Source organism: Sorghum bicolor, chromosome 10, assembly GCF_000003195.3.
Source record: "Sorghum bicolor cultivar BTx623 chromosome 10, Sorghum_bicolor_NCBIv3, whole genome shotgun sequence".
Classification (NCBI taxonomy): Eukaryota; Viridiplantae; Streptophyta; class Magnoliopsida; order Poales; family Poaceae; genus Sorghum; species Sorghum bicolor.
In genome coordinates, this window is record NC_012879.2 from 44,261,978 (window position 1) to 44,334,066 (window position 72,089).

Sequence of the window (72,089 nt, forward strand, 5' to 3'; positions counted from 1 at the left end):
ACAAGCCTGGTCCAGCGGAGCAACTGAAACTTTAGTACAGACAGAACAAATTTACAGACCCTGCCCATGGGTCACGCTCACTCTTCTTCGTCGTCAACCTCGACGACGGTCACACAACAGGGTCCGAAACAAGTCGGCTCCTGAGCTTCACCTGCAACAGGGGTATTGAAACCCTGAGTACGGGAGTACTCAACAAGACTTATCCGACGGGAAAAGAGGAGAATTTAGGGATGCAGGCTTAGGGTAGACAAGGGGTGGCTGAGCAAGGAGCCAAAGTGTTTTGCGGAAAAGCTTACTAGTAGTGCATCCTTATTTTCAAGTTTTACCCTGAATTCTTCCCTCGCCGAGGCAGAGGAATTCGAGGATAGTCTAACTAGTTGTACCTCACAGACGAATCCGTGAGTCCCTAGTCCTATCATAAAGTATTATTTATCGATGGTCATAGCTTCATGTCGCTATGAGTCCGGGAATTGGGATCCGAACCTCATGAGACATTTTCCCCTTTCTCATTTTATCACTTAGTTGCATCTTTAACTACGATGAGGGTCGAAGGAATTGAGTCTCCCAATCGGGGAGCAACGACGATTCGAATCGCTTAGCAATCCAGCTGGAGTTCCTAACCACCCGACATATGTAGAACCAAATCTTGCATATATCAACCCAAATCAAGCTCTCCCCAAATTTGACCAGGTTCGCGGCACCCGAGAGCACAGTACTCCACCATCCTACAGCCGATCTAGATGTTTTCCGGTCATCTCAGATCCGTAAGGTGGGTACACACTACTCTCGCCATCTTTCCACTCCCAGTGCGCGAGTAGCTGTTCGCATCGAGGGATCACAAGACTGGGCTTACCGTAGGCAAGTGGCTAGTACTACAAATTCTCAACCCAGCAGGCCATCAACGGACCGGTCCTTAATCGACACAGTTGGAGACACTACTTTAAGACTCCATTCTTAAAGCAAGTCCACCGACCGGTCTCACATTGAAACATCATTGATCGTAAGTGTATCCCACAACAACCCTTCAAACTTTCTTGTTTGAAAACCTGTCTAGTAGCAGGGCTAAGCATCGCTACGCAGTTTTAAAATAAAACAGGTGTCAAGGACAGGATAACAGATATCAAGGTAGTAAATGCAGCAAGTAGGTTAACCCAATTCTCAACTACCTAATGCAGCATTTTCAATTCATAAGTGATAAAAGATTTAAAACATCCAAGGAGGGGTTAATGCATCCGGGGCTTGCCTTGGTTGCAGGGCAGAGAGGGACCCTCGGAGACTTCCCAAGTCTCGGATCCGACTTCCTCGAACGGAGCACCGACCTCGGGGTTCGGTTCAACGGGCGCTCCTTCGGTCACGGACACTATACGCAAAATGATGAATGCTTATGATATGCGTATGGCAATTATGCAAGATGGACCGAATTAAGTACAATTTGCCTTTTTAATGTAATACAGAATTGTCACTAAATAAAGTTGTTTAATAACTTAATATGTTTACCCAAGAGGTTGCATCTGTAAACTAAGACTTTACTTAATTCATAATTATCTTAAATTAAGTAATTATTAAACCTATTTACCTTAATTAATTCTTAATTAATTATTAAAGACAGCAATTAAGCATTAAGGCCAAACAATAATTAAATGCCAAAGGTCATTAGGGTTAATGACCTCAGGTCATCACACAATCCCAAAATCACTCAACTCTAATAATAAGGATTTAGTTAATCACTATTTACTTATTTTGGAATGATTAATTAAATACTAAATAAGGGTTTATTAACATTTTAACCAAACCTTATCCAAATGCCACCAAATTTTAGGTGGAGCCAGGGAATAATATTCAGAGGCTTCCCATAATTTTTGGTGATTTTTGGACATACAACTAAATTATTAAAATTCATACAAGTTTTATTTGCTAATTAAAAGGGCAGATTTTTACAGCCATGTAAACTACCAGAAAACAGAACTTAATATTTTTCTTGGGTTCTACTTACTTCAGAGAGCCTACACAAAAATTTCCACGATTTTTGGATTAGCACACGAATTATTACGCAAATTCAAACATAACTCAAAAACTGCACAAAAGAAAAAGAAAAACAGCACTGTGCAGCGAGTGGCCGGGAAATCGGCCTGCAGGCCGGCCCACTTGGCCTCGGCCCACGCTGGCTCGAGCGCTCGCTCCGAGCGGATGGCGCGCGCGGCCCCCTCCCCTCACGCGGACACTGACGGGCGGGTCCCGCCCGTCAGTTCCGTCTCCTTCCTCGCGCCGCACTGCTCCGGCGATCGCCAGCGTCGCTGAGCCCTCCCCTGCGCTAACCAGTTGCCCCATTAGGTTCGCCGCGACCCCCCGAGCGGCCTAGCGTGCTTGACATGGTCACGGGGAGCGCCTGAGCCACCCGGCCACGGCTCCGGCGGCCGGAAACAGCTCGGTGCCGAACTCCGAGCATCCAGAGCCGGTAGAGAGCAAGGGAAAGGACGTAGGAGTACCAGGAGCTCACCGCGACTTTGACAAGGTAGCAAGCGACGGCTGAGGAGCCCCGAGATGAGCTGGCCGCTGGGAAGCGCTTGGCGGTGGAGGTTTGGCCGGCGTCGAAGGAGAATGGCTCGGTTGTGGCTTATGGGGGACTAGAGCTCGCGCTAGGGAGTGCAATCGGTGGCGGAGCTCAAGGCGGAGCTGCTGGCGTGCTCAATTGACTTGGAACAACAACGGGGAAGATGAATTTTTGCGGCGGGCGGTGGTGGTCGGCGGTGAGGTTCGAGAGAGGAAAAGAGAACTCCGGCCGTCCGAGGCTTTATCCATGCGGCGGAACGGGGAATGTGGATGAGGCCGTCCGCGCGGAGCACAGCAGCAAGCAGCTGCGTGGCCAGCTGCGTGGCGGCGTGCGCGGAGGCGGCGCCTGCCCGCCCTGCAACCGGGGTGGACGAGCTCGTGATCCCCTGGATCACTGTAGCTCCCCCTTATCTCCTCTCTTTTGTCCCCTTGCGAATTTCAGCCAAACTTTGAACTAAAGTCCAAATTCCACCAAAACAAAAATTGTGCCAAATTTTATAAGCTACAAAACATATTTAAGAGTCCAGAACTGATTTTGAGTGTAACAGGGTGAATTTGGCCAAACAGTTTGAAAATCAAACTCAAATCAAAGAAATTCCAAATTTTTGAATTGGGGCAAAACAGAATTTCCAAAATTACTTTTGATTTTGTATAACAACTTGAAAAACTCCCAACATGAAAGTTGCTCAACTTTTTGTGCTCTACAACTTTCATGTTGACCACTTTTCAAAATTCCAAATGGATTTTGAATTGGGGGTTTAAGTTGGAAAAGGGGACACTTTCTGGAAATCTGTATTTTCAAAATTACTTTGAATTTTGCATTGAAACTTCAAAAACTCAAAACACCAAAGTTGTACATCTTGCCAGGATCTACAACTTTGCTTTTGAACTCAACCTCAAATTTTGCTTAGTTTTTGAATTACACAAAAGGGGGCAGTTCTAGGGTTCAAAATCAGGGTTTTTCCCCCCCTTAGCTCTTCGGAAATCTTTCACCCTAGGGTTTTAGCATCCAACACAAGCATCCAAACACAATGTAAGCACACTTTAATTTCCTAAGCACAAGCAATAAAATGAAACTCGTTTTAAGTTGATGCATACTAAGGTGCTTTAACAATTATGCTTTGCAATGCTTATGATGACATGATCCATTTTTAGTAAACGTAACATCAGGGATGTTACAGGGTAGCTCTCCCCCTCCGGTGCCCTCCAGCCGCCGAGCTCTGGGCCGTGCAGAAGCCCCATATCGACGAGGTCACCAAGAAATTTTGTGGTGCTGCGAGACTTCTTCCACTCCTTGGCCATCAGTTCGGCCCTCTTCCTGGAGTCGCTCTTCGCCATTAGAGGTGAGAATGTGGGCTTGAGTTAGGAAGATGCAGGAGATTGGAGAAGATGAGAGCGGAAGGTTTGAAGGCAATGGCAGCGAAAGCGGTACAGGCGGACCTATTAGGGTCTTATAAGTCCGCAACTCCACCTCTCCCACTTCCTGTATTCTCGGGAAGTGGGCAGGCCATGCGGCAGACGCGGCGTTTCGGTTTACAATGATTATAGACAATTAATGCGGCGGAGTTTTCATACCAATTGATGGTTTCCTTTCCTCAAACCATGCAAAGGGCGGCTGTACAGTTGTCAGGTGCAACTTTTCATGCATCCGTCTGACACCCCGTCAGGAGGCCTCGTCACGTCAACTTTAACTGGACAGATCTTTTCAAAAATAAGAAGACACATACGCCAGTGAGTCAACAATCCGGGGACTGCACCGACCACTAAGCACTCGACGCTCGGGGACTGGTCGTCCAGTCTATCAGCTCGGAACTTCAAGGACTGCACCGACCACCGAGCACTCGACGCTCGGGGACTGGTCGCCCAGTATATTAGCTCGGACCTTCAAGGACTGTGCCGACCACCGAGCACTCGACGCTCGGGGACTGGTCGCCCAGTCTATCAGCTCGGACCTTCAAGGACTGCACCGACCACCGAGCAATATACGCTCGGGGACTGGTCGACCAGCTCACCAATTTATGAACTTGGGGACTGCACCGACCACCGAGCACTATACGCTCGGGGACTGGTCGACCAGCCCACCAATTTGAGAATTCTAAGGAGCACACTTGGTGCTTGGGGACTGGTCGATTAGTCTATTCAATTGCAGACGGACTGGTAAATTCAATTATTTAGACCTTGCTACAAGGCTCATACTTCGCCTTCCAGCAAGCTCGGGGACTACATCGGTACGATGCATCTGGCGATGCATCTCAGTTACAGAATTTCTTTGAGGACTTTTATTTTGACCCTGGCACCACGTGCCTACGTCACCTACTACCAGGCTCGGGGACTAAGTGGGCACACTTCACCTAGCGGTGAATTCGCTTGCTTTTTTGATGTTTTTACCTTTCAAAAAGGTAAAGTGGGCGCACTTCACCAGGAAAGAAATCTTTTTTAATTTAGAGCACCATGCATTCTTCGAACAACTCGCTTCTTCGATGCCAATGTTGATCAACTGTCTTTTGAGTTGGTCAAAGAACCGTTGCAACTGTTTGGGTGACTTTCCCACTTATTGAAGACGTCGAGTCTCACTGATCGAAGAAGCTCAAGACGGCGTGTTACATCACAATACATGGTGCTCGGGGACTAGCTGTGGGGGTATAAACCCCTATACCCTTACGGCTAGACTTCGGCCAGGAGGCTTGGCCCATTACGAGACGAGTTCAAGGCTTGATCCGACCACCTGAAGTTTCGCGCAAGGAAACAAGATGTGGAGATCAAGCAGGATTCTAGTCGGTTAGAATAGGAATTGATATCGAATTATCCATGGCAATTGTAACCGACTAGGATTAGTTTCCAGATCTGTAACCCTGCCCTCCAAACTATATAAGGAGGGGCAAGGGACCCCCCTAGGACACATCATATTCTCTCAACACAAATCAATACAACCAGACGCAGGACGTAGGTATTACGCCAACTCGGCGGTCGAACCTGGATAAAAAGCTTGTCCGTGTCTTGCGTCACCATCGAGTTCGTAGTTTGCGCACCGTCTACCAATAAACTACTACCGTGGGTATACCCCAAGGTAGACTGCCGACTAGCTTTCGTCGACAGCGGCGCTCCCTGGGCTCTAGACGACGACGGCCAGCTGGGGACGAGGGCGCGAGGAGATGGTGGAGAGCGGCGCGCGGCGGAGGAAAATTAGGGCAACGTTGAACTGGTGGATCGAGAGGAGGAAGACGACTGTTCGGTTAAATACCCATGGGGACCTTTAGTCCTGGTGCGTATCACCAACCGGGACTAAAAGGTCTTTAGTCCCGGTTGGTGCTACGCACCAATGAAAGGTCCTAATATGGCTAGAGGGGGGGTGAATAGCCTATTTAAAAATTCTACAAAAACACTAGAGCAAGAGGTTAGTAAATAACAAAGCGAAGCTTTTTGCTCTAGCTCTAAAGGGGTGTTTGCAAGCCACCTATCCAACAATTCTAGTTGATATACTCACTAGGCATACAATGGCTATGTCACTACTTACACTAGAGAGCTAACTAAAGTTTCTACTCAAGTAAGTAAGCTACTCTAGTTTGCGGGAATGTAAGAGAGATGGTTTGATCTTTATACCACCGCATAGAGGGGATGAACCAATCAATAAAATGAAGTCCAATCTCCGGGAGAAATCCAATCAACAAACACAATGGAGACAAACAATTTTTCTCCCGAGGTTCACGTGCTTGCCGGCACGCTACGTCCCCGTTGTGTCGACCAACACTTGGTGGTTCGGTGGCTAAGAGGTGTAGCACGAACCTCGTCCTCACTAGGACACCACAAGAACCTACCCACAAGTGAGGTAGCTCAATGACACAAGAAATCCACTAATGTTACCTTTGGCTCTCCGCCGAGGTAGGCACAAACCTCTCACAATCACCGGGAGATGGCCACGAACAATCACCAACTCGTGCCAATCCTCCTCTGCTGCTCCAAGCCGTCTAGGTGGCGGCAACCACCAAGAGTAACAAGAAAATCGCAGCCAAATCGATCTCCAAGTGCCACTAGATGCAATCACTCAAGCAAATGCACTTGGAATCACTCCCAATCTCACAAAGATGTATAATCTATGAAGGAGATGAGTGGGAGGTGTTTGCTTAGGCTCACAAGGATGTCAAGTATGTTAGAAAGCCAAGAGAGTGAGCCCAAGCCAGCCAAACACGTATATATAGCCCTTCAAACAAATAGAGCCGTTGGCTCTTTCACTGGGCAAACTGCAGGGTCACCAGACGCTCTTAAAGGGGCACCAAACGCTCAGCACCAGCGTCCGGTGCTCCAACGTTAGCCACGTGTCGCCTTTGAAACGCTCGTGTCAGAGTCTAACGGTCACCTACAGTGCACCGGACGCTGAGCAAGTTAGCACCGGACGCGTCCGGTGCACACCGGACTCATTGTTGGGTATTCTTAACATCATTACCAAAAGTATACTAAGTTCTCTAAATCTAGTAATGGTGCCAAAAATGCCAAACCTATCCCTCACACCACTTAAGCCAAGTTGTCATCCCCAGCATGATATAAGAGACGCGGTATTGAAATATGCAATTGCTCTTCTAAATAAATAATGAATGGGATCTGCAAGCGCACAGATTAATACCGATGCAGCATTTTAACCGGGAAGTATTCCAGGTATCGTTATTTATATTTTTACCACTGGGAAGGGATTAACAATCATCAATAGTGATTACAGAATAGAATATGAGATTGAGCATCTATCATTGCATGTATAATTGAGAACATTATATCTAACTCATCATACAGGGATAAGTGTCACATAAAAGATATATGAAATAATAAATAGTGACAAGGATAATTAATCTGATCTAGCCACATGATAAATATGATAAGCACCTCAATTAGATACTCTAGAAAGTCATTAGCATGGTATTAGAACGAACTACAAGAATATTCCCTAAGTTATTCTCAACTATATAGTCTAGCATTATCATAGTTAGTGCAAGCATACTTAGCAATCATCGCGAGACAAGACTACGCCCATGCATAGTGATATTAGCAAGGAATATGAGAAACATAGCAATCACTCCCCTGTAATAATGTTGCTCTGCCAGCCCAATACACGAGAGGAGGACTATATAAGAATCAATGAAGCTGTCACTATCACGAACCACCCCACGATCTGGCATATTGGGTACAATCGCAGATAAATACGGTATAAGCACCACGCCTACACAATATCTATCATTTACCCATGGATCCGATGGATAAACGCTATATGATCCTAAGCATGTATATAGATCCAATCTAACTAAGCCAAGTACATAACTATGATAAACTAAGAACAATATAATCTTGAATATAAGCAAGTAGAGCAAAGTCATAAGAAATATATTGAAGTAGAACAAAGTCATATTAATAATATTGAAGAACAAAGATAATTAGAAAGCAATTAGAAGCACAATTAGAGAATTACCAAGAATCCTCTTGACAGATCCGGAAACCAATCGAAGATTGACTCCTTCTAGTTCTAATCCTATGTAGTTATGCTAATCTAGATATCTAATTGATGTGGTGGCTTCTTCTCCCTTGATGGAACAATGAATTAGGGTTGAGAGGCTCTCTCCTCCAGGGGCCAGGGGGTCTGGTTTTATAGTCCCTTCAAGTGAATATGGGCCGTTGGATCAAACCGACATAGATTGTATGGTTTAGATTCATCCTTTAGGTCAGTGGAAATCTCCCGCAAAGCAGAGTCCTGGTTGGCCTCAGGAGGTGGGCGGGCGCCCAGGGTCTGGCCCCGTTTCGCCTCCGCTTCGGTCTCGTGGCTTCTGGAGTCTTCTAGATGTAAGATAATTGCGCGGCACGTTAATATCTCTATGTAATCCCGACGTGTGGGCCTTTCTTCCGTATTTCCTGATAACCCCCTGCAGAAATAGACAAACACCAAAACTCGTGGAATTCTGTCAGATAAAACCCTAAGTCTAGATGTTGATTTCATTTGGATCCTTTTCTTTATTTATTTGATAATTAAATTTGATACTTAAGGACCGTCAACAAACTCCCCCAAGCTTACCTCTTGCTCGTCCCTGAGCAAGGATAGACTCAGCTATGGATCATAAGTTGTTGCAATATATTTAAAAATTTGACGGTACACATGCTTTTTAAATAAGATCTCATCTCTAAGTTAGAGTAAACTGTCAAGACTTAAAACTTACTTACTTTACCTTCACCATCGGACTTGTAACCGTCACTTCTATCTTGAGAGGTTAAAAGATAGAACAGTCTAGTCAAGTGCCATGTCTCTTATTCTTGATCAGCTATAGCTCTGGGGTTTTTGTAGATTTTCAAATAAAACTCAGAATTCCTTGTATGATTCTCTCAGGTCTCTATTTTGTGGTATTTTTGGATCCTTACCAAGGCAGTGATGGTATATGCCTTCTCTCAAGATATGTAGTATTTGTGGTATAAGGCATAGTGACATTGCCTTCTCTCTCACCCTACTCTAATAAGGCTTTAATATCTGGAGCTCATAGGTGGGAAATAAAGTATACATACTTACAAGACATGTATTGCATAGTCAAACCATGGATCCAAAGAAACAAGCCAATGAGTTTAATCAAGATGTGCATGTGTGGCGAATGAATGATGTATGGTGATGATGGTGATAACAATGGTGAAAACAATGGTGGTGGAAGTCTAATTCTACTTTGCTCTTTGAGGGGATACATACCTTCCTTGCTTTTTTGAAACTTTATGAGGAGAATGAGATGCTCTTCTTTTTCTTTTCTCTCAGGTGGGTATCTTGCACCCCTAATTCTACCGTCGGACACTTGTCCATTTTTACCTCTCGTCTCACTCTCTCTTTTCTTTCGAGGTTCCGAGCACTTGCTCCTTTTTATTTCCTCGTATTTCTCTCTTTTTTTAGAGCACTCATCTCATGAGATAATATAGCAAGTGGTAGTAACAAGATAACTTGAGCATTTATTTCACAAGGGAAAAACAAAAATATTTTTGGTTATTCTCTCCTGGATTAGGAGTAGAATATTTTTAGGTGGTTCTGGAGATGGAAATGGATGGATATATGTGGATGGTACTTTCGGAGTAGAAGTAGCATATATGAGTGAACGATGCAAGTGAATCTTGATTTAACCACATGACAAGTTCCTAAGGGTCTACACAGCTTGACCACACTCAATGCTCATAAGCAGTAAATAGTAAATGTGTGGCTCAAAGTCTAGCAAGCATGTATATATGGCTGTGGTAGGAATTTAAACTCTCATCATATAGGAACTCATCATGCAACATTTTAAAGATTTTCAAAGATAAAATTCTCCAAAATTCTAGCATCTCTAGGAACAGATAAACAGCAGCTCAACCTTTCCATATCGTATCCATTAACAACTTAGACTTCAGATCAAGTTTTCATCCCACAAGTTTAGGTCTAGAGCAAGCTTTAAATTATAACAGTTATATCTAAACTTGAGAGAGAACTTAAATTGTGCAAATTAGGCAAAGCAACTATTCATCATATCCATGCTTAAGTTTTATTTAGATACAGATTAGCATAGCGACTTTATTTATTTATTAAACACACTAAGCAAAAGATATATAAATAAGCATAAAATCTTTATTTGGTTTTTTCATAGTTATGTATATTTATATTCTAAAATAATATGAGTGTAAAGATAGATAGATAGAAATACTTATCGAGATAAATGGGGGTGCTCTCCCCCAAGCTGAATTTTGACGTAATTTCTCTTGATGTAGCTAGCAGGTGGCAGAGGTGTATTTGAAAGTCAGCAGCATTCTGACAGCGATTAGAATGTCCTCCGTCTGCTAGTCTTCTTGACTCTTAAATTCTGTGGAGATCAAATAGACAACAAAGCTTGTGGAACTGATTAAGTGTTAGCATAAATATCTAGCCTTTATCATCTTGAGACTCCTTAATAATTATTACTCCCTGTTTTTTATATTTTCATTTTATAAAGCAGAAAAATATTTATTTTATTTTTATGCCACCACAGTGAATGTACTTATGGGTTTTATGCCACTTGTATACTCACATGGGGCTTACTGTTTTTTCATATTTTATTTTCTTTTTAGGATAGCATGAACATAATTAACTAAGTAAACTATTTGAAATAATTGAAAGGGATAACTACCAAGTTTACCTCTTGGCAAGGCGTTCGGTATTTTTAAGTCCTCCGAACGGGACTCTCCTCTTTCTCAATTGTCCTGGGATTCGTTGGGTGGCGTAGTCGGTACTTCCGGCAGCGCCTCCTCTTCATGTATGGTTATCTTCTCTTTCCATACCCGACTAGGTGCTTCGGTCTCCACTGGATAATTCTGTTTAAAGTCTACGTCTTCTGACCTTACAACTTCTCCTTCATAGTCTGCCCATCCGTCCTTGATGATCTGCCTCCTCTGGTTGCGGTTGCATCGTTTTCTTACCTGCTTAGATTCTTCAACGATATAGTCAGGGTCAATAAAATAACGGCGTACCTTCTCTGAGGGGAAGTGCATATGGACTTCTCCGGTTCCAATGTAGATTATTGCTTTAACGGTGCTGAGGAACGGTCTTCCAAGGATGATGGGTGGATCGTACTCGTCTTCTCCCATGTCAATAACCTGAAAGTCTGTGTATACAAAATGATCGTCTATTTTGACTGGGACATCAGTTACTGTTCCTTTAACTTCTCTAAACGTCTAATCTGCCATCTGGAGCTGAATGTATGTTGGTCTTAGGGGCATGGTTCCGAGCAAGAGCCGATAGGTGACTGCGGCCATTATGTTGACGCCCGATCCGATGTCGCAAAACGTCTTGTAGAAGTTGTATCCATTTATGGAGCAATAGATGCTTGGCATTCCTGGGTCGTCCTTCTTGGTAAAAAACGGTGACTTAAGTTGATGATCTTGGCCTCCATGAACTGCAGTGACCATCTTAGCTGGCTCGGTCCACACTTGCTTGTTCCTGTTCCTCCTGTTGGTCCTCTTCCTTGATTCACGTCTGGATTGATCTGGAATTTGTGTAGGCTTGTTCTTGAAGAAAAATGTCTCCTTCTTCCCTTTGACGTAGAAACTGATCTTGGCAGCACTGGCGTAGATGATAGCTCTCGTGGTGTTCAAGAATGGCCTCCCTAAGATGATGGGTGCTCTCTCATCATTTCCGGTCTCTACCACTACGAAGTCTGCTGGGGCATATAAGGTACCAACTCGGACAGAAAGGTTCTTCACTATTCCTTTTGGAAAAGTTATCGTCTGATCTGCAAACTGCAAACACATGGTTGTTTCTAATAAAAGATATGTAAAGAATTTTTCATAGAGTACCCTGGGTATAATGTTGACACTGGAGCCAAAGTCGCAGAGTGCTTCTGGAACGTCCACCATGCCGATAGAGATCGGGATGACGGGGCGTCCTGGATCGCCTCTCTTGATCGGCAGAAGGTCAGTAGAGAATTCATTGACGGGGTTACTCCAATTACCTGCATCAAACGTGTCTACAAGATTTGCAGATTCTAATCCTTATGGTTGTGATGGTATACCGGGGTTAGTAGTAGGAACAGCAGCAGCTATTTGATTTAACTGAGATTCAATCATTTTATTAAAGCTAATTTGATTCTTGATGGCAGTAGAGAAATTATCCATTCTATTATTTATATTTTCTAGCATTTTATCATTAGATGCCAATTTCTTAGATAGGTTATCCATTAGCTTTCCTTGATTAGACACTAACTCTCTCAAAGGTGGAAAATTATTAGCATTATTGTTGTAAGAATTGTTACCTTGATAATTACCTGAGTAGTTAGGCCTCTGTTGATTCCAATCTTGATTTTGTTGAGGACGGTTGTAGTTGTTGTTGTTGTTGTTGATGATGATGTAGTTCACATCCTCAAGTATCTCAGGGCAGTGGTTGCCTGAGTGTCCAGTGTCTCCACACTCCTCACAAGTCATGTGAGAGTCGTAGATGTGCATAACTTCCTTCTTATCTCCAGCTCTATCATCGAGCTTCTTCATGAGCAGGTCTAGCTTTGCAGACAGCATGTCTACCACCTTGAGCTGATGCATACCTCCACCTCTCTTGCGTGTCTGGGTCCTCTCTTCATTCCAGCTTTGGTTGGATGCCATCTTCTACACAAGAGCTGTGGCTTGTGATATGGTAAGTGATAGGAATGCTCCTCCAGCTGCAGCATCCATGGTTTCTCGGGCACTGTTGCCGAGCCCATGATAAAATGTTTACATCAATAGCCAACTCTCCATTCCATGATGGGGACATTCTAGGATGTAGTCTTGAAAGCGCTCCCATGCTTCTGGAACAGATTCATCATTTTGATGCTGAAAACTTATAATCTTCCCACGGAGAGCATTGGTCTTGCCCATGGGAAAGAACTTAGCCAGGAAGTTTGTTGAGCAGAGTGCCCACGTAGTATTCTTCTCCTTTGTAGCGTAGAACCACTGCTTCGCTCTTCCTAACAGTGAGAATGGGAAGAGGCGAAGTAGTATAGCATCTTTGGGAACTCCTGATATGGTGAATGTGTTGCAAATCTCCAGGAAGTGTTGTAAATGAGCACTAGCATCTTCGTGTGCCTTCCCACAGAACTGGTTGGATTGCACCATGTTGATAAGTCCAGGCTTGAGCTCAAAGTTGCCATCGATCTCTGCAGCAGGTCCAGTGCGGATGTTGTCCGTAGTGGGAGCTGAGAACTCGCGGATTGATTTGTTTGCCATGGCTTCGAACTCCGAAGATAAGTTCCAGTGATCTTCTGGATTGGATGAAGCTTCTTGCTGAAGTGTTGATGATTTCTTTAGTTTGGCTCTCGTCTTCTTGAATAATGCTTTGGGATTGTCAACAAAATTTCCTGGAAGATGTCTTCTATTCATACATTCCCCTGCATAAGATGAAATAGGAAAATATCGGGGTAAAACTGTATGAGAGAATAGATAAGCTCAATCATATTAGTGATGCGAATGATAACTCAAAATCTTTTATTCCATTCCTGATTAGTAATCAACCTTCCCCGGCAACGGCGCCAAAAATGCTTGTTGGGTATTCTTAACATCATTACCAAAAGTAGACTAAGTTCTCTAAATCTAGTAATGATGCCAAAAATGCCAAACCTATCCCTCACACCACTTAAGCCAGGTTGTCATCCCCAGCATGATATAAGAGACGCGGTATTAAAATATGCAATTGCTCTTCTAAATAAATAATGAATGGGATCTGCAAGCACATAGATTAATACCGATGCAGCATTTTAACCGGGAAGTATTCCAGGTATCGTTATTTATATTTTTACCACTGGGAAGGGATTAACAATCATCAATAGTGATTACAGAATAGAATATGAGATTGAGCATCTATCATTGCATGTATAATTGAGAACATTATATCTAACTCATCATACAGGGATAAGTGTCACATAAAAGATATATGAAATAATGAATAGTGACAAGGATAATTAATCTGATCTAGCCACATGATAAATATGATAAGCACCTCAATTAGATACTCTAAAAAATCATTAGCATGGTATTAGAACGAACTACAAGAATATTCCCTAAGTTATTCTCAACTATATAGTCTAGCATTATCATAGTTAGTGCAAGCATACTTAGCAATCATCGCGAGACAAGACTACGCCCATGCATAGTGATATTAGCAAGGAATATGAGAAACATAGCAATCACTCCCCTGTAATAATGTTGCTCTGCCAGCCCAATACACGAGAGGGGGACTATATAAGAATCAATGAAGCTGTCACTATCACGAACCACCCCACGATCTGGCATATTGGGTACAATCGCAGATAAATACGGTATAAGCACCACGCCTACACAATATCTATCATTTACCCATGGATCTGATGGATAAACGCTATACGATCCTAAGCATGTATATAGATCCAATCTAACTAAACCAAGTACATAACTATGATAAACTAAGAACAATATAATCTTGAATATAAGCAAGTAGAGCAAAGTCATAAGTAATATATTGAAGTAGAACAAAGTCATATTCATAATATTGAAGAACAAAGATAATTAGAAAGCAATTAGAAGCACAATTAGAGAATTACCAAGAATCCTCTTGACAGATGCGGAAACCAATCGAAGATTGACTCCATCTAGTTCTAATCCTATGTAGCTATGCTAATCTAGATATCTAATTGATGTGGTGGCTCTAATCTTGATCAGAGGCTTCTTCTCCCTTGATGGAACAATGAATTAGGGTTGAGAGGCTCTCTCCTCCAGGGGCCAGGGGGTCTGGTTTTATAGTCCCTTCAAGTGAATATGGGCCGTTGGATCAAACCGACATAGATTGTATGGTTTAGATTCATCCTTTAGGTCGGTGGAAATCTCCCGCAAAGCAAAGTCCTGATTGGCCTCAGGAGGTGGGCGGGCGCCCTGACCAACTGGGCGGGCGCCCAGGATCTGGCCCCGTTTCGCCTCCGCTTCGGTCTCATGGCTTCTGGAGTCTTCTAGATGTAAGATAATTGCGCGGCACGTTAATATCTCTATGTAATCCCGACGTGTGGGCCTTTCTTCCGTATTTCCTGAAAACCCCCTGCAGAAATAGACAAACACCAAAACTCGTGGAATTCTGTCAGATAAAACCCTAAGTCTAGATATTGATTTCATTTGGATCCTTTTCTTTATTTATTTGATAATTAAATTTGATACTTAAGGACCGTCAACACTCATGCGCAGAGAGATCCGCAAACCTGCGGGTCACCGGACGCTAAGCACCGGTAGCGTCCGGTGCTCACCGGACCCAGGCGCAGAGAGGGTCGCAAAACGTCCGCACACCGGACGCTAACCACCGGACGCTCCCTGAGCGTCCGGTGCTTCCAGTCAAACACTCCGACCGAAGTCAGATAGCACCGGACACATGAACAGGAGCTCCCCAGCGTCCGGTGTTCACCGTCCGGTGCTTAACCCTAGCACCACAGCACACCGGACGCACAGCCTCTGCGTCTGGTGCCTCAACAGCTAGCGTCCGGTGAGTGTTTCCGCGACTTCTCCAAAACTCCCACCGGCGCAATAGAAAATATGCACTTCATTTTCTCGGTCTCCTTCTCAAAGTGTGCCAACACCACAACGTGTAAACCAACATGTGCACGTGTGTTAGCATTTTCACAAACATTTTCTTCGAAGGAGTTAAGTTAGCTCACTAGGTTCTAAATGCATGCACTTGAACAATGACACCTAGTGGCACTTGATAACCGCTTAGCCAAAGAATTCCCCTCTTTATAGTACGGCTATCTATCCTAAATGTGATCACACCCTCTATGTTGTCTTGATCACCAAAACCAAAACCCTAAGCAATACCTTCGCCTTGATCTACATAGGGTTTTGTTTTTCTCTTTCTTTTTTTCCAAGTTGAGCACTTGATCACCTTGTGTTCATCACCATCATCACCATGATCATCACTTGCTCCATCACTTGGCATGTACCAACCTTATTAAGTCTACACACACTTAGCATAGAGGTTAGTACTAGGGTTTTATCAATTATCCAAAACCAAACTAGGGCTTTCAACCGGGACTAAATGTCCACCCTTTAGTCCCGGTTCCTGGCTACCTTTAGTCCCGGTTCTAGCCAGGAACCGGGACTAAATTTATTTTTCAGTTTCTTATTTATTTATGCATACAATAATTAGATTAATGTTGTTAATTGCATAGTAAATAAAATAATAGGTATTAATTTGTTAAAAAAGAATAGTTCCATTTCTTTTTGTCTAATTGCTTACATAATCAATTTGGAAACATAAAATCTTTTCATCACTTGTATTAGCAATCTTAAATATGAAAAATAATTAGTATTTTGTTAATGCAAAAATGTATTATTTAATTTTAATATCTTAAAGCAGATGTTTTTGATAGAAAAATTTGTTTGTGCAATATTTAAACGTAAATTTTGTTTATTTATCATCATTTATCTCCAAAATCATGATATACGTGATATTCACCATTACATCGGATTATTTTTTAAAATTTTTTCTCTATTTCTTATTTATTTATGCTTGCAACAATATTCACCATTACATCGGATTATCTCTAACAGCTTTGTATTCAATTTTTTTTTCATTTCAAGTCATCAAATGGGTTATTCGACCAAGTTTGACCAAAGTCAAAGCATTGGTTTTTAGAAACACACTTTGACCGAACCCTATATGGTCCCAAATGGAAAAGTAATGAATACAAAGTTTGTTGCACTCATCAAGTTCTACATTTTGTCTAATGGTCAACTTTTCTTTTGGAAAAGTTTGAACCACACAATTTTGAATTATGATAGAATTCATAGCCACGCATCGGTTTTCGGAACCCTAGATGGTCTCGAACGGAAAAGTCATGAATACCAATATTGTTCCACTCATCAAAATCTACATTTAATATATAGACCATTTTTGCATTTGACAAAGTGTTGCGAAGGTGTAGTTCAAAATCCACAATTGACACATGTAGTTTCATATAGTTTGTGTGAGATTCAAGAATTGGTGGGTATTGTGAACTTCAACTTTCTCAAATGGAAAATTTGTCTATATAAAAAGTTTAGATCTTGATGATATCTAACAACTTGGTATTCAAAAGTTTTTCATTTTAAGTAATTTAGTTTGTCATTTGACCAAGTTTGACCAAAACCCGTCTTAGATTTTGAACAAATGTGCTTAGGATTGGCTCAAATTTATCCAAATGGAAAAATAGACAATATATCAAATGTACATCTTGATGATCTCTAACAGCTTTGTATTCAATTTTTTTTCATTTCAAGTCATCAAATGGGTCATTTGACCAAGTTTGACCAAAGTCAAAGCTTTGGGTTTTAGAAACACACACTTTGACCGAACCCTATATGGTCCCAAATGGAAAAGTAATGAATACAAAGTTTGTTGCATTCATCAAGTTCTACATTTTGTCTAATGGTCAACTTTTCTTTTGGAAAAGTTTGGATCACTCAATTTTGAATTTTGATAGAATTCATAGCCACGCATAGGTTTTCGGAACACTAGATGGTCTCGAACGGAAAAGTCATGAATACCAATATTGTTCCATTCATCAAAATCTACATTTAATATATAGACCATTTTTGTATTTGACAAAGTGTTGCGAAGGTGTAGTTCAAAATCCACAATTGACACATGTAGTTTCATATAGTTTGTGTGAGATTCAAGAATTGGTGGGTATTGTGAACTTACACTTTCTCAAATGGAAAATTTGTCTATATAAAAAGTTTAGATATTGATGATATCTAACAACTTGGTATTCAAAAGTTTTTTATTTTAAGTATTTTAGTTTGTTATTTGACCAAGTTTGACCAAGTTTGACTATTTTTGCATTTGACAAATAATTGACACACCTCTTATAATAGCAAACTTAAATGTCATTTCATTATTTGAAATGATATAAAATAAGAAAAACTAATATAAACATCTTAAGTTACAATTGTCACATACACATACTCTATTGCAATCTATTTATTAGGCGGGCACAATAGTGATCTTCTTTTTGACGTATGTTCCTTGGTCATGATCTTGAGGTAACCATGGAGTGTCCTCAGCATTTATCAGTATGCTCGGATCTTTGGTCACATTAAAAGGCGTGATTCGGTCATCCCTTTCATAATCTTCTGAAATATCTGACTTGTCCTCAATTCCCACAATGTTTCTTTTCCCTGAGAGAACTATATGGCGTTTTGGCTCGTTTGTTGATTTGTTGTCATTTTTCCCTCTCTTCTGTTTTGTAGACATGTCTTTCACATAGAACACCAGATTCACATCAGCAGCAAGGACGAATGGTTCATCTTTGTAACCAACATTGTTGAGGTCCACTGTTGTCATTCCATAGTCTTTGTCAACTATCACCCCGCCTCCGGTAACCTTCACCCATTGGCACCGGAACAAAGGGATTTTAAAATTAGGTGCGTCGTCTAGTTCCCAAATCTCCTCTATACGGCCATAATATGTTTGTCTGTTTCCATTCGGGTCTATGGCGTCTACACGAACTCCACTATTTTGGTTCGTGCTTCTTTTATCTTGGCCTAGGGTGTAAAATGTATTTCCATTTATCTCATACCCTTTGTACGTGAGGATGTGCCATGATGGTTGTCTAACCAACAAATACAGTTGCTCATCAATCTGGTCATTACCCTGACATTCTTTTCGTAACCAATCACTGAAAGTGTCTATGTGCTGACGCATAAACCAAGCTTCATTCTTCTCTGGGAATTGCGATCGTAGGAAGTCCTTGTGTTTCGTGACATACGGCTCCACCACGGATGAGTTTTGAAGAACTGTGTAGTGTGCTTTATTGAAAGAATCGTCCCCTGTACCGATGTATGTTTTCTTTCTTAGTGTTCCCTTTCCACTCAGTCTCCCCTCATGGCGCGATTCAGGAACACCAATTGGGTCAAGTTCAGGAATGAATTCAACACAGAACTCAATGACCTCCTCTGTCCCATAGCCCTCGGCGATGCTTCCTTCTGGCCGAGCACGTTGGTGAACATATTTCTTCAGAACTCCCAAAAACCTCTCAAAGGGAAACATATTATGTAGGAACATAGGACCCAGAATATTGATCTCCTTAACCAGATGAACTAGGAGGTGTGTCATGATATCAAAGAAGGATGGAGGGAACACTAACTCAAAGCTGACAAGACATTGAACCACATCATTCTGTAGAGCAACTAGTTCCAGTGGACTGATTGCCTTTTGAGAAATTGCATGGAGGAATGCACATAGCTTTACGGTGGCTAGACGTACATGTGGAGGTAGAATTCCTCTTAATGCAACTGGAAGCAATTGCGTCATAAGCACATGACAGTCATGCGACTTTAAGTTCAGAAATTTATTCTCAGGCACATTAATTATACCTTTTATATTAGAGGAGAATCCAGATGGGACCTTGATGCTGCTTAAGCATTCAAACATGATTTCTTTCTCTTCATTGCTAAGAGTGTAGCTAGCAGGTCTTAAATATTGGCGTCCATCATCTGTCTTCTCTGGATGCAGGTTGTCTCGTTCTTCCATGCGTTGCAAGTCTTGTCATGCTTCAAGTGAATCCTTAGGCTTACCATATACACCCATGAATCGTAGAAGGTTCACACAAAGATTCTTTGTTAGGTGCATGACGTCGATCGCATTCCGGACCTCTAGGACTTGCCAATAGGGTAGCTCCCAAAATATTGACTTCTTCCACATGGGTGCATGACCCGCTGCATCTTTTGGAACTGGTTGGCTGCCTTGTCCCTTACCAAAAACTACTTTCACATCCTTAACCATCTCAAATACATCTTCTCCAGTTCTGTTGCGAGGCTTGCATCGGTGGTCTGCCTTACCTTTAAAATGCTTTCCTTTCTTTCTAACTAGGTGATTCATAGAAAGAAATCAACGATACCCAAGGTACATGACCTTTCTGCATTTTTTTCAAATATATACTATCAAGGTCATCAAAACAATGTGTGCATGCATTATATCCCTTGTTTGTCTGCCCTGAAAGATTACTTAGAGCAGGCCAATCATTGATTGTCACAAACAACAGTGCTCGTAGGTTGAAGTGTTCCTGTTTGTACTCATTCCACACACGAACACCTGTTTCACTCGATAAAAGAAGGAGTTCTTCAATTAATGGCCTTAGATAGACATTAATGTCATTGCCCGGTTGCTGCGGGCCTTGGATGAGCACCGGCATCATAATGAACTTTTGCTTCATGCATAACCATGGAGGAAGGTTGTAGATACATAGTGTAACAGGCCAAGTGCTATGACTACTGCTTTGCTCACCAAAATGATTCATACAGTCCGTACTTAAAGTGAACCTTAAGTTTCTTGCGTCTTTTGCAAACTCTGGAAATTCCCTGTCTATTGCTCTCCACTGGGACCCATCAGCAGGGTGTCTCAACATGTTGTCGACTTTACGGTCTTCTTTGTGCCACCGCAACAATTTTGCATGGTTCTTATTTCTAAAAAGACGTTTCAGACGTGGTATTATAGGAGCATACCACATAACCTTTGCAGGGATTTTTTTTCTGGGACGTTCTTCCCCCTCAACATCGCTAGGGTCATCTCGCCTGATCTTATACCGTGATGCTTTACATACGGGGCATTCATCTAAATTCTCGTAGTCCTTGCCACAGTATAGGATGCAGTCGTTAGGACATGCATGTATCTTCTTGATTTCTAATCCCAAAGGACACACGATCTATTTTGCTTCGTACGTAGTAGTGGGCAGTTCATTAGGCTTTGGCAGCATTTTTTTTTTGATCTTCAGTAATTGCCCAAATGCCTTATCGGATACACCATTCTGTGCCTTCCATTTTAACAATTCTAGTGTTGTACCCAGTTTTTTTTGCCCATCCTGGGCAGATGGGTATAGTAATTTCTTGTGATCTTCTAACATGTGGTCAAACTTTGTCTTCTCTTTTTCATTTTCGCAATCTTTTTTGTGCATCACGAATGACATCACCAAGAGCATCATCTTCAACAGGTGCGCCTTCTGCACCTGCCTAATCTTCAACTTCTCCCATTGATGTATCACCGAAGTCACCGTATTGAGCAATAATGTCGTCAGGCTCCAACTGTTCTTCTTCACCTTCTTCCATCATTATCCCGTTTTCTCCATGCTTGGTCCAACAAATATAGTTTGCCATAAAACCACACTTCAACAAATGTGAGTGAATATTTCTAGAGCTAGAATATTCCTTCAAATTCTGACACAAGGCACATGGGCAACATATGAATCCATCCCGCTTGTTTTCCTCGGCCACTCTTAAGAAATAATGCACACCATCAATGAATTCTTTGGAGCGGCGATCGGCATTGTACATCCAATGACGTGTCATTGTCTGCATTGCAACGTAAAGTATTATAAGTTTCTAATTTTTTATAAAGAAATTAAAGTAACAAATAACCTAAAATTCTCTATTTCTGGTTTTTCTAAACCAACAAAATTAAAAAGACATAAAAGTTCTCTATTTTCTAACTAATCATGAAATGTGGCATGCATACTAGTTATAATTAACTAATTAACCATGTCATAAAGTGCAAATTAAAGAAATATAAGTTTCTAATTTTTAATAGAGAAATTAAAGTAACAAAAAACCTAAAATTCTCTATTTCTAATTTTTCTAAACAACCAAAATTAAAAAAGCACAAAAGTTATCTATGTTTCTAACTAATCATAAATGTGGTATGCATACTAGTTATAATTAACTAATTAACCTTGTCATAAATTGCAAATTAAAGTATTATAAGTTTCTAATTTTTAATAGAGAAATTAAAGTAACAAAAAAACCTAAAATTCTCTATTTCTAATTTTTCTAAACAAGCAAAATTAAAAAAGTACAAAAATTCTCTATTTTCCTAAATAATCATGAAATGTGGTATGCATACTAGTTATAATTAACTAACTAAATTTGTCAAAAATTGCAAATTAAAGTATTATATGTTTTTAATTTTTTTCTAAACTAATTAAAATAAAAAAATATATTATCACTATTTCTTAAAAAAACGCGTCGCTTTTGAAATGACGATGAAGCTAATAACCTCTTAAAAAAACCATAAAATAAAAAACAATATACATAACACTAGGAAATGACATATGCCGCTTCTAAATGTTGAGAAGATGAAGCTAGTGACCTCTTAACAAGTCGAAGACGGTGTAGAAACGATGAAATGAATCAATAGCCGGAGATGAGAGCAAGAACAAGCAACTCCAAATGAAGAGCACAGCAAAAGAGTGAAGATCGATGGGCTCGGCCAGGGGAAGAAGAGTTCAAATATGGGGAGGGACATTTAGTCCCGGTTCCTTTTAAAAACCGGGTCTAAATTCCAACACTAGTCCCGGCCGGTGGGACGGACCGGGACAACAGCTTTTAATCCCGGTTGGTGGTACCAACCGGGACTAAAGGCTAGGCTTTTGTCCCTGTTGGTGAGACCAACCGGGACTAAAGGTCCCCTCTGCCGATGTCTGACACAATAGCCGTTGGGCAGGGAACTTTTAGTCCCGGTTGGTCTCACCAACCGGAACTAAATATGTTTTTGTCCCGGACGCTGTTTGGACCGAGATTATTGTTTATTTTGGGCAAGTGACAAAAGGCCTGTTCTGTAGTAGTGAAAAGTCCTTATGAAGCTTGTGTGATGCTCCGATGGATACTTGTTTGGGGGCTCTTGGGTTGGGCTCATCCCCACCGGGGGAAGGCAAATAGCAACTCTAGAAGCGAAGCTTGTTGGAGTGTCAAGTTGATTGACCATCTCAAGTTTGGTACTCACGTTGGAGCCTACCTTTGTCGGGTAGTCCAAAGCTTGTGGGCTTGGGAGCTAGCAAGAGTAATCACAATCCTTCAACTTATCTTAATAGGGATCATTAGGTGGTTGGAAAAACAACAAACCTCTAGAGAAAAAAATCACGGTTTCATCATTATTTGTCTCCCGTTGGTTTAATTTGTGCCCTCCTAACACTTTTTTTAGATAAGGGATAAAACAATATCCGCCCTCTACATCCAAAGATGTACACAGCCAATTATTACAATGTTTGGGATTAGAAAGGAGTAAAAGCAAACCATGGTCTGAGACATTGACCAGGACTCTAAAGTAAACTAATTATGTTTTCATCCTTTATTAGAAATGTCTAAAGCAATAGTCTCTAATCTCTTGCTTATCGAAGATAGGATGTGCTTGGTTTGCTCATCACGCTGCAGTGGGGCCCAAAAGCGGAGCCAATACGCTCCCCTGAAAATAACCTGCATAAAAGAGTTAGTTTTGAGATTGTTTGGTTTGTGTCTTCCTAACACTAGTTATTTAATCAAATTATCTTGTGCTAGTGTTGCTGCTCTTGTGCTAGTATAGTTGTTTACTAGTGTAGCTTAGTTAGTGTTTACCTTTTGCTCACTAGTTTGTTAGGACATCCCTTGTTCTTTAGTTCGTTATGTTGATTGACCTTGCCAGCTAGACTTGTTCGGGTGAGCTCTCACTAACTCAGCACCCTTCTTGCTCTCTTTTTAATCAGTTTGTTAGGATGCTTGTGAACTTAGTTGGTTATAGCCATGGCTTGGCCGTCAATTGAGTTCCACACCATAATTTGGCAACCATCACGATTAAGTTTTAGAAATAACTATTCAACCGCCCCTAGTCAGCCATCTTGATCCTACAATAATAGTAGCAACGATGTTAAATCTGTCAACTATTTTGTTCTAAGTTTGACGCATGATGCATCAACCCTTTTAGCTGTAAGGGCGATGTATGTATATCGGCCATCTTTAGACAACACTTACTAGGACTCTTACGAAATGTATTGAAAATATTTTTTGAAATACATCTCATTAACTTCTCTTGTGAGAGGATCAACTTGCAATATCTCTATCATATAAAAATGTCCAAAAACTTATTTAATCATTTTATATGGTCCTTCCCAACTTGGAGACTACTTGCAAAACTTGTTGGTTGTTGTTCTTTGTCCCAAGTGGTAGAATAGTCTTCCACACTAGATCCCCACTTTGGAATGACTTGCTTTTTACTTTCTTGTTGTAGGGAACACTAGCTTTCTCTCTCTCAATGCCCTTTATAGCTTTGATTCTTCTCTTGCTCACCACGTCAATGTTGTAGCTAACACCAACAGTGACACATGGAATAAATGCTATTGAGTGGCACCAACAGTGAGAGAGTGATTCTAGTGCAATTGCATCATGAGGTTGCATCGAGTGTCACTAGGTATCCGTGTTGCAAGCCGGTGGTGCTTGTTACTCTTAGAGGTTGCCACCTCCTAGATGGCTTGGTGGCTTGTGACTCCGTCAAAGCACGCAAGGAGATTATGCGGTACTCTGGAGAAGAGATTGTGAGGGGGTACGGTGCTCACCCCGCGGGGATCGCGAAGAGCAACTCTAGTAGAGCAAGACGCGAAGGGCAACAAATGGTCCGACCGGGTCAAGTGCTAGAGATTGTGATAAGCACTCCACATGGGAGAGTGTGACTTGCGGGTCACCATTAGCAAGAGGACCGGTGGCAACCTTGGAGCTTGTCTCAATGAGGACTTAGCTTGGTGGCAACCAAGTGAACCTCAGTACACAATCACCGTGTCAACATTGTCTACTCTTCTCGGTGGTTTGCATTCACCTTACACAAGCTTGTATTTACATTCTATATACTTGTGCTTGTGTAGTTGCTCCTATAACTAGTTTTGCTTGTGACATCACATTAGGGTTGGTGTTTTCGTAGAGCTTTTTGGCAGCCTTCCCACGATTACTTTCATCCCAATCTTTTCGAGAGTCGGAAAGGTACTACTGCTCCAAAGTAGGTAAAGTAAAGTAAGCCTGATCTTGATCACCCATTCGACTTAGAAAACCCTAAAATCCCTCTCTACCCTATAATTGCCCTTTCCTTGGACGTTTCTAATTCTTCTAGTACACTTTATGTTCCCCGTAGAAATCGATACTCTAGAATACTCTCGGGTGAACGCTACATAGTATCCGTGCACTTGCGGATTTTTCTATTCGCGTTTAAAATACACAACAGACTCCTACGAAGAAATCACAAATTGATATCCAAGTTCATATACCAAAGTTATGATTTTATTTTTTAAAATGAGCTAGTAGAGAAAAAGCATCAAAAAAGAAAGAATAAAATATTAAGCCAAGATGGAATTAAAAATGATATGCCAACAAGGTGTTTGAATCTAGACATTGTAGAGAGGAGAAAAGGGTTCCTAATGCAAATGTACGAGAGAGAAAGAACATATAAAAGTGGTTACAATAATTTAGAAATAGTACAAGATTCCTTATGTAAAATTGTCTTCTAAATTTAGGAGTGGATTATTAGAAAGTCTTGGAGATGGTCTTCTTTTTTTCTCCCAATCCCCTTTTAGGAGTTGCAAAACTACATGTTTTTTTGGAGAAAAAAATAGAATACTCTTGGAGATGCTCTTAGGACAAGCAAATGAGAAGAGCGCCACTTGTGTCTTCATGTCAATTAAGTTTGGTTATTCCACCTTTTTATTCAAGTTTCTCTATATAGAATGAGCTCTTTATTTGGGTTTCTCTAAATAGAATGAAAATAGCAAAAACAATTGAAACAGAAGAAGATGGAACCCAGAACCTCAGGAATGAGAAAATGATAAACTCAGAATCTAGGTTGATCAAATTGTTGGGCCAAATTATGGGCTTGATATTGAGTGGGATGAATGTTGTGAGATTGGGTTGTATTGAATAATAGACTAACTGAGCCCCACCTAATTTTTTTTAGAAAAACAAATGCTGACGTGTCATGGTGTCACCATGTCAGATTCCACCTCACCAAGCTGACATGACAGTGCTGACACGCAACATGTCCATGATGTTCCATTTTTTCAGTACATGTGCTTGTAAACCTATCGAAAAGCTATTCAATGACGAGACCACAAACGTCACTATTCTAGCAACTCTATGATAAGCTTTTTCACTGTAAAGGATTATGACAGGGATTTTATGAATATTTCTGGAACCATCATAGACAGTTAACTATAATGATTTTAGTTAACTATAATGATTTTGAGTGTCCGTGACTAATTGATAACGTCATCTATCAACATACTCCTTGTAGTGTTGATATTTGTGTCCTTGAGTATGTTCCCTTGACATGGGCCAAAAAGATGGGACGGGTTGGGATGTGCTCGATGTCCACCTGCTGAGCTCAAATCAACCCATTTACGACATGTGGGTGTCATTGCTTGTCAGGTCTTCCAAAAATGTCTAGGTTTACTATTCTTGGAGCATTAATTAATTAGAAGTATGGTTATGTTATTGTTCATCTCAAATGTTGACTTAGTTAACGCTGGCATTAAACATTTAATGTTTGTCAATATTTGTCAATGATCAATTCATGATTCATAACAGCACACGTAGATCATTTTCTAGTATATATAAAATAACAAAACCTTCGAATTTGTAGTACATATATGATGACAAATAAAAAACTTTGAACGTTGGAGTTCCTCAAGTCGATGCTCTATTGCTATGGGGAATAAGATACTGGAATGGCAGAGCGTGTTTCAAGAATCATAAAAAGTAACTTATTACCTAGATAAATGTAGAATTAATTTGGTATTTATGTAAAAATGATTACTTTATAGTTTGATTGATATATAAATTTCTTAACAATATTGAAGTTTGGCTGACGCCAGATATGTTTGTCATTCTCCATGAAAGGAGTTATCCTTACCAAGGACAATCTTGCTGACAGAAGTTGGTGTGGGACTAAGTTTTTGCTGTTTCTATAATAATCTATAAACCATCCAACATCTATTTTGTTAGGGCTCAAGTGCTCATTTGCTATTTTTCTTTGGCGAATGCAAATGATAACGTTCATCCAATGGTCCAATTAACGCGTAGAACTTATAAACATTATTTATTTGATCGGTGCACAACATTTTAATTTGCACTATAGTTGGCAAGAAATGAGATTATTTTTGACAAGTGCAAGCCAAACCTCAGTAGTTCTAGTTTATGGAGACACACTGGTTTATTTTCTGGCTATAGTTACACCGATGTGATGAGAAAGAGTTGTTTATCCATGTATGCTACACTGAGATTGGTGGAAATGCAGTTTTTCATCTCCCTTTGGGCCATTCATTTTAGAACTGAATTTTAATATGGAATCCTTTGGTAAACGCTGGTTGTTTTTGAGCGGTTTGTGTTTTCTCTTTCTGAAACGGGATAAAGTCAGAACTTCTTTCCATTATTTCAAAAAATATACTGGTTCACAATCTATGCCCGTGCTATACTATCTTCAACTGTTTCTACACAAATTATGAAAACAAACACCTCCGCCATTATTTTCATCTACTATATATATGCTATAATGTAGTGCGTGACCCCTCCCAACTGGCCTGTAAATCTAAAACCGAAAAATACCAAAAAAATTACTATATTTTTTATCAACCACTTAGTGCATGCCTCCAACATTCCATCTCTACTCTATCGTGATGGATTGGAACACCTGTTGCATCACCGCTCTGAACCGGTCGATGTCTAGAGTAATGTTCTGGCCATTCAGGAATGTCGACCAAGCTTTACCCTGGCGATGTATAGACCGGGGGTCGGTAAACACAGGGTGATCCCTTGGGTACTTCTCCTTCAGTGTGGTTTCCTCTGCCGTGACCTCATACTCGACGTACCGGAGTCCCATGCCTGGCACAGGCTCACCAAAGTCATACCAGCACGCCCACTTCATGTCACCCCAGGGAACAATCTGCACTACGGTGCCATTGTGAGGCAGGAACACCATGTTGGTCAGCCCAGCACCATGCACTCCAACCATCACGTCGCAGGAGTTCACCACCCCGGCGAAGTGGCCCATATCCCTAACATCCTCTGGCAACGCCGCGACTACTTCGAAGCCGAGGTCTTCCATGGCGGTGATGGTTTCAGCTTCGTTCGTCAGCTCCCTTGAGTGCCGCCGCAGAACCATGACGAGCCGAGGCTTCTGCCGCCCTGAGCTCCTGCTAACGGGTTCAACCCATGGCCGTTGCAGCGAGAAGACAGACCTGAGGAAGTCTCGGAATCCCATCATAGTGTAACCATTCCGGGAAAGACTCGGGTCGATCGCAAGCATCTTGTTGTGACTCTGCAACCCGACATGCGCTGACGGGAAGCAGCGCACGGCGGTGTCGGCGTCGAAGTCGATGACCGGGTACATGGACAGTGCGGCGAGGATTGGCCTGAACTTGGCAACCCATTCAGGTCTGTAGTCGGTGATAAGAAACTGGACGTGGCCATTGTACTCACGGGATGTGATGTAGAGTGGCACGATGAGGTCGCTCATGGCGTGGAAGAAGTTTCCACCGCAGCCACCGGTAGAGAAGACCACCGCCGGCACGTCGTGCCTAACCGTGCACTTGGGTGGGATAATGAAGCTGAAAGCTGGCGGCATGGATCTCATGGTGACCTCCCGAATCCTCGACATGGTCTCTTGCTCCCACTTTCGCGTGTATGGGCGGACTATGAAGGTAGAATTCTCCGGTCTGTGGGTGGACGCCGCGACGACATAGACTGTCGCCGATTTGCCGTGGATGCGCAAGTCACCTTCCATTGTGCAGGTGTCCGAGTGAGGGTTGCTGAAGTTGCAGGTTAACTTGCTGACAGGGGCTCCCAAGTCTGCATATATATCACAGATGATTTTCCTTAGTCAAATATGTGTCAAAATTTTCCTTAGTAAAAAAAATAATCTTTCATGCAAAAAAAAATCCTCTCAAGTCTATTTTAGGGTCATTATATATCTTGCACGTATAAGTATCGACAATCTAAGAAAACAATTAATGATTATAGAACAAACAAATATAGAGTTCATGAAAATCGTCCTTGAATGTTCACATGCATGTACCTGAATTTATTGAAGAGCTGTCTTTTGGCCCGTTCGTGGTAAGGATCTGATTTTGTTGGTTGTAGTCTGAGGCAAATTAAAAATGATGAATATTATCGTATTAGTTTCGCATCTGTGAACCCATAAGCTGGCTGTTTCATATAATGAATTACTACTGTATCTGCTAGTTCGTGAATTATATATTCTGAGCACGATATGATCTTCAGATCTAATTAATGGATTATTCTATATGTGTCAGCTTGAACTAATTAAATTAATCTGCTGGTGTTGGGATTTACACTAGCAGTCAACTTGTGGTTTCTTTCGAGGGGGCGTGTACTAGGCTACTAGCCCACATCGAGTATTGTTAATTATATCACCAATGGAGGTGGAAACTGATCGAAGCTTCTCCGGGATGGCTAATTTAACAGTTTGTTGCCTTCGAGATAATTAGCAGACATACCTTTTACAGCTTCTGGGTAATGTGGATGTTGCTGCCATCTTGCATTCTCGAAACCTTCAATTTATTGGTGAATAATCACATCATTAGAACATTTTGGAAATATAGACATAAATGAAACCGAGGTTAATTCTGTAAACAGACTAATATAACTCACCAGTGTATGGAACCGTGTTAACCATTTCGTCCGTGTCATTCATAAATCTGGTCTCCCTAACTACACAAAGTTGAAGGTGCATTTTAGTTGTACTATAAGGTAGGTCATAACTCGAAACATCATGTAAATGAAAAGCTTTGATATAAGCATCCCAATTAATTCGAACTATCACTGCAGCGGTGCTTCTAGTTGTGTTTTACTTCCACACATAGGGTTTTTTTGTGATGTTATCAGCTTATTGCACAACATTGTTACAAGTGAATGCCTGGATTTGTTTATTCCATTAGAAAACGAATGCTCCTATATATATCTATGCTATTACTATAAAAATTGAATAATTTCTAAAAGAAATATCACAAAGCAATGCTTCTCATCCCTAACGTTTCAAATTTTATACGACAAATGGAGTTCTGTAAAATTTGCTGCTTCGTTACAGAGCTCTTGCTGAAGTACTCAAAACCGAACAGACTTGCATGTACTCCCACAGTTTCAAATTGCAAGCTAACTTTTATAGGTTTAAAACTTTTCTACGCATCTATTATGTCTAATACAAAGTAAAAGTCATGAACTCCATACCAAATTTTAAGTCATTCTAGCTTTAATTATTAGGTATATAGTCTAGATGTACAATTCAAGCTATATATGCATCTAACAAAAACCAGATAAATTATAATTTTGAATGGAAGGAGCATGAAAGAAATGATTTGGAAGAGAGAGCACTAATATTGTCGAGAGATTATAAAGAAGTAGCGCGAGGGTCCTAAAAACAGATCATCTGCATGTATTGAATTCGTCTTTAATTTGTCCAAGGACGAAACACCGGCTGCGACTTACAGCGAGCGACCTGCGGCAGGAAATCAGTCTTCAGCACAATCACCACAAGAAGAGGAGGCAGCAGGAGCCACATCGCAGCCCTTCCTGCACTGCTGCTGCTTTTCTTGGTACCCTCATGCCTCCCCATCATCTCAGACAAGCTCATCTCTTCAAAGCTAGCTCTGCCCAGCGGCCTGAGCTCCCTCAGTTTGTTCTCTTTATACCACATTCGCATCTCGATCGCAGAGTTCATCAGGCTGTGGTTGACTTGGGTGCAGCATTAAATCCCGTGCACTGTCCACATGCATGCACGCTATTATCGGCGGATAGAAGGGGGATCGGGATCGTTAAAAAGATGACATAATGCACGGGTAGTACATTTCTTATTTGTAGCTGCAGTCCACGAAGTTAGCTGCAAGCAGAGCACCGACGGTTTGGTTCAAATGTTTTGTTGACAAATGAGAGTGGTTTTGATTCCACCTCTATCTCTACTACAATGAAGCTCAACTGCATGTGGAAATCTATTTCTACTGGCGGTTTGGTTAAGCTAACCGCTAGTGGAAATAGATTTTCAATGGTGGTTCTCTTAAACCAACCGCCTGTATTAAGTTTTTCAAATGTTCACGCCTTTTTTCAAATGTCCCACCAAACACTATTATATATATACACTACAAGAAACTGGAATTGCCTTGACGGCCTTGAATTTCCTTGAGGGCCAAAATCAAACCGCCAAGGAAATGACAGTTTCCTTGGCGGTGCCACTCCACACTCAAGGAAACATATATTTCTTGGAGGTTTAAGTAAACCGCCAAGGAATATGGGTGTTTCCTTGGCGGTTTCCAACCACCTCCAAGGAAATGACTCATTTTCTTGAGTGTTATTCTCAACCGCCAAGGAAAATACTCATTTTCTTGGCTGTTTTTCTAAACCGTCAAGTAAACTATCATTACCTTGAGGGTTATTGAATTTCCTTGGAGGTTGGCACCCAAGAAAATCCTTATAAGTATTTTGGTGACTTCGACTCAATAACAGCCAAGGAAAATCATAATTTTCTTGAAGGTTAAAGGCAGCCAAGGAAACAACTATTACCTTGGCAGCCTATATAATTTCCTTGGCGGTTGTTGACCCTCAAGAAAACTATTTTCCTTGGCGGTTGTAACATTTCCTTGGCCCTTCGGCAAATTAAGTCTAGTCGTAATTTCCTTGGCGGCTAGCCTCCAAGGAAATCATCCTTGAGTGCCAAAACCGCCAAGGAGACTAATTTCCCTTAGCTTCTATCCTTGAGTGTGTTTGCTTGACGGTTTGTGGTCAAGGATCATTTCCTTGGCGGTTTAACCCCTTTCTTTGGCGGTTTTTGGCACTCAAGGCAATTCGAGATTGTGGTAGTGATATATATAACCCATTGGATCATGTCAACTATAGAAACATGCGAACACAAGGTTGAAATGAGCTCTTGTGGTTCGATTTATGATGAGTGATTGTCAACATGATCCACAACCTAAGTTGAGTTGGTGACTAACCATTGTCGTGAGTTGGGTCATGAGACATGTCTATTGGTTTGTGGTGTGCAGGTGTGAAGCTCAAAGGCGTTGGTCGACGGCGAGGAGAAGGTCGAGTAGAGACATGTCGTGCCGATGGACCTGGAGCAGCGGACCAGGAGGCCGGATGACCAGTGTTGATGGTAGATAAATACTCTTTTTAACGGTCAACACAGCATGAGAAAGGATTAAAATCAGAATATCATCTAGCTATAGGGGTTATTACTAATAGAATTCCATAAGTTTTGGTGATTGTCTATTTCTAGGTTATTGGAATAAGAACAAAAGGAGGTCCACATGTCAGATTTACATCGAGAGAAGACCTCGTCGATAACTCAGGAATACTCTAGAAGAATCGAGGAGACACCCCTGCAAAGTGGGGCCCACTTGGCAACGACCAAGGGGCGGGCGCCCACCCGTCAGGGGCGCCCACCCGGCCACCTGCACTAATCAGGTGCAACCTCGTGGATCCTGCCTCCATCGCCTTTGAGGAGTAATCTTGGCGATCTATCAAGGTCGGTTTGATCCGAGGGTTGTGGTGCTTCCTAGGGGGCTATAAATACAACCCTAACCCCCCTGGAGAGAAGGAATTCATTATTCTCTGAGGAATTCAGATAAAGAGAATTTAGAGAAGCCTAGAGCCACCATCTCAATTAGAGCTCCATAGTTTTATGTAGGAATAGATCTAGAAGGAGTCAAGCCTAGCTTGGAGTCCGGATCTATCTTCGTTCTTGGTAATTTCTTATTCTTTATTGTAGTATTCATATTATTTCTTGCTACTATGAATATGACTTTGATCTATTTGATTATATCGGAATTAACTTTATTTCATTTTCTTATGTTCTCAATTACATTGTTATTAGACTATTTTGATTATATGCTTAGCGTAGTTAGATTGGAATTATGTCTATGCATAGGATCGTATAGCGCTTGCTCATTGGGCCAATGGGTGAGTGGTAGATATTATGTAGGTGAGGTGCCTAGATTGTATTTATCTATGATTACCCCTTATAGTCCGGATCGTGAGGTAGATCGCAAGAGTGACAGTCCTGTTGACTCCTCTTGTAGTCCTCCTCCTGATTATAAGGATTGTAGAGCACCATTATTACAGGGAAGTGATTGCTATGTTCATGATCATTCTTGTAATATCACTATGCATAACTATAACCTTTTGTTACGATGATGCTAGGTGTAATTACACTAATCATTATATGCTTTGACAATATAGTTAAAATACTTAGGATTTATTCTTGAAGATCATCCTAGTCCATCCTAGTGTTATAGATTTAGGGTACTCTATTGAGATGATTATCATATTTATATGTGGCTATGTGCTCTCATTTATCTTCTTTCACTTATTATTCATATTTATATTATTTATCTTATGTGACACTTACCCTGCACGGGAGATAGATAAAGACATGGTTAAGATCTCTATGACTACATCAGTGCTCATTGCTCATTATCCAATGCAGTCCCTTCCCAGTGGTAAAAATATAAATAACGATATCTGGATTACTCCCAATTAAATTGCTACATCGGTATTATCTGTGTGCTTGAGGATTCTTTATTTATTATGTAGAAAAGCATATACATTTAATACCAACACTTCTACATCATTTTGGGGATGACAACCTAGCTTAAGTGATACACTACTACAAAAAATCATTTGCGAGGCATTTTACAAAAGGCCTCGGAGGCGAGCAAGATTTCCAACCGCCACGGTAAATGCCTCGAATTAACCGTGGCGGGCATTTTTTATTAACCGAGGCGGTTATCAGTTACTGCCTCGGTTAATCAATTTACTAAGGCAGGCAAATTAAAATATCCGCCTCAGTAAATATAGATTAACCGAGGCGGTCAATCTAACATAACTGTCTCAGTAAATCATTTACCAAGGCGGTTCATTGTAATGCAACCGCCTTGGTAAATTAGGTCCAACCCAATAGCCCACTATCATTCCAATATATAAACAAATCAAAAACCTTACCAGACTCCTCTCCTCACTCCACTCAGCCACCGCCGCACAATGCCCATGTCCTCTCCCCAACTCTTCCCCTCCACTCACACTACTAACTTCTAGCCCTAATATCACGCTTTTTAATCGCAACAGCAAGGTTTTGTTGCAATAAGGTTGTTATCACAATGATTTTCTCTTTGGTTGCGATACATCAGTTTTTTTACCATGAAGATTTTTTTGTGGCCATAAGTCTAGAATTCATTGCAAAAAGTAAGTTTTATCGCAACAAATTATTGAACGGTTGCAATAAGTGATTAATGTTGCCACGATTTGATTTGCGTTGCTAGTAAGTTTTTTTCCGTTGCAATTCTAAGGTGATATCACAATAATATTAGCTTGCGTTGCAAAAAAATTGGTACATATAGCAACGAAAAAAATAGTTTGCCTCATTAAGGTTGCAATGATTATGGTTTCGTGGTATATAGCAGTTTTGTTCATTGCAAAAAGGGTATGATATAGCAATGAAAAATTATATCATTGCAATACCTAAGCATGTCCTCTGTAATGGCTGCATATTTTTTTTAAAAAAATTACAACAACATGGGTTTCAAATCAGAAACCTCTTGGCCTTTAAAGTAAGCTCCTACCACTAGGCTAGGTCTGTTTTTGTGTTAGAAACAGCGAAAGTACCACATATGAATTAACGTTGACAAGTTATATTGGAAAAGGATCTAATCTAATTTTACAGATCACGTACAGCTCGCGGCCAGTAGCTCCTGTCGCGGCTCCTTCTCTCCTGCGGCGTCTCTTCTTCCCCCACGAGCTGTCTACTTGCAAAGAACATGATTGAGGCCCCCTGATCCCTACAGCCAGCACCAACAGCTAATGTGGTCATGGCCTTCCTGAAGCCTCTGTCATCGCAGCACCCCTTCCCTACGGCCATAGTCGTCACGGCTCTTGATTTCCCTGCAGCAGCGACTACGGCATATTAGTGCCCTAGTTTCTTCCTAATCATCGACGAGATAAGGAGAGGGAGCACCGGCCAGTCCTTCATCGGCATGCAAGAGGGGACAGAGCGTTGAACTAGTTTCACCTCGCACCCTTCATCATCCACGAGAGAGACGATCAGCAGCTGGCCGGCGATCATCAACGTGAAAAATTAAGAGAATAACGTATGCTTGCATTATTGCTAAGTTTTTTCTCTATATATTACTGTTAAATTTGGTACTTGACTAGATCAAATGACTTACTGTTGTTGATAATCCAAAGAAATTATTCCAAGATTGTTATTCACATGCATTGGCTAATCCACACAATTTTTTATTTCTCTGGTTCAGTGCAAAAATATTCCATTCATAGCCAATGGTACTATGTTTATGCTGAGGTCTAGCTGTTTTGTTTTTGGTCTGGTCTAGCATTGTTAATTAGTTATAATGACTTAATGTGTAATACTCCAATATGAGTTTCGGCATCCCGGCGCAGGCAATCGGCACTCTCCTAGTCCCAGGCGATCGGCGCTCTCCCAATCCTAGGCCATCGGCGCAGGCGAGCGTTCCTTTAGCTGTCTCCCACTCCCAGTCCTAGACCCTGACAGAGACAGATAGACGGTCAGCAGTTTTGAGCAGCGCTAAAGCACAAGCAGTAGCTACTAGCAAGGTATGGTCGATCAGTTTTAGTTTCTCAGTTCATGTTCATCCGATGGGCATGGACCTTGATCTAATTTTCTAAATTCTAATTTAAATATATTTTATAGACGTGATAGATGTTGCCAAGAAATATCTCTCAAGAAAAGAAAATATATTTTAATTAGAAAAGTCAAGCAATCAAACCTCAATTTGTATATCTTGTATTTCAATCAAGTTAAGCCTCACATCCAATTTTGACTCTTCCTGGTTTTATGTTGAAATTGAGTAGGTTGCAGTTCGCACGTTGATCAGGTTCTTGTTGAATCTAATTTTGACAAATTGACAGATTTTTTATTTTCTCTATATTTGATATATAAAGTTTATAATAATGTCATGATCCCTTCAATTTTACGTGTTGTAGGAAATCCTTGTGAAATTTGGAAGATTGAATTAATGGCACATAATGATGATTGGAGTTGGATCGGTCAACACGTGAGTGGCAAGAAGATCTGGATAAATTTGTTGACACTATGTTTGAAGGCACCTATGCTGCGGAGACTGCACCATGTCCATGTTCAAGGTGTCGTGGAGTCGTGTACAAAACAAGACCTCAAGTTCAGTTGGACTTGCTAACTAAAGGTTTTGATGAGAATTTTAGCAAAAATAAAGTTGATGCTGGCCTAATTTTGAATGATGATAGTGATCTGAATGTAGGCCAGCCAGATGATGCATCATCCTCCAATAATCTTGTGTCTGCATTAATTAGGGGTGCAACCTATGGTAATACCAATGAAGAATCCAATGATAGTGCAAAGAAATTCTTTGATTTGTTGAAAGAAGTGCAGCAAGAGTTGTGGCTAGGTTGCTCAAATCTTACTAAGGTATCATTCATGGTGAAACTATTTCAGCTTAAGTGCAGTGGTGGATGGAGCAACGAGAATGCAGAGCAGACACTTAGCCTATGGAGAGATTCACTCCCCCCTGGGCATTGTCTCCCAGACACTATCAAGAAAGCACAGAAGATTATCCGTGACCTTGGCCTGACATACATTAAGATCGATGCTTGTGTGAATGACTACGTATTATTTCGTGGGCTGTTGGCTAATATGGACACATGCCTGACATGTGGTGAGAGTAGGTAGAAGAAAGGGGGTACAAATTCTGATGAGATTGGCGAGTTCAACGAAAGTGGTGGAGCAAAGAAGCGCACTCCTTGCAAAGTCCTAAGGTATTTTCCAGTTACTCCTCGATTGCAAAGATTTTATATGTCAGCAGAAACATCTTCATTGATGCGGTGGCACAAGGAAGAATTGGTTAGTGATGGGAAAATGCGGCACCCAGCTGACTCATTGGCGTGGAAGCACGTGAATAACACGTATGAGTGGTTTGACTCAGATCCATGGAATGTTAGACTCGAACTTGCATCTCATGGCTTTAATCCGTTTGGGATGTTGAATGTTAATTACACTTGCTGGCCTGTGATACTGATTCCTTATAACCTCTGCCACCTTGGCTTTGTTTGAAACAACCTTATTGGATGATGTCGATGTTGATACCTGGGCCTAAATCTCCTGGAGTGAACATTGATGTATATTTGCAACCTCTGATCGATAAGCTACATGATCTGTTGGTTAATGGAGTTTTAACATGGGATGAAAAGGAGAAGAAGAATTTTACTCTACATGCAATTCTAATGTGGACAATTAATGATTTCCCCGCATATGCCATGCTATCTGGTTGGAGCACAAAAGGTAAGTTTGCTTGTCCTTATTGTCATAGGCATACTGACTATTTGTGGTAAAAACATGGTTCAAAGCACTGCTACTTGGGACATCGCTGATTTTTGTGCATGAACAATAAGTGGCGAAGGAACAAGGCTAGCTTCAAACAAGGTTGAAACCAGGGAAGCTCCAGTGCCGCTCAGTGGTGAGGATGTGTTGAGAGACTTTGAGAGTTTCCAACAAGTGACTTTTGGGAAGGATACAAGGAAGAGGAAGCAACGTGACGAATAAAATAGGTGGCACAACTGGAGGAAGAAGAGTATTTTCTTTAAGCTTCCTTACTGGAAATCATTGCTTGTACAGCATAATTTGGATGTCATGCACATTGAGAAGAACATATGTGAGAGCTTATTGGGGACTCTATTGGACTTAGAAGGTAAAAGCAAGGACAGTGAGAAAGCTCGACTTGATATGCAACATTTGGGTATCAGGCCAGATCAGCATCCAGTGCTTGAAAAGGGTAAGTACACCTTGCCACCAGCGTTGTACTCTCTAGGTAAGGATGACAAGCAAATTATGTGCAAATTTTTACATGATGTCAAGTTCCCTGATGGTTGCCGCAAATATTCGAAGATGTGTGGACATCAATGGTTGCAAGCTTTCTGGACTTAAAACTCATGACCTACATGTAATCTTGCAAAAACTTTTGCCTCTAGTGGTCCGTGACATATTGCCTGAAGATGTGGTGACCCCGATGATCGAGCTAAGCAGGTTCTTTGAGAAACTGTGTTCAAAGGAGTTGGAGTTCTCAGAAATTGAAAAACTGAGCACTTCAATTAGGGAGACCCTCTGTCGGCTTGAGATGATTTTTCCCACCGGCTTTTTTTGATATTATGATGCACTTGCCAGTTCATCTTGCTGAGGAAGCTAGACTTGGAGGCCCTATATGTTTTAGATGGATGTATCAAGTTGAGAGGTACCTTCGTACTCTTAAAGGCTTTGTGAGGAACAAAGCGCACCCAGAAGGTTCAATTGCAGAGGGGTATATATCTGAGGAGTGCCTCACATTTTGCTCTCGCTTTTTTGAAGATATTAGCACCAAGCTTAATCGTCCAGAGCGCCATGAAAGCGCCGCTGCTAGTGAACCACCATCTGGGCTTAGTATATTTGGAAGGTTTGTTGGGCTTAGTATATTTGGAAGGTTTGACTACAGATTGGAAGGTTTGACTACAGAAGCAAAGGATGTACTATTGAGAGTGTTTCTGATATTGAAATGCATAGGATGAGGCATTACATATTAACCAACTGTGATGAGGTCACTCCTTGGATAACGTAAATGATGTTTTTAAATAGATTTTTTGTCAATAAATAAAATATATATGTAACTAATGAACTTATTTTCAACTATTGTGGATAGTGAGCATATGGATGAGCTGAAGAAAATTAGCTCTCGGAATGTTGATAAAAGACATAAGAGGAGTTTATCCATATTTGTTTTTATAGTTTCGACATGGTTCTTCTCAATTTATTACTCGCTATTAATGTGATTGTTAATATTATATTTGTTTTAGTTCACGATGGCTAGGCACTTGTCTATTTGTAGTCCATTAATATTCTTGTCAATTTATTTGTCCCTAATATAATTATTCATATTTTAGTTCTTTATTAGTTTGCACATGCATTAGGTACTTGCCGATTTATAGTTCATTAAATTATTATTATTGTTTCATTTTTTTATGATACACAGGCCGGCCATTTGTTCATTTATTAGTCCCTAATATATCTTCCTTGAATTGATCGTAAATGCAGATTAACACATTGCGTGCAAAAGGGGAAATAGATGACATGATTTATTATCTATCTCTCGCGCCACATCACCGGGCTCGTGTGTTCAAAAGATGTTTCGTAAATGGCTTTCTTTTCCGGGTCTCTTCCATTGAGAACTGCTTAACTACTCAAAATAGTGGTGTATTTGTGAAGGGCGATGCGAGTACAGGAAACATAGGCTGGTATGCTGTAGAAAATCATCATCCTTGATTTTCATGCTGAGAAGGAAGTAATTTTGCTCCAATGTGTATGGTTTGATGTTCCCGCAGCAACTACGAGCAGATCGAGAGGGTACAATAAGGATAAATATGGGGTCATCGAAATTGATACCACTCGGTTTAGGTATTTAAATGAACCTTACATCCTAAGCACACAGGCCGAGCAAGTCTTTTATGTGAGAAAGCTAAAGAAACCAGGTTGGTGCAGTGTCATTAGAGTGCAGCCTAGGAACCTATTTGCCATGCCTGAAGGAGATGGTACTAATACTATGGGCGAGCTCGATCTGGACTCGGTTGTTGTTGGAGTGGATGGTATGAATGTTGGGCAGCAAAATGAGGATGTGACGGCTTGGAGTAGGTCCGGCCTTGATGGAGCTACAGTTGATGCTTCTGTTATTCAACATGCCATTGCAACAGCCGTGCTTGAACCAGAGCATGATGACCTGTTCGATGAAGATGAAGACCCAGATGACACTTATACGGCTGATGCAGTCCTCCCTCCATTTGCTACTCTTGGAGAAGATGACGATGATGACTTTTTTGTCTAAATTTTACACAATAAAGAAGTCAGGACAATATGAACTTGTGCACATTTATTTCATATTTTTGAAGCCATGTTTTCTTTAATATTTATTTGAAACAATCTATTAGTAATAAATGAATGGGTCATTTGCTTTAGTGTACATGTGCTTTTCCAAGTCAAATGTTTATTTTCTGATGACGATTCCTGCTGCAGTGATGAACATAATTAAATGAAATTTTGATAGGATTTGATCTATGTACTTGATGCATCCGTGCACCCACTAACATTGGTCAGTTATAGAACACACCATATAAATTGCAAAACTAAATACACGTTAACTGCAATGTGCTCTTGGTGACAAACATTTCGATCCTTTCAAGCTTCAGGTACCAGAATAATTGAATAAATATAGACTAAGAGACAGGATACAAGAAAACACAGCGTCACCCTAGTTGCCACACTGCTTTGGTACCACTTCAAATAGCAAAACACTTGCTTACACTGAATGACAGGTCAGCACATCGATGAAATAACACTGTTGAGTTAGCACGACACCAAAGGAGCAGTAGCAGCTGATGGCTTATCTGGCAATGTGCTGGTCTGCTTTAGAACTACAAAGATAAGTAAAGCAAGGCAACATCAGTTGTGTTCAGAGTAGAGTTAAAATAAACAATATTATGGCATAGCTCAGAGCAGCAGACATGATAACAATATAAAAGAAAGTTAAAAATAAGAAAAATGGAATAGACATGCAGATTGAGATAGAAATTCCTCTATGGCTTTCCATTACTTGTTTAGTTTTTTTACACATTTTATTTCTGACTGCCAATAACCAATTCATTTGTCTAGGAACTTGCCAAAATGTTTGAAAACAAATAAATAGTAAATCTAAATCATTGTTGTGATGGATTGGTTAATCTGCTAGCTTGCACCTACAGTGTCCTGCACTGAGGACGGTGAGATCGGCAGTGGCTGCAGGGGTAGAAGATGGAGGGCAAAGGCAGAAGGCGACCGAGGATTGGGAGTGGCCATGTTGACAGAGAAAATGTTTGTCACCAAAATCACATGACTACTCTTGGTAGCTGCACTGAGGCAACATACCAATTAAATTAAGAGCTAAATAGTAATTATGAAACTAACCTATATGACTAACAATGGCTGCTTGTCTAGTTCAGCTTATAACTAATTCAATCAACGCTCCAACCAATTCAGTCAAAATTAGTCAAAACACACAAACTTATATTGACGCACTAACTAAACTAGTATAATAACCGTGCTAACGCTACGGGGCACATTTAAGTTCAAAGTTAATTCCCAAGCGTTTAACATTTAGAGGTGGAAATATATAGCAGTTTAGAGGACCCTCAAATGTATTATTGTTTCAAACAGTTACATAGCAGCAATTAACAATATTTGAGAAAACATTTAGAGGTGGAAATATATATATATATATATATATATATATATATACTGGTCAAAGCAGTTTAGAGGAACCTCACTGACTGACATAACATCACCATCACCATCATAGTATTTAGAATGTTTAACTGAAAAATGATTTAGCTGTCAAATTTCAACGGAGGAAAATGTCAAGTATCTTGTAGTCCCTACTTGTAGTTTGACAGAGCTGCACAAATTCAGTAATTTTGCCATGTAAAATTTACCTGAACTATTGTAGAAAAAAAGAAGGTGAAATAATACCAGATACTGTTAGCAGTACAAGGAAATTGGGACGGTCACTCGTACTCAAATACATTTCATTGAAGATGAGCTCGAACGTGTGGAACTCTCAGGGCAGTCACCAGGTAGACTTGCTTCACGCAATCCCTGTTTAAATCGAGAAGCTGCAACAGCAGCAGGGCAAAAAGGAGGAGGAGAACAAAGTGATCAAGAGGCATGAGCAGATGGACTATTAGCACAGTAGCAGATTGTAATTACGAAGGATGCAGAGAAGGTCAGAAGCTGAGTACCAGATGTGCGACGCCCAATAGCCCATACTCCTGTAGAAGATGACGCCCTTACTGCGAGCTTCGCGACCTCGGCCCACGCCGGGTCTTCTTCGCGGGCACCACCAACCTGTGCGTCACGCCGAGACCCTAGAAGCGTCGCGGCTTCCACATTGGCACCGGCACCGCTCCCGGCTCTGGCTCGGCCAGCGGCATCGGGGACGGGAAGAGCTATGCCTGGCGCCATCTCGACCGAGCAGTTGTCGTCGTCGTCCGTACCTCAACGTCTGGGCTTGCCGCTCGCCGTGGCCGACTCCGCCGCCTTCGGTGGTTCCGTACGCCGCCGCCTCCGTCGCTCTCGGGAACGATTCAAGGGTGGGGATCGGATGTGGGAGTCACGACCCAATTGAGATCGGCGACATGGTGTATGCGGTGTGGGCCGGCCCATTAACAAAATAGGTTGCCTCTTCCATGGGAGTTGCCACATATACGAATAATAGGACCACCTCGCCAATTTGGATGCTGAAAACTTAGCTTAAAACCTGAAGCTGCCAATGGTGCTTTGAACTTCTTGAGCTAATTGTCTCTGGGCATGCTGGGGCTGGTGGCTATGCTGGGCCCTCCTCTTTGCGGTTGAGCCTAATGCGGCTCCCTATTCGGGTTGTGTGCCTTGCATGGCCACTAGACCCTTCAGCTGCCGCAAAATTTTTTCTTTTGGTCTAATTTTGTTAGAACTTTCTTAGTTAGTTTTGTTTGTTTTACCTTTTTGTCTAATTTTAAAAACTTTCTTAGTTAGATTTGTTCTTTATTTTGGTCAAATTTCGTAGAACTTTCTTAGTTAGTTTTTCCCAACTTTATGGTAAAACATTTGAACTAATTTTGAAATTTTAAAAACATATTTTTATCATGTAGTAACCAAGTGTCTCCAATGTCGTGGTGTTGTACCGAGCGTGCCGTGTTGACCTAGTACTTATATGGTCTGGTGTCATACCAATCCTACCATGTCGACCTTGATATGCAATCTTGTCCTATCAGGTGACCCTGTCATATGGTAGAGAGTTCCATCATATTTAGGGCGGGATATCGAGCGAGCTCGGCTCGGATTGGTCTAGCTCGAGTTGACTCGTTAGAAAGCCAGCTCAGGTGTAGCTAACAAGCTAACTTAGCTCGGCTCATTACTATTAACAAGCCACCCTAGAGGGCCAGCTCAATTCGGCTCGTTCGTAAGCTCGAGCTAGCTCATTTAGCTCGCAACCTAGTATAAATTGATATGCCTCAACTCAGTTTCTGCTCATGAGCAACTTACGAGCTACCTGCTCGTTAAAATAGTGAGCTAGACTAGTAGCTCTCAGCTCGTGAAAAAAACTATCAAAATGAAAGTTGTAGATCTCGAAAAGTTATGAAATTTTGTTGTTGATAATTTTTTCATTTGAGATCATCTTGTTGTCGAAAACAATGTTTGAATTTCTCAAATTTGAAATTCAAATTTTATAAAAGATGGAGAAACTACCAATATAAAAGTTGTAGACCTTGAAAAGTTATGAAACTTTGTAGTTGACAACTTTTCCATTTGAATCTGGTTAGGGCCTCAAATAATCAATGCATGCTCAGTTTAGGATAATATGTAGGGAACTCAACTGTAATATAGACACATCTGAGTGATAGGTGGAGCGTTACGCACGAGGGCGAGGTCTCAGGTTCGAATCCCACTAGCCACGTAGCGTGCGATTTTACGCGAAAAAAATGCGCGACCTGGAGAAGAGAAGAAATGGGCCCCACTAATTGGAGTGAAGAGTTAGAAGAAATTACAGGCTTCGGTCAAAGAAAAAATTGCAGAAGAGATACTGGTGTGAAGTGAACTATTTTTAATTCCTTCTCGTGTGCTCGGTATAACTAATTGTGATAAACCATTTGGTTGCTTTCTAATTCCAAACAGCTTATATTAAGTGGAACTTCGTCAACATTGACAATGTGGATAAAAAAAAAGATAAAATATGGAGCATTGCACAGGATCGGTACACAGGATGGCGAGCAACTCCGAGTGCAACATATAGGGCATACAATAGTTATGCTGAGAGGATGCGGAACATACCTAAGGAAATAAACCTTGTTGAGTGGCACTACTTGCAATTGTATTTTGGATCTGATAAATTCCAGGTTAGTTCTCATAAAATCTAATTTGCCGAACGACCTTGATCAACCTTATTTGCATTGCTACAAAGCACTTGTTCTCATTCTGCAGAAATTAAGCAGTCAGAACTCCTCCAACCGTCAGCAACGAAGAACCAAGCATCTGATGGGTTCAAAAAACTTCTCACAGTGTAGCTTTGAGCAAGTAATCATTGGTTACACAAATCTAGTCCTTCCCTAGTTTGATGCAATACATGTGTGTTAAATAGTATTCTGGCATCCTAGAGAGACCCAGAAACTGGTGAAGAGCCAAGTGATGCTCTTCTTTGGAGGAGCACTCACACGAAACATGGCAGGTGGTCGAATACTATGTCAGCCTCAATATATGTGAGTAAATGTCTTGGCAAGCCATTTTTTATAGTAGCTGGTTATGTCAATCAACCCTTAACAGGTTCTGTTTATTTTATATTTAGGAAAATGCATCAATGAAAATTGCTGAGATTGGCTTAGAACCTGGTAAACAACCACTTACAAAAGTTGAGGAGAACATGATTTTCCAATCATGCTACAAAGAAACAACACAAGTTAAATCATCCAAGTTACATGGGCATGGATATTTGGCTGAGAATCTTACTCACAAAGAACATATAAAAGAGAACCTTGAATTGCATGCACGTGCTCAAGCTGCAGCTAGGGAGAAGAGCATTTCTTTTGAGGCGGAGGTGGAGAGGCTCAAAGAACAGATGGCGCAACAAGCTGAGGAAAGGGAAAGGGAGAAAGAAGAAAATAAGAGGAGGATGCAAGATAATCTGGAAAATGCTAAGATAAGCTTAAGAGAAGAAATGAAGCAATAATTTCTTAATATGCTAGCACAGCACAAAGAAGAAGCTACGAATATGGTAATAGAATAATATTTCATCCTTTGTCCTCTTCGTAAACTTATGATTATGATGCCTAATCTTTTACCTCAATATTTGTATGTGTAGAGTACCCCACAAAACAATGCCAGAATACAAGATGCACCAAGCATACAAGACAGTGATGGGACTGAACGTGAAACTGAAAATCAAGATGTGTTACAGCAGGTAATGACATTATTGCACTGTGTTCCTTGTATCATGAGCAACGTACCTTGTATTGTATCTAAAATGGATCAAACAATTTTATGTTTATAGACTCAGCCCGAAAGCGTTCTCACCGTACAGAAAGATGCACCGCCACCTACTCGCTTCACTAGAAATACTGCAGCTCTCAACAAAAATCTTTTCAACACAGACACTGCAAATGTGGCTGCACCAAAGACATATATCACTCAACAACAGCTCATGAATAGAACAAGAAATAATATGAAAAGGAGTCAGGTAACAACTGCATTATATTTTCTCAGTTTTTTTCTTTGCTTGTGCTTGCTGCTAGTAGAAGTTAACAGTGGGGTCCGTGGGTTGGCACTAGATTGTTTGTAATCTGGAGAGAGTATTTTCAAATGATGTACTATTGCCTCTTTGACCATGCTTCATTTTGTAGAACTGAAGATATAACTGATGAAGGACATAAAATGGGATAAAACAACAAGCACTAAAAATAAGAGGTGAGAAAAATTAGCTTCTATTCATGAATCTATATTGAATGAAACATGTTTTCTATACTTTCAGTGTGGCTTCATTATAATTTTTGTCACATGCATGTTATCTATATGCCTTACTAAAAACGAGGATCCACAGAATTATGTCGCCTCCCATAAATCTTACTCTGATGCTACCAATTTCCTTTTGTTCTATGGGATTTGTTCAGTTCATGGATGTGATGTTCAGGGCAACACGACCAAAATTTGCTAGCCATAGATCTTCTGCCTGCTTGTAGTTTTAGTATTTCCTACTAATGAAATTGGCATGTCAAACAGCTCTGCATCAACACTGGCTGTAGGATTTAGTTTTTTTCAGCTAATGAAATATGCAGTCAATATTAGAGTTGTATGATAATCACAACATGCATATTTACTTAAGTACAAGTGAGATTTCGGCATAATGGATTCAGATGTGCTATTCTCTCTAAGATGTTCATATTTGTGTGCACATCATTGGCACATCTGAATTATGTGCTTCCAGCGTGCATTCATATTTGTGTGCCATCATTGGCACATCTGACTCCTATGCTTCCGGTGTGCATATTTACTTAAGTAGAAGTGAGACTTAGCAAAATTAGTTTTCCCTAAGATGTTCATGCCAGCAAAATTGGTCTGGAAGCATAGGATTCAATGTGCTATTTACCACCTTTCTCTCAATAAGATTACTGTAATTGGTTGCCAATGTATGGTATTAAGGCACATATGCAGTAATGTCCCATCGTAATTAATTGGCTCATAACCCATTCTTTGAGAACAGTTACAAAAATTAGAAAGAATGCATGAAGCCACTTATATATCATATTTCCCATTAAATTTTCATTCGTGATTAAATATGCTCTTCAAAGAGACTCCCTTACAATAAAATGCTTCTTTTTTGTTTACATTTTTGTCCTCTTCATCTGTCCAATAATTGAATGCTTATTTTCTAAGTTTCTAATTTCTCATTCTGATTCAAGGTTGTATTACACCTCGCCAGCTTATTGTACTACAGTAGCCCTATCATACCCCCTATTCGCTGCTTTGTGTTGCAGCTGATTCTGGCTGCACTAGCAGCAGTAGCACAGCCAAGCTGATTTTGGCTGCTTTGATCTAAAGCAATAGGAGAAGCGGCGGCTACTGCTTATGCCAACGGAATATGCCAACTGAACCTCTTTTAGGCCTAGCAGCATCACTGATTTCAGCCGCTTACAGAGCAGCGAACATTGCTATAGCACTATAGCAGTATAGGCGTTGGGGCTCCTCTAAACACTAGTTCCTTGGCATTGGAGTTTCTATCCATTGTTTTTACTTGTTTGCAAGGTCATTGAATTGTGATCCCAAATATGGTTTAAGTGATCGCCTGTAGTTATGTGTCATAATAAATTAATATAAGTCAGTTTTCTTCGTTTTCTTGATCCCACAATTGGTATGTCACATGCTTATATCCTGCATTCAACTAACTGGATCAATTAAACAGGTAACAACCTTTTCTTCAAGCTATGCTGATTATAAATGTACTAAAATATTTCTATGTATATTTGGTATTAAGTTCTTTTGATAATTAGATTAGTACCCTATTTCAAATGAGCATTGACCCTGTGGTCGAGGTGGAACCGACTGCAAGTCATTGTGGTTCAGCTTAGAACATGCAGAGTGGAGGATTCCTGACATCATTATGGCTGATGGTGGCAGGGGCATGTGGTGGTTGCCACCGTTTGTCTTTCTAGCAACTATGGATCAATTTAGTTAAAATAATTTGGGATAATACATATATTTCCAAATATATATGTGGCTGTATGGTTTAATAACAAATAGTTGCTTTGCTTTTAGTTTATTTTTGCATTGGAAACACATGTAAACATTTTGGTAGGCACCTATAATACTATGTATCATGATGGCATGTGCTAATGTCTTTTTTACTCATGTGTAGGAAGCAAGAACAAGGTTTCAATGGGAGGCTCATAACGAAGCGAGGACACAGCCAAGGCGATGATGTATGGCACTATAGGATACTCGAGCGCTGCATATATGTTAGAACAATTTAAAAAGTAGTCAAATGAGTGAATTGTACACTTTTTATGATTTAGCTACTTTTTAAGTGGTTTGTTAACTTATCGAATGATTTATTATATTGAATATATATGTGAGTGCAATTGCTTTTGTTATGGTTTATTGAATTGCATTGATGATTTATGAAACCTAAATTAAATGTTACTAGCGTTGCAATAAAAGCTAGGCCTATGAGCCATGATCCGTGGCAATATGCTCATGGCAACAAATTTATTTACATTGCAAATAATACTATCGCCACAACATGGTATTGTTGCAATAACCGTTAACCTTTTGCAACGAATTCAATTGGGTGGCAAATAGTCTTGTTGCAACGACACCATGATCTTGCAACAACTAAATTTATGTGGCAAATGATATTATTGCCACGCCACAAAACCGTGGCAATTTCATATAATCTGTTGCAACCAATAACCAGGCATGGCAAATGATACTTTTGTCATGCCACAGTGATCGTGGCAATAATGTAGCCTCTCTCGCAATGAATAAAAAATGTGGCAAACAGTTTACTTGCCACGACATAACGATTGTTGCAAGAACACCTTAGGCAACAAAATTCGAGCGTGGCAACAAAATTCTATGGCTACGCTATTGCTCGTTGCACTTACCACCTCCAACAACGAAGAAGAGCATGGCAAGTGCACATATTGCCATGCTAGTGAATGTTGCGACAACGTCCTATTGCCATGGTTGGCAATGAACAACCGTGGTTGCAACAAAAGCTAACTATTGCAATGCCAGACTAGCAATGGTTGCAAGTTCTTATTGCAACAAGATATTTTGCAACCATTGGCAACAAACATGATTCGGTGGCAAGAACTACATTTTGCAACCAAATCGGGCCTATTGCAACATTTTCTCGTCATTGCGCAAGGGTCAGAAGTTTGTAGTGTCGCAGCCCCTACGCGTGCCCTCTTCCCTCCCCAACATGCGTGCCCCTCCCATCCTAGACGGCGACGCTCCTCCCCACGCCTGGGATGTCCACGACGCATGCCTTCTCCCCTCTTCGATGTGCATGCCTCTCCCGTCTCTGATGTGTGTGTCCCTTCCTCGACGTGCGTGCCCCTTCCCTCCCTTCCCCATGCCTGGGATATTCACGACAGTGCCCCCTCCTTCGGCATGAGAGGCCAAATCCGGTGAGAACAGTGTGGATCCACGGCGAGGACAACACGGATCCAACCCTCTCCTGGGCGTGCCCCAACTCCCCCTCCTGTACATCAGGCAACGGCACCCTACCCCTCTCCCGGCGCCCCACCTCCCATCCTCCGCAGCAGGCAGTGCGCATGCAGCCTGCCCTTCTCCTCTGCAGCAGGCAGCGAGGACAGCGAGGTTGGTGGTATCAGTGGCAGCACGCTAGGCGTGGGGCAGCAGCAGCGGTGGATTGGGCTTAGTGGGCCCATCGATGGGCTCAGCGGGCTCATCGATGAGCTTTTCATTTTTTTAACTTTTCTCAATTATTTACCTTGGCGGGCAAACAAATGCCTCCATTAACACTTGATTAACCGTGACCTTCTATTGGAGGCATTTATCTTGCCCGCCTTGGAAAACTGTTTTTGCCCGCCTCAAAAAAATTGTTTCTATAGTAGTGATGTAAAGTAATTTTAATGTCGTTCCTAGGGATAGGTTTAAAAGTCTATTTATAGTAATTGCATTAAGAAGTATCAACAAGCATTTTTGGCGCCGTTGTCGGGGAAGGTTGAAAGCACTAAAGGATAATGAGCATCACTATATCCACTCATGGATTGAGCACCATCCACCTTTCTCACTCATGTAGACTTACCCTTGTGTTTGTCTAGTCTATGAATCTTTTTGCAGGGTAACGTATGAGCAGGTTTGATCTCCCAGATAATTTCATTGATAATCTAGAAACATTGATCAGTAAGACAAAGGCTAAGTTGACAAGGAACCAACCAACATCATCATCATTTCAGCTTACCAATCCTTTTGAATTAGAAGATCAAACTGTTATTCAAAGTTTGACACCAGAGCTTGACTTCATGGCCGACAAGTCACTTCTTGAGTCTCAGCTCCCACTGTGGTCAACATCTGTATTGGACCAGCTGTAGTTATTAATGGGTCATTTGAGCTCAAACCTACATTGATCAACATGGTGCAAGCAAGCCAGTTCTATGGGAAGGCCCATAAAGATGCTAGTGCCAACACTTTCTAGAGATTTGCAGCACTTCCACTATTAATGCAAGGATGTCCCTAGAGATGCTATACTACTTCACCTTTTCCCATTCTCACTCTTAGGCAAAGCAAAGCAGTGGTTCTACGCCAACAAGGAGAAGAATACTACGTGGGCACTATATTCCACCAATTTCCTGGCAAAGTTCTTCCCCGCAGGCAAGACCAATGCTCTTTATGGGAAGATATCAAGTTTTCAGCAACATGATGAGACAATCCCAGAACCTTGAGAGCATTTTCAAGACTACATACTCGAGTGTCCTCATCATGGGATGGAGAATTGGCTGCTCATGCAGACATTCTATCATGGGCTCAGCAACAGCACTCATGAAACCATAGATGCTGCTACTGGAGGAGCATTCTTATCACTTACCATTGCTCTAGCCACTACTCTTGTGGAAAATATGGCCTCCAATCAAGGTTGGAGTAAAGAGAGAACTCAAACCCACAAGAGAGGTGGAGGGATGCATCAGCTCAAGGAGGTAGACATTCTAGCTGCCAAGATGGACCAGCTGATGAAAAGGCTTGATGAGAGAGTCATTGAGAAGAAGGAAGTCATGCACATTCATGATTCCAAGATGACTTGTGAAGAGTGTGGAGGGACTAGGCATATAGGTACCAACTGCTCAGAGCTGACAGAGGACATGAACTACATCAACAACAACAATAACTACTACCGTCCTTAGCAAAATCAAGGCTGGAACTAGCAACAGCGGCCTAACTACTCAGCTAGCTACGTAGGTAATTACCAAGGTAATAATTCTTACAATAATACCAATCAACAACCTTTAAGAGAGTTAGTGCTTAATCAGGGCAAATTAATGGATAGCCTGTCTAAGAATCTAGCATATAATGAAAAAACTTTAGAATCAATTAATATTAGAATGGGAAGTTTTTCTAATGCTATCAAGAATTAGCTTAGCTTTAATAAGATGCTAGAATCTTAGTTGCAATAGCTTGCTCCCTTTGCTTCTGCCAATGACCAAGGTAAGATTCCTAGACAATCAGGAGAATTAGAAACTACAAACCTTGTAGACATCTTTAATGTAGGAAGCTACTAGAGTGACCCTCCAAGAGGAACATGGACTGACTCGACTCCACCAATAAAGAAAGGCAATCCAGTGAGGCCAATTATTCTGATCTCCATTGGAAGTACAAAATTCAACGAGGCGATCTATGACTTCGGTGCAAGCGTCAACATCATACCTAAGGTGATATATGAAAAGCTATTCAATATTCCTTTATCACACACAACCATGTGTTTGTAGCTTGTAGACCAGTCACTTTGCTACCCCATGGGAATCCTAGAAGAGATCTATGTGCGGGTAGGCAACTCGTACGTACCTTCAGACTTCGTGGTAGTGAACACTGGCACTAATGAGAGGTCGCCTATCATTCTAGGACGACCATTCTTGAACACTACCGGAGCCATTATCTACGCTAGCACTGCTAAGATTACATTCAATATTAAGGGAAATAGAGAAGCCTTTTCTTTTAAGAATAGGGAAAAGTCATCCACGGTGCAGAAGGAAACCGTCGATGGTAGGAACAAGAGCAACACCCAAAATAAGACCAAGACCAAGAACAAGATCAAAAAGAAGGCCCAAAAGATGGAGATAGCAATAATGGTCACTCCAATCCACAAGGAGTATGACCACCTTCTCAAGTCTCCACACCTAATCAGGAAGGACAACCTAGGTGTCCTAACTATTCTATGCTCTATCAATAGATGTTACTTCTACAACATTGTCTGTGACACCAGATCGGGCGTCAACATTATGGCCAAGGTAACATATGAATTTCTATATCATACTATGCTTATGGACCCCACCTATGCGTAGTTGCATATGGCGGACTAGTCCTTTCGCTTCGTGGAAGGGATAGCCAAAGATGTCCCTGTCTAGATCGACAACCACTACGTCCGCACTGACTTCTTGGTCATCGACAAGGGTGAAGATGAGTGTGATCCACCCATCATCTTAGGAAGACCGTTCCTCAACACCACCAAGGCCATCATTTACATTGGAACAGGGGAGATCCATTTCAAATTTCCCTCAGAAAAGGTACACCATCATTTAAACAATAATTATATAATTGATAAGGAGCCCAAGAAGAATAGATCAAGGAGAAGGCAGCGTACCCGTTACCAAAAGACGAAAAATGTTGTAGATGGATGGGCCGACTATGAAGGAGAGGTTTCAGGATTCAATTATCGATACCCTGACAAGGAGAACGCTGTTAAAGAGGAGGTAACAGTAGAAGAAGAGATAGTAATTCTAGAAGCTCCCTCCTCCAAGTCACAGTCACCTACAAGCAAGTATGGAAACCCAAGGTAAATTCAGAATCAAATCCTACACAGGACATAGCACCTATGGTGCCATCCAATGTGCCCTTTAATCATTGAGCGAACAAGAAGGTCCTGTTCGGAGGACTTAAAATCACCAAACGCCACGCCAAGAGGTAACTTGGCATTTATCTACATTTTTGCTTTAGTATATTTACTTTTCTTAATTGCATTAGTAGTTGCATCTTTATCTTTACTATTTCTGCATTAGAAAAAGAAAATAAATATGTTTTGCATTGCATCTAGAAAAATACTAAGCCCCATGTATTTAATGTGTGATACAACAACTCACACACTCATCTACTGTGGTGGCATAAATAAATTTCAGCATATTTATTTTCCTGTCCACATACCGTAAAAATAAAAAGCATAAAAATATATTGATCTTGCTAAAAGATAAAAGGGTATAAGAAAGTTCTAGACTTCCAAAGCTTAGAGATTTATTACTAACGCTTAATCAGTTCCACAAGCTTTCTTGTCTATTTGAGCTTCATTGGCTTCAAAGGATCAAGAAGAGCTAATAGACAAAAGGACGCCCTATCCCCTGTCAGAGTACTGTCTAGACCAGGAAAGTGATATTTCTAACAGCAACTACCCACGACACTCTAGGAGGATCAGTACGCCTTCACTACCCATCAGCAATCTCAATAGACTATGTCAATATCTACCTTAGGGGAGAGCAAACCCCATATACCGAGCTAAGTATCCCTCACTTATCTATTTATTCCTAGTGCGTTATAATAACATAAAACTAAAAAGATGAATAATCTTAGAAACCCAATAAAAATCTATTTATCTTTCATAATTAGTTTTGCTATCTAAGGAGAGCTCCTCATGAATCTCTCAAAATGAAATTCTAGAACACACTCTTATATGGAGATAATGAATAGTTGCTCTGTCATAATTCCTTACAAATACCTAGATTTAAACCTTGTACTTGTTGACCTTTCTTAACGTAACTACCAAAAATAGACTTTTCAACCTATCCCGAGCAACGACGTCAAAATTACTTAGCATTACTTAAGCTAGGTTGTCATCCTAACATGATGTAGAAGTGCTGGTATTAAATCTATATGCTTCTCTAGTAATAAATAAATAAATAAATAAATAAAGGATCCACAAGCGCACAGATAATACCGATGTAACATTTTAACTAGGAGTATTCCAGGTATCGTTATTTATATTTTTACCACTGGGAAGAGACATGCAATGGATAATGGGCAATGATGCATGTAATCATGGAGACCTTAACCATGTCTTTATCTATCTTCCATGCAGGGTAAGTGTCACAGAAGATAAATATATGAATATAAATAATAAGTGACAAATGATAAATAAGAATTCATAGCCATAAGATAAACATGATAATAATCTCAATTAGATTACTCTAAGTCTATAGCACTAGCATGGTATTAGGACAATCTACAGGAATAAATCCTAAGTATTCTAACTATACTGTCAAAGCATACATTGATTAGTGCAAGTACACCTAGCATCATCTCTAGAAAAGGTTATATCTATGTATAGTGATATTAGCAAAAAATATCATGGACATAGCAATCACTTCTCTCTAATAATGGTGCTCTACAATCCTTATAATCGGGAGAAGGAATACAAAGGACTCAACGGGACTGTCACTCCCGCGATCTACCTCAAGCTCCGAACTATAAAGGGTAATCGCACATAAATACGGTCTAGGCACCTCGCCTATACAATATCTATCACTTACCCATCATCCTAATGAGTAAGCGCTATACGATCCTATGCATAACACTACTACATAAAACTTTTTGCAAGGCGGGCAAAAAGGGTTTACGGAGGCGGGCAACCCGCCCGCCACCAACGTAAGGTCACGGTAAATCACTGTGTTGTCGAGGCGTATTAGTTGCCCGCCTCGGTTAATGAAAATAAAAAAAATAAAAAAAAATAAAAAAGCCCAAATCCAGACTAGGCTTGGATCTGGGCCTCGCACTGCTACCCTTGCACGCGCCAACGCCCCTGCGCGTCGCCATCGCCGCCACAAAAGCCCTCTCCTATAGGATCTTGCTCCTCCTCGCCAGATCCAATGTCCTCCTCGCCAGATCCGCCAGTGTTGAAGGTGCTCCGCCTCCCTGAGCACCCCATCGTGGTTAGCTCGACGGTAAGGGAGGGTCGCCACCACCATTGCCGTCCCGAGCACCCCATCGAATCGTTAGCCGGTGAGGGAAGAGCGCCACCACCGTTGTCGTCTCGAGCACCCCGCAACGCAGGGCCCTCACGCACAGGGCCGCCATCATCCGACCGCTGACGACGTAGTCGCCGCACACTGGAGAGCCATTGTGGCTGCACCCTGTGCTGCGCCATGGCTCGCCCGGCGCTGATATAGTGCCTGCACGCTGTAGATGGGTGGGGAAGCCTGCGCGCCTGACTGAGGAAGTCTCCCGGAGAGAGAGGGAAGAGTGAGGAGGGAGGCGCTTGTGAGAGAGGGAAGGACTGAGGATGGAGGCACCGCTCCACCCTGGAGATGCGGTGGGGAAGCGAGCGCTAAATGGGGAAGAGGGATAGAGTGCGGCTGGGAGAGGGAGGGAAGGTGAGTGGGTTAGGGTTTTCCTTCGTATATATACTCAAATATAGAAACTGGGCTTATGGGCTTTGTCAATAGTAACTGGGCTCATCCACTATTAACCTAAAAAATAGAGGTATTTTTGGAGGCGGGCCTCTTATAATGATCGCCTCGGTTAATAGATTTTAGGAGGTAGTTATTTTTAACCGCCTCGGTCAATAAAAAATAACGCATCAGTTAATACAAGCATTAACCGAGGCGGTTGGAAGTGCTGTCTGCCTCCGAAAATAATTTCAAAAAGCCTCATAAAAGTAGACTAATAAAAATATAATTGAGAACATAAGCAAATAGAATAAAGTCAATTCCGATATAATCAAATAGATCCAAGTCATATTCATAGTAGCAAGAACTAATATAAATATAACAATGAGAATAAGAGCTTACCAAGAATTGAAGATGGATCCGGACCTCAAGATTAACTTGACTCCTTCTAGATCTATTCATATGTAGCTATGCTATGAAACTATAGAGATCTTATTGAGATGGTGGCTAAGAGACTGTATTTATCTTGCTAATATCACTATGCATAGATATAACCCTTTCTAATGATGATGCTAGGTGTACTTGCACTAATCATAGTATGCTTTGACAGTATAGTTAGGATACTTAGGATTTATTCTTGTAGATTGTCCTAATACCATGCTAGTGCTATAGACTTAGAGTAATCTAATTGAGATGATTATCATGTTTATCTTATGGCTATGAACTCTTATTTATCCTCTGTCACTTATTATTCATATTCATATATTTATCTTATGTGACACTTAACCTACATGAGAGATAGATAAAGACATGGTTAAGGTCTCCATGATGAGATGCAGTGGTCATTGCTCATTATCCATTGCAAGTCCCTTCCTAGTGGTAAAATTATAAATAACGATACCTAGTATACTCCTAGTTAAAATGCTACATCGGTATTATCTGTGCGCTTGTGGATCCTTTATTTATTTATTTATTTATTTATTTATTTATTTATTTATTTATTTATTACTAGAAAAGCATATAGATTTAATACCAGCACTTCTACATCATGTTAGGGATGACAACCTAGCTTAAGTGATATTAAGTAATTTTGACGCCGTTGCTTGGGATAGGTTTAAGAGTCTATTTTTAGTAGTTGCATTAAGAAGTGTCAACAAGCATTTTTGGCGCCAATGCCGAGGAAGGTTAAAGCAATAAAGGATAATGAGCATCACTATATCAACTCATGGATTGAGCACCATCCACCCTTCTCACTCATGTAGCTTTACTTTGTTTTTTTCTATTTTTATTATATGCAGGGTAATGTATGAATAGGTTTGATCTCCCAGATAACTTTATTGATAATCCAGAGACATTGACCAGGAAGACAAAGGCTAGGTTGAGAAGGAATCAATCAACATTATCAACATCTCAGCTTGCCAATCCTGCTGGGTCAGAAGATCAACCTACTCAAAGTTTGACACCAGAGATTGACGTAATGGCTCACAAGTCACTTCAAGAGTTCTCAGCTCCCACTGTGGCCAACATCCATACTGGGCCAGCTGTGGATATTAATTGGTCATTTGAGCTCAAGCTGGTGCTGATCAACATGGTGCAAGCAAGCCACTTGTTGGCAGTCATTATAGACCAATTATAAACTCCCAACTTGATCCAAAAGGAGAAGAAGGAATCATATTATATACACACATGCATTTTATTACTAACAAGATCCACTTGTACCATAGTGATTATATTTTGCAGGAATTATAGTGCAACAAGTGGAAATGTGCCATACCACGAAGAAAGTGCAAAGTACCAAAAGACATATTCAGAAATGCGCAAACCAAGAAAATAGAGAAAGGCCCGAACAACGCAGAACTGGGCCTGATCGTAACCACGGGAGAGATCCAGGCCCAGAGCCAAACCGACCACGCGAAGGTGGTAGCCAGAGGGACCCACCCAGGGTGCGGCCACACCCTGGTGCGGGCGCACCCCTAGAGGCGCACACCAGGCCCATCTTTCTCACGCGGTTGCATGCCGCCATGCATAGGACGGTTTCACCTACTACCAAATTTAGATGCGACGAACCGTCCTAGTTCCACTATAAAAAGAGAGGCACTCCCCTTTTGAACACACACATCATTTGGAGTCAATTTACCTCGCACCTCTCACTTGTATCTTTAGTCTAGATTAGTAGTAGAGCAAGGCAAGAGCTAGCAAGGAGAGCTTGTCTCCTTGGAAGAAAGGATCTTCTTGGTATGAATAATATTCAATCTTCTTCCATGATCAAGTTCTATTTATCTTTATATGATTATGCATATGAACTAGAGTATGGTTGTGTTCTTATCATGTTCATAGTATATGAACTAGTTCTTAGTTCTTGTGCTATGTTCTTGATATGTTCATCATTGTTCATCAGATTAGTATGATTAGGATTAGAATTAGAATTAGGAATGGGATGATGGTTCACTGTGCTGTGCGGGGGTTAGGAGTTGTTTCCAATTACGTGAACATGGTGTTCAGGTATGCAGGAATCAGTGGATGTGCGGGTATCTTTTGGGTAGAGGGGTAGGTAGCAGGGTAATGACAGCTTTGTCATCCTTTGCATTCCCCCACGATCAGGTATTCCGATAGGAGTTCTGTAAAGTCTCTATCGGCTGGGTATCTAGCTGCGGGGATCTCCCCTCATCTCAGGCTTAGTTCTAACTCTATTTATTGCTAATTTGATGATCCGCTAACAATTCTATGCATAGTTATATGTAATCCATGCTTGCTTAAGTAGATTTATTTCTTTATTCTTTGTTTATTATTTCTCTTCTATTTTATCATTGAGGTTGATCCAATGTGTGTCAACTATCTTGAATATTATGTTTATTCCTGTTTACTCTGTCTACCAAGCATTCAGTAAGTAATCATGTTTACACCATGTTTGATCCCTTTGCCTTCCTACGAGAATTATAAATTCGACACCCTTGAATACTCACGGGTTGAAATGCTACAATGATAGTTCTGTCCGCTTGCAGTTATATTACTTCTTCATTCATGAACTATCGATTGGCGTACCTAAGTACCATTACTTAAGATTGTAATCCTTGTGCACTTTCAAGCGTAGTGCCACAGCTTTGCATATCGCAAGTAAGGATGGTTAGGAAGGCCAATCCGGCATTCCTAATTATTGTTACCAGACTGCACTGCTAAGGCCGGCGCCCTCGAGTTGCCTTGTGTTATCTCTCTGATGTAGCGATAGTTACGGTATTCCAACACGTGACATTTCTGGTGCCATTGCTAAGAATGGATCTATGGTCTATTTTTAGTAGTGATGCTAAGAAATGCCAACAAGCATTTCTGGCGCCATTGCCAGGGAATAAAAAAATCATACTAGCATAAACATTGATTGCATAATAAGCATTGGTAGCCATAGATTAAGCAAGATAACTTTACTGATTTCTTCCTCGTTTTATTGGAATGAAAATAGGATAGTGTATGAGCGGTTTCAACTTGCCAGCAAACTTCCACAGTGATCCAGAAAGACTCCTAAGGAAGAGAAGGGTTCATACCGTCTGTTCTTCTGCAGCACCAACCGCACCAATCGCTTTGGCCAAGACACTCCGTGACTACTCCACTCCCACTGTTGCCAACATGCCAACTGGGCCCGCTGTCAATATGGGGAATGGAAGCTTCGAGATCTGCACTGGCCTCATCTCTATGGTGCAGGCAAGCCAATTCTATGGCCTGCCAAGCGAGGATGCCAACGCCCACCTTCAGAACTTCCTTGAGCTGTGCGACACCGTCATCATCAAGGACGTCGTGCAGAACAACATCAGGCTCCGTCTATTTCCCTTTTCCCTCACCGTAAAGGCAAAACAATGGTTTTATGAGAACAAGGAAGATGTTGACACATGGGAAAAGTGCTCTGCGGCATTCCTCGCCAAGTTCTTCCCCATGAGCAGGACCAGCGCTCTGAGGGGAAAGATCTCTAACTTCCAGCAGTCTTCACTTGAGTCCATACCCAAAGCATGGGAGACTGGCTTGTGCTCTAGAACTTCTACGAAGGCCTCATGGCCATGTCCAAGGGGCACGTAGATGCCGCAGCTGGAAGTGCATTCCTTTCTCTCACCATTAATGAGGCTATTGCCCTCATCGAGAAGATGGTGGCAAATCAAAGCTGGAGAGAAGGAAGGAAAACACAAAAGGCTCGCAATCTGCGAAGGAGGCAGATGTGCTTGCAGCAAAAATAGACTTGCTGCTGCAAAGGATGGACGGACAAGTTGCAAATCCCAACATGGGCACCATCCAAGTAGTGAACTCACACACATCGTGTGAAGTTTGTGGTGATAATGGCCATTCAGGGAACAATTGCCCCAAAACCCAAGAAGAACCAGCATATGTCAACAATGGGTTTCGGCCACCACAGCAAGGTAACAGCGGGTGGAACAATCAGCACCGCCCGTAGGGTAATTTCTTCAATCAGCCTTCCTTGAAAGATCTGGTCATAGGGCAAGCTAAAACCATCGAGAATCTGACCAAGAAGTTGTCCTATAAGACAAGATCATTGAGAACATCAACGCCAAGCTAGAAACTCTTTGTTCATCTGTCAAAAGTCAGACGAGTTTCAACAAGATGATAGAAATACAGATAGCACAGATAGGTGCATCAATTCCAGTCACTGACATAGAGAGGATCCTAGGGCAACTGGAAACCTCTACTAAGTTCGTCCATGCAGCCACAGAAGGATGAAGGAAGGAAAGTCTTGCCAACGGACTATAAATGTTGAGCCCTTGTCAAAGGCATTTGGTAGTTATCTAAAAAAACTATATATATTAAAAATAAATTTTGTGCTATTTGTGTCCCAATAAAGATATCTGAAGGGGGCTCACGACATCAAGCAAGCTTGGGGTAGGTGTTCCCGCTCAGGTATTATGTCTTTTTAAATTCTTTAAATTTCGTTTTAATTTCCCTTTTTATAGAAAGTTTTTATTTTTAGTTTCCAAAAGTTTCCCTTTCTATAGTTTTATTTTTAGTCAAAAATAAAGTTTCTCTGAAAATCTTATAAAAATTATTTTCTGGTAGTATAGATTTTCCCATTTCCAAATCTTATTTTTATATAATTTTTGAAAACCAAAAATATTTTGAATAAATATGTGGAAAATCAATATTTGGAGTAAAATTTCGAACCAAGTCTGATCGTAACCAGAGAGACGTTTGGGGTGACCGTTGGAGCCAGCAGCCAAAAGGCCGGGCAGAGGCGGGCCCACGACTGGTGTGGGCGCACCAGGGTGCGGCCGCACCCTGCCCAAGGCCTGCTAGCCTCAGCCTTTGGGCAAACGGCTAGTAACCGTTGAGGGGGGGCGCTCCCTCGCCTGCGATCAACTCTATAAATAGAGAGGATCCCGGGTGGAGCACCTCACCCCTCGCGCACACATTTTTTTACTCTTCCCTTCTTCACTCTCTTGCTCCACTTTGCTTCATAGCCTACTCCACAAGCTTAGTGCAAGAAAATTCTGTCAAAAACCTCTTGCACACTTCCCTCTCCAAGCAAAAACACCATACACTTGTGCTAGCTCGTCCACCATGAATAGAATTTTCGGGCTTAGAAGGAGCTGCCGCCAACGCGGGGAAGATCCACCAACCCCTGCAAGGAACGAGCAGCCGACACATCGAGGAGAGGAGGAGGAGCCACACGGCCACGCCATTGACGAGGCCGACGCCCCCTTCATCGACTTGGAGAGCGAGCAGGAGATGCAGGCATACAACCTCATGAAGGAATGCGAGTTCCTCCATTTGCCGGCATTCGACCCTGCATTCTTGCACCAAATAGGTATGGATGTTGAGTTTGATACTATTTTCGAGCATCTTGGTTGGAGTAGAGTTGCCCCCGTTCATGAGCTTGGGTCACGTCTTTTGACGATCCAAATTTTGGGCACTCTACAAATTGTCGATTATGGTATTACCTTTCGTTGCTTTGGAAGAGATTTCGGTATTTATTGGAAGGATCTTGCCAACCATTTGGGTTTCCACGAGCGGTGCTCCATTGACTTAGGTTTCTCCCTCGGGGGTTACCAACGTCATGTTTTCTAGCATTTGATCTCAGGGAAACACGTCGTTGGAAAGTTTCAGGGGCATTCTGCCAACATCCATCACCCCACTCTGAGGCTTCTCCATAAGTGGATCGCTAGTTTGTTCTTTCAAGAGATGATACGCATCTTACTTATGACATAGAGTTGAAGTTGCTTTATGTTGCGCTCAAAAAGATTAAGGTTGCACCTGTTGTTGAGTTTGTTAATCATTGGTTGCATTCCATTAAGACTTCAACTGCTATCATGTGCACATCTCTTATTACTCGCCTTGTTGCAAGTGTTGACCCCCATGCTGCTAATACCATTATTTACATCACTACTCCTCGCATCATCATTAATGAATCACATCTTTCGCATGCAGATATGATTAAACGCGACGAAATAGGTAAAAATATTTTATTTTATTTTCTAGGATATACAAATGAGGTCCAGTTATCTAACCCGGATCTCGCTCTGTATAATTCCCCATCACTCACCTTCACCCTCATTGAGAGGGAAGGAGGACGTAGGAACTCTGTTTCACGCAGGAACTCACGGAGGAGGGAACAAGAAGAGCAGGCAGCACAAGCAGCAAGGGCAGCACAGCGAGCACCATACGCGTCGCCAGCACAGCACACTCCACCACCAGCTATGCCAGGGATGGGATGGACCCCTGCTATACCTGCACTCTGATTTACCCCTAGGTATGGATATGGTTTGGGATACGTTCCTCACCCCTACGAGGCTGGAGGTTCGAGCTAGTAGGCAGGAGGGTTGAGCCGGCAGGCGTAGGCCCAAGTGAGCCAGAGGCATATGGGACAGGGGGATCCAGGCATCACGAGCCAGGACACTCCTCAGATTTCGAGGGAATGCCACCCCCTGTTCGCCCTCAGGTCACACTGGATGTCCTCAACACTCGCATGGGAGGACTAGAGCTCCAGAACAGGCAGATCCAAGGTACGTTGAATGCCCACATCCAAACTGCTACCCAAAGGCATCAGCAGACCCAACGGAGCTTCATCGACCTTGAGGATGCAAGCCGTCGCTGGCACGAGGCACAGATGGCCTACCTGCGATCCATGGGACATTTCCCTGGACCGCAGCAGTGAGCTAGCTTGGGGGAGGACCCCACAAGAGGTAACATGTATCTTACATTCTTGCACTTAATTTTAGTTCTTAGTTTCAGTATTTAAATTTCAGCAATTTTTCATCATCTTTCAAAAAAAATTCTACTCTCATGTGCGCTATGATATGTTAGTTTCTCTTGTGTTGAAATGCTGAATAGTTGCTCTGTCTATAATTCTCTAGTATCTAAGTTATAATTTAGTGTTAATCAATATTTAAGTTTGTTGGCTAAAAATGTCTCATTCTGAGAACCCGAAATCTTGTGGGTTGCAAAATGCATGATCCTTTTCTAAGTTGTTGCGAGACATGATATGGTATAAATAGATTTTGCTATGACTTTGTTCTAAGAGAAACTTGACATCTGGAGTTTTCGTTTCAAAACAAAGAGTTCCTCAATGATTATGAAATACCTACCAAGGCCATATGACTTGCTTAGTAGTTTGTACACCTTTAGTCATATGCGGCTTGCGGCACTTTGAGTTGAGTCAAATCCTAGGTATCCTAGAGTGAGATTATGGTCATGCACCCATGGCATCAGATTCACAAACCCACCAAATAAAGCCGACTCTCACACTAAGAAGTTGCGCACAACATGCACCCTTCCATCCACCAAAAATATGCCAACTCTTACCCTAAGAGTTGCGCCTTAGCTTCCACCAAATAAGTATGCCAAACTCTCAACCTGAGGTTTGCGCATCCCCATACGCAATTTTACTCCTTACATCACCATCATGACATCTCTCCATTTTCCTCTTTGAGATCCCTTTGAAACATGTGGGCATCAGTTATCCATGAAAAAAAAATGAAGGAAAAGCCAAAGGGCATGGATGAGAAAATCAAAATCCCCCGTCATAAAATATATATATATATATATATATATATATATATATATATATATATATGATCCATATTTTTAGGGCCCATATGTTTACATTCTCTCATTCTCATCCTCAAATAAAGAGAGTGATGATACAAGGAGTAACCAAAAATATTTAGATAGGACTACCACCAAAAATTCCACACACTTGCACATCTCAATCAAGGTGTATGACTTGTATCTCCTCATGGTCCGGGCTTTGACTTGGCAACACAAGTGTCGTAAGTACGCCCACCTTTATACCTTCCCAAAGCTCCATTCTCAGCCTTAGTGGTAGGTCTTAAAGGCAAACACAAATGCCTTTGTTGAGGATTTCATACACATTGAGCGATTGAGAGAATCATTTGAGGAACATATTTATTTTGCAAAAATTTATAAAACCTCCGGATTGATGGTCTATCAAGGGATGAATGAATGGTGAGTCTATTACAACCATTCTATCTTGCAACCAGCCAAGAACTTGGAAAACCTATAAGCCCCATGAGAAGTCAAGGTAAAGAGTAGATAGCATGCCAACTTATTTAAATTACGAATGAATGCTTTGTTATAGGTATGATACTCTTGCATTATATCGGCATAGTAGCAACTCCTCATCAATAACCATACTTAATTATTTGCTCGAGACGAGCAAAGGTTAAGCTTGGGGGACTTGTTGGCAGTCATTATAGACCAATTATAAACTGCCAACTTGATCCAAAAGGAGAAGAAGCAATCATATTATATACACACATGCATTTTATTACTAACAAGTTCCACTTGTACCATAGTGATTATATTTTGCAGGAATTATAGTGCAACAAGTGGAAATGTGCCATACCACGAAGAAAGCGCAAAGTACCAAAGGACGTATTTAGAAATGCGCAAACCAAGAAAATAGAGAAAGGCCCGAACAACGCAGAACTAGGCCTGAACGTAACCACGGGAGAGATCCAGGCCCAGAGCCAAACCGACCACGCGAAGGCGGTGGCCAGGGGGACCCACCCAGGGTGCGGCTGCACCCTGGTGCGGCCGCACCTGTGGAGGCGGCAAACCGGGCCCATCTTTCTCAGGTGGTTGCATGCCGCAATGCATTGGACGGTTTCACCTACTACCAAATTTAGATGCGATGAATCATCCTATTTCCACTATAAAAAGAGAGGCACTCCCCCTTTTCAACACACACATCATTTGGAGTCAATTTACCTCACACCTCTCACTTGTATCTTTAGTCTAGTTTAGTAGTAGAGCAAGGCAAGAGCTAGCAAGGAGAGCTTGTCTCCTTAGAAGAAAGGATCTTCTTGCTATGAATAATATTAAATCTTCTTCCATGAGCAAGTTCTATTTATCTTTATATGATTATGCATATAAACTAGAGTATGGTTGTGTTCTTATCATGTTCATAGTATATAAACTAGTTCTTAGTTCTTGTGTTATGTTCTTGATATGTTCATCATTGTTCCTCATTGTTCATCAGATTAGTATGATTAGGATTAGAATTAGGAATGGGATGATGGTTCACTGTGCTGTGATGGTTGCTCTTAGCCTAGCCTCTCACTCTGAAGGGTTGGGGCCCGTGGGGGTTAGGAGTTGTTTCCAATTACGTGAACATGGTGTTCAGGCATGCGGGAATCAGTGGATGAGTGGGTATCTTTCAGGTAGAGGGGTAGGTGGCAGGGTAATGACAGCTCTGTCATCCTTTGGATTCCCCCACGATCAGGTATTCTGATAGGAGTTCTATAAAGTCTCTATCGGCTGGGTATCTAGCTGCGGGGATCTCCCCTCATCTCAGGCTTAGTTCTAACTCTATTTATTTCTAATTAGATGATCCGCTAACAGTTCTATGCATAGTTATATGTGACCCATGCCTGCTTAAGTAGATTTATTTCTTTATTCTTTATTGATTATTTCTCTTCTATTTTATCATTGAGGTTGATCCAATGTGTGTCCACTATCTTGAATATCATGTTTATTCCTGTTTACTCTATGTCTACCAAGCATTCAATAATAATCATGTTTACACCATATTCGATCCTTTTGCCTTCCTACAGGAATTATAAATTTGACACCCTTGAATACTCACGGGTTGAAATGCTACAATGATAGTTCTGTCCGCTTGCAGTTATATTACTTCTTCATTCATGAACTATCGATTGGCGTACCTAAGTACCGTTACTTAAGATTGTAATCCTTGTGCACTTTCAAGCGTAGTGCCACAGCTTTGCATATCGCAAGTAAGGATGGTTAGGAAGGCCAATCCGGCATTCCTAATTATTGTTACTAGACTGCACTGCTAAGGCCGGCGCCCTCGAGTTGCCTTGGGTTATCTCTCTGATGTAGCGATAGTTACGGTATGCCAACACCTGACATTTCTGGTGCCATTGCTAAGGATGGATCTATGGTCTATTTTTAGTAGTGACGCTAAAAATGCCAACACCAGTTCTATGGGAAGGCCCATGAAGATGCTAGTGCTCATCTCCAACACTTCTTGGAGATCTCCAGTACTTTCACTATCAAGGATGTCTTTAGAGTTGCTATATTACTATGCCTTTTCCCATTCTCACTCTTGGGGAAAGCGAAACAATGGTTCTTCGCTAATAAGGAGAAGAATACCACGTGGGCACTATGTTCCACTAGTTTCCTAGCGAAGTTCTTTCCCACAAGCAAGACCAATGCTCTGCGTCGGAAGATATCGAGTTTTCAGCAACAACATGTTGAGACAGTCCCAGAATCTTGGGAGTGCTTTCAAGACTACATACTCGAGTGTTGTCACACCCATATTTTAAGAACAAAATAGGATGCATAAAACACTCACATGTGCCCCAGAAACAGTCGCACACATAAGTAGACAAATCTCAAATGTACCATTGCAGTGTTTATTACATAGCGGAACGATAATAAATCACATAGTCTTACACAATAATGATAATAAGATTAAACAACGCTCTCAAAGAAAGCACCACACAGGGACACTGTTGACTAGTTGACTCCAAACCTAGTACTCATAACGGTAGTTCTCATTCCAATCATCATCATTTGCATAACCTGGGGTGTTGGGAAATTGCAAGAGTGAGCACATATCATACTCAACAAGTATAACCAGGGGTTCATGAGGCTCAAATAAGCTGACACTAGTTTGACTGCATTTAGCTTTTATATGTAGATAGCATATTTGTACTTAGATAGCAAATGTCAAGGTAGCATAATTAAATCCCATAACCACATGACCAATGTATACAAGAATTAAGAATAAGACATATAAACAACATAATAAACCATCATTTATCATCATTAATTATGTTCATCAGTGTCCATCTATTCCATCAGTTTTCCGGGCTGCCCGTATCCGTGGGCACGGCTAGTATACCAGATTTAACACTCTGCAGAGGTTGTACATCTTTACCCATGAGTCATGATTTACCCTTTCGCCCGAGGTAGCTAGTCTCTTAACCCCCTTCCTAGGGAGGTCGGCAGGGATCACTATGAAGTCTTTCAAAAGTTCGTCTAACATGTTAGGGCCACAACGTTTCCTCGACGAGCAGATATAGATACCCCCCTTCCGAATGGCACAATGACGCGCAGACTATACACATAGGGACAGGGGCTCGCCCTATACCCATGTCGGTTCAGCCCCTCTAGCGCCCTTTCAGGTAACCTCTAACAAGCTAGAAAAGGTCTTCATACTGAGCTAAAGCCATAGCCATATAGCCCTCATGGTTGTATGAGTTGTCCTAGCTTTTGCCAAAGGATAAGTCCTTATGGAGGGTCAAGATCAATCCAGCAAAAGCCAGAGTTCTTTCCACCCTGTATGTTCAAGTTGCTAGAAAGCTTATTTTATTGTTTATTGTATATTCAAATATTCAGGTTAGAAGATCATGGATTATAATCAAGCACTAGCAAAACTACCCAAATGCATATCCAAATAGGTAACAAGGAATCCAGGTAACAATCATCTATGCTTTTGCTAAGGTCATCAAGGTGGATACATGCATATGATAAATATTGTATGAATTGTGTATAGGTAACAAGGATAGTCCCAAGTTATACTTGCCTTGATCAAAGCTCTCCTGAGCCTGCTGGTCTTTAAAGGCTTGGTCTTGCTCACTAACGTACGGCTCACCGTATATTCCCAAACATCAATCAACAACACACAATCCAATGTAGACAATCATACGCAAAGCAAGCAAACTATAATTAGAACATTACACCAACAATGAGATATCAAAGATAAAAGTTTATAAAAAATAATCTACGTAGCGCTACGATCACACAAACGTAAAGTTCACAAAAATCAGAATTAAAACGTAGAAGTTATGAATTTTCTAAGATTTCCTATAGAGAAATAATTAATTAAATGCTACTGCGAAACTAAAAAGTTTCAAAACAGTGAATTAATACCTCCAACATGTAGAGCTCGTAAATACAAACCTAACGCAATTTGAATGGACCAAAACGGAGTTAAAACAAATATTTTATGACCAAAACAAAACCAATGGCAAAAGTGTAATTACTGGAAAGCGTATTTCTGACTAAACCGATGGAGAATACGCTTTCAAGTTCGGAAAACGTAAACCAAGAAGACGCTTTGGGCCGCGGGTCAATTATAGCAAAAATCCAGGGACTCTTAAAGAATTTTATCAGCCGAAAGGGTATTTTCGTTTCCTGGCCATCCGATCTCCATCCAACAGCTCACGGTGCACCCAGGGGCAGCAGGCGGCGGTCCAGCCCGCTTTCAGGTTTCCGACGCGGTGGCGCCATTGCCAGCCGCAGAGAGCTCGCCGGAGAGCTCCAAACCCACAAATCTGTGCACCAAAAGCAAAACCGAAAGCACCAAAACGTAGAGGGGCTTCACGTGAACTCACCCACGGGTATTGCTTGGACCAGAGAGGGCTAGGGAAGGCTCGCGATGGCGGTGGCTTGGTTTCTATCTCGGCGAGATCCACTATGTCGCAAATAAACGGAACTAGGGCACGTTTTTGCGGCTTAGATGCAAACGGAAGCTGCGGCTTTGGAGGAGAAGCTTTATAGGGTCTTGGTTGGCGAAAAGTGCAAGGAAATCGCGGCTTTCATGGGATCGAGTTCGGCACGACTTGTCTCCTACTCGAACACGACTGGAGGTAGGGGAAAGAGATGCGGCTGACGGGTGGGGCCAGCGTGGCAGTGAGATAGGAGGGGAGGGAGGAAGTGCAGATGGGTGGGGCCCAAAGGCAGGGAAAGAAAGAGGGGAGGAATGCGGGCGCTTGGGCCGAAACGGCTGGGCCGTGTTCATGACGCGGGAGTTGGAGAGACTAGGCGCGGGGCTGGCTGGGCCTCGGCCTGGTTTTCCTAGGGGCTTCTCCCCTTTATTATTTTTTCTTCTTTTCTTTTTTCTGATTTCTATTCCAAAACATTTTCCAAATAGAATTTTGAACACAATTAACTTCAAACCAAAGTCTCTCAGCACAAAATAAAATAAGCCCCAGCATGAATGCATAGACAAGTTTCTATACTTTATGTTGGATTTTAACTTCAACAAAATTTATTTATTCACTAATTTTAAATGCTCACAAAATATTCAAATTAATCAAATTAATTCCCATTAATTGAAAATCAAATTTTGGGTGTTACAAGTGTCCTCATCATGGGATGGAGAATTGGCTGCTCATGCAGACATTCTATCATGGGCTCAGCAACAGCACTTGTGAAACCATGGATGCTGCTGTTGGAGGAGCATTCTTATCACTTACTATCTCTCAAGCAACTGCTCTTGTGGAAAAGATGGCCTCCAATCAAGGTTGGAGTGAATGAAGAACTCAGACCCACAAGAGAGGTGGAGGAATGCACCAGGTCAAGGAGGTAGACATGCTAGCTGCCAAGATAGACCTACTGATAAAAAGACTTGACGAGAGAATCGTTGAAAAGAAAGAAGTCATGCACATTCATGATTCTGGCATGACTTGTGAAGAGTGTGGAGAAACTGGGCATACAGGTACCAACTACCCAGAGCTAAGGGAGGACGTGAACTATATCAACAACAATAACAACAACTACTACCGCCCTCAGCAAAATCAAGGTTAGACCTAGCAACAGTGGCCTAACTACTTAGGTAACTACTCAGGCAATTACCAAGGTTATAGTTCTTACAATAACACTAACCAACCATCTTTAAGAGAGTTAATGCTTAATCAGGGTAAGTTAATGGATAGCCTATCTAAAAAGCTAGCATCTAATGATAAAACTTTAGAATAAATTAATATTAGAATGGAAAGTTTTTCAAATGCTATCAAGAATCTGCTTAGCTTTAATAAGATGCTAGAATCTCAGTTACAATAGCTTGCTCCTTTTGCTGCCACCAATGATCAAGGTAAGATTCGTGGACAGCCAGGAGAATTAGAAACTGCAAATCTTGTAGACATCTTTAATGTAGGAAGCTACTAGAGTGACCCTCCAAAAGGAGCATGGTTAGACTCATCTCTATCAACCAAGAAAGGTGATCTAGGGAGACCGGTTATTCTGATCTCCATTGGAAGTGCAAACTTCGACGAGGCAATCTGCGACTTCGGTGCAAGCATCAACATCATGCCTAAGGTGATCTACGATAAACACTTCAATTATCCTTTATAACACACAACCATGTGTTTGTAGCTTGCAGATCAGTCACTCTGCTACCCCGTGGGAATCATGGAAGAGATCAGCATATGACTAGACAACTCATATGTTCCTGCAGACTTCACAGTAGTGAACCCTGGTACCGATGAGAGGTCGCCTATCATTTTGGGATGACCATTCTTGAACACTACCGGAGCTATCATCTACGTCAGCAATGCCAAGATCACTTTTAACATCAAGGGCAATAGGGAAGTCTTTTCCTTCAAGAACAAGACATTGTCGATCCCTGCCTAGAAGGAGACAGTCGATAGTAGAAACAAGAGCAACACCCAGAATAAGGCCAAGACCAAGAGTAAGGGCAAACAAAAGGCCCAGAAGATTGAGATAGCATAGATGGTCACTGCAATCCGCATGGAGTGTGACCACCTACTCAAGTATCCACATCTGATCAAGGACAATCTAGGTGTCCCGAGCATTCTATGCTCTATCAACAGATGCTAGTTCTTAAACATTGTTTGTAACATCGGATCAGGCATCAACATCATGGCCAAGGTAACATTTGAATTCCTATATGGTACTATGCCTTTGGACCCTACCTATGCATAGCTGCAGTTAGTGGACCAGTCCTTTCGCTTCATGGATGGGATAGCCAAAAATGTCCCGGTCTAGATTGAAGACCACTATGTCCCCACTGACTTCTTGGTCGTCGACATGGGAGAAGAATATGTCCACCTATCATCCTAGGAAGACCATTCCTCAACACTACCAAGGCCATCATATACATTGGAACATGGGGGGTCCATTTCCAATTCTCCTTAGAAAAGGTATGCCTGCACTTCAATAGCAATTATATAATTGAGGAAGATCCCAAGAAAAATAGGTCAAGAAGAAGGTGACGCACCTGCCACCAGAAGAAGAAGAATGTTGTAGATGGATGGGCCGACTATGAAGGAGAGGTTTCAAGATACGAATATCGATACCCTAACAAAGACATCGTCAAGGAAGAAGAACTAGCAGAAGAAGAAATAGTGATTCCAGACACTCTCTCCTCCAAGTCGCCATCACCTACAAGGCAGCTATAGAAGCCCAAGGTAAACTCATAATGAAATCGTGCTCAGGACATAACACCTGTGGCGCCATCCGATGCGCCCCTCGATCAATGAGCAAACAAGAATGTCCTATTTGGAGGACTTAAAATCATCGAACACCGAGCCAAGAGGTAACTTGGTATTTATCTACATTTTCCTTTATATTTATTTCTCTTAATTACATTAGTAATTGCATCTTCATTTTTATTGCTGCATTAGAAAAGAAAATAAATATGTTTTGCATTGCAACTAGAAAATGTTAAGCCCCTATATTTAATATGTGGTGCAACAGCTCACATACTTATCTATTGTGGAGGCACAAAAATAATTTTTAACATATTTATTTTCTTGTCTATATACCATAAATATGAAAAGCATAAAAATATATTGATCTTGTTAAAAGATAAATGGGTATAAGAAAGTTCTAGACTCCCAAGGCTTAGAGGTTATTACTAACGCTTAATCAGTTCCACAAACTTTGTTGTCTATTTGAGCTTCACAGGCTTTAAAGGATCAAGAAGAATCAATAGGCAGAAGGACGTCCTGTCCCCTGTCGGAGTACTATCCATATCAGGCAAGTGTTGTTTCTCACAGCAAGCACCTACGACACTCCAAGAGGACTAGTACGCCTTCACTGCCTGTCAGCAACCTCAGCAGACTATGTCAACATCCAGCTTGGGGGAGAGCAACCCCCGTATACTGAGCTAAGTATCTCTTACTTACTTAATTATATATCTATTCCTAGTGCATTATGACAAGATAAAAAGATGAATAACCTTAGAAACCCGAAAAATATTTTATCTTTCATAATTAATTCTATTAGCTATGGAGAGATCTTAATGAATCTGTTAAAATAAACCTCTAGAATAAACTCTTATATGGAGATGATGAATAGTTGCTCTGCCGTAATTCTTTGCAAGTATCTAGTCTTCAACCTTGTACTCTCATGAGTTTTAAACACAACTGTTTAGACTTAAGATTTTGCTTTGAGCCTAAAACTTGTGGGTAGCAAATGCTTGATCTAAAGTCTAGGTAGTTGAGGGATATGATATGGGAAGATCTTGAGCTGTTATCAATCTTGCTCCTAGAGATGCTAGAGTTTTGGATAATTTTATTTTGAAACTTCTAAATTGCTACATGATGAGTTCCTTTATGACGAGAGTTTAATTTCCTACCACGGCCAAATACTCATGCTTGCTAGATTAGGAAAACCTCCATTTATATTTCAACCTATAAGCATTGAGGATACTTAAGCTGTGTAGAACCTAAGGAACTAGTCATGCAGTTAAAGTCAATATTATGTGCTCTCCATCCATTGATCTTAGCTACTTTTGTCCTCAGAAGTACGCATCCACTTACATCCACCACATTCACTATGTGCTACTTCTGTTCCTGGAAGTACCACCCACATATACGCACTACACTCTGTGCTGTTTCTATCCTGGAGACACGCACCCATGCTACTCCTACCCTGGGTGTACGCATTTCTTCATTCACCCACATATATTTCGTATCCACTTAGAAAATATTCTACTACTACACTAGGAGGGAACAACCAAAAATATCCATTGCCACTATATCTTATTCTACTTATCCTGTTGTTTCAGTTGATACTCCCTGTTGTTATCAGTACATTAAAATGGTTGGTTGATCTCTAAAAAATGAGAAAAGAAAGAAAGGGTACAAAAGTCCCAATGCAAAAGAAAAGAAAGACAGCCAAGTCCTTATTTTTAGATTAGGGAGGTATGTTTCCCCAAGGAGGAAATGTAGAATTAGATATTCACCATCAGTTATGACCCCTCATAACCACTTTCATTCTTATCACTTCACCTCACTCACATGCACATA

At 41.3% G+C, this 72,089-nt stretch overlaps 2 protein-coding genes across 7 annotated transcripts; both read right to left on the reverse strand.

Annotated features, from left to right (window-relative positions):
- Nucleotides 27,182-30,481, reverse strand: LOC8058851 (protein O-linked-mannose beta-1,4-N-acetylglucosaminyltransferase 2). The gene is made up of 5 exons (XM_002438441.2): nucleotides 30,298-30,481; nucleotides 29,464-29,523; nucleotides 29,310-29,363; nucleotides 28,868-28,933; nucleotides 27,182-28,641 (listed from the first exon to the last, which is right to left on the reverse strand). The coding sequence occupies exons 1-5, from the start codon at nucleotides 30,440-30,442 to the stop codon at nucleotides 27,458-27,460; spliced, it is 1,509 nt and encodes a 502-aa protein (XP_002438486.2). The 5' UTR covers nucleotides 30,443-30,481; the 3' UTR covers nucleotides 27,182-27,457.
- On the reverse strand, nucleotides 39,244-42,067 carry LOC110430785. 6 transcript variants are annotated; one of them, XR_002448148.1, is made up of 4 exons: nucleotides 41,659-42,065; nucleotides 41,390-41,532; nucleotides 40,189-40,299; nucleotides 39,244-39,709 (listed from the first exon to the last, which is right to left on the reverse strand). XR_002448148.1 is itself a non-coding variant. In XM_021448736.1 (3 exons), exons 1-3 carry the CDS (start codon nucleotides 41,879-41,881, stop codon nucleotides 40,232-40,234), a joined length of 381 nt encoding a protein of 126 aa, XP_021304411.1. In that variant the 5' UTR covers nucleotides 41,882-42,064; the 3' UTR covers nucleotides 39,983-40,231. The 6 variants fall into 6 exon arrangements, 1 of the variants encoding a protein (XP_021304411.1); XR_002448147.1 differs by having other exon boundaries at nucleotides 41,435-41,532; nucleotides 41,659-42,063; XR_002448146.1 differs by having other exon boundaries at nucleotides 40,189-41,532; nucleotides 41,659-42,067.

Bases quoted from the DNA above. Each gene is read 5' to 3' on its own strand.
- LOC8058851 (XM_002438441.2), bottom strand. From the start codon at position 30,442: ATGAGCTTGTCTGAGATGATGGGGAGGCATGAGGGTACCAAGAAAAGC. The intron at 29,364-29,463 runs GTGAGTTATATT...AATAAATTGAAG, and splicing joins TAACACGGTTCCATACACTG to GTTTCGAGAATGCAAGATGG. The intron at 28,642-28,867 runs GTACATGCATGT...ATATATATGCAG, and splicing joins CAGCTCTTCAATAAATTCAG to ACTTGGGAGCCCCTGTCAGC.
- LOC110430785 (XM_021448736.1), bottom strand. From the start codon at position 41,881: ATGGCGCCAGGCATAGCTCTTCCCGTCCCCGATGCCGCTGGCCGAGCC. The intron at 41,533-41,658 runs GTACTCAGCTTC...CTGCTGTTGCAG, and splicing joins TATTGGGCGTCGCACATCTG to CTTCTCGATTTAAACAGGGA. The intron at 40,300-41,442 runs GTATTTGAGTAC...TTATCTTTGTAG, and splicing joins GAGCTCATCTTCAATGAAAT to TTCTAAAGCAGACCAGCACA.